Consider the following 72,089-nt stretch of genomic DNA (forward strand, 5'->3'; position numbering starts at 1 on the left):
GATCATGAAAAGGAGAAACAGGTTGGTGCTATTTCAGATGGAGGGAAATGTGGTGCTGGGAGAGGTTATTGTTAAGGTGCTAGCTTTTGTTTCGAGTGGTTGGGTTGAGAATGCTCATTACATTATTAAAAACAAGTACATTTAATTAAATAACCAAAAACTAAATAAAGGCAGGCTATATATAAACCAGTGATAAAAATGTGCTCCTGAAGTACAGTAAAAAAAAAAAAATTGGAATTAACAGAAGACCACAGCAACCCAAGCCAGTAGAACCATGAAGGACCCATGCCCCTTAGGAACAGTTTTAGGTCACCTCACCAAGTTAACAGCCCAACCTGCAGAGGTGCTGGCTGAAGGCAGAAGAACACAGTAAAGATACAGGAAGATGCAATTTATAAATACTTAGGAGACCACGCCTTGTAATCAGTTTCAAAAAGAGAATTGCTATAGTCATCTTATTTTCTTCCTTGTTTACACACACACACACACACACACACATATTTTTTCCTTTCCCTTTCTCTTTCCCCAACCATTTTATGCAAAAATGTATTGGTAGTAATTAAGTTTATTATAGCCTTTAAGTTATATCATCTCCAGGTGGGATTATGACAAAAGCATATGATGAATGAACATCATGCAAAGATACATTCAGTTACTAATAAGACTCTGTATCTTCTCCCTTTTGGAAGGGGATGGATGCAGTTTTGTTTTTACCAGAAAGAGTTGCATTATATTAGGTATTACCATATTATCATTGTTATTTTTGTAAGTATGGAAGGACAAATGTGTATCATGTTTAGTAGCAAAAAAAGGTGGTGAACATGGTGAATTGCATCAGCACCCATTCTCACCTCCTTCTAGCATGCCTACCTGTACCACTTATCCTGGAAAAATAAAATCTACCTTTCTGAGACTCTCCTACAGTCATGTTTCTGGATGTAAATTAGGTTCCACAAACTAGATGTACTTTCATGAGCTTTAGAGGAGAGAAGTGCTTTGAGGATCATTTTCCTGCTGCTTTGATGATTGTTGCTGGCAAGCAGTCTTGAAGACCTTGGATTTTTCTGCAGCAGCATTCTAGCTCCCATTAGCTTAGCTGGTGTTGAGAGGCAGTTGTATTGGGGTGAAGGGTGGACTCAGCTTTGGATACCCTGGCATCATCTTCATGAGGTGAAGAGGTAGCTGCAGTAGTAGTGGCTTCCAGATCCCTCAAGCACAGTCATGGTTATGTCCTTGAACTCAACAGTTCCAGTGGGAAGTTCCTGATTCTCTGCCTTCCTGTTGTGAGCAGAGGTAGCCTGTACTCTGAAAGACCAGTTCTTCAGTGTTATCTCAGATTCACTTCTGGAGTCCAGTTCAGAACTCATTCCTCTAGCCCAGCCAATATTTTGGAAGGCCTCTCTTCCATGTATTACATACCTAGAAAGGGAGAGTAGTTTTTGTTTCCTACAACTGAATCCTCACTGATACAGGTGCACTCTTCAGAAATAATTTTTACAACAAATCCTTATTTGCTTATTGAAGAGAATAGTATAAGACCCTAGTTTCATTTTGATTGAATTTCAGGGGAATGTTTAGCTTATAAAATGTTAAATTTAAATTTCTCTAACACCCAGCTTATCTATCAAGCTTTTAATTATATATGCAAACATGTTTTCATAAAATAATTAACCACATGACAAAGAAAAGACCCTGCTCCAAATATTTATGGATTTGTAAATTACTCCTGTCATTTAAACTAAGCTTTTAAAATACATGCATTTTCACTAAAATAAATTGAATTAAACTTCGTCTAATATCAGCTTATATTTATTGAGGGCTTATTCTGAGCTAAGCAGTGTTCCATCATCCTGCTTTCTTTTTTTTTCTTCCTTACCACAGATCTTTGATCCCCAGAAAATAGTCTTATTTTTCAAAGGCTAACATGGGTTTATTTTAATGGTTAAAGCATACACAAGTGTGTTTGCAGCTTGAAGAGGTACAGTCTTCTATGGATTTGGGTTCATTTGTAGGCCTAGCTATCGTACCATTAGAAGTATCACAAACAATACAGAGAGAGTAAATTCAGAAGGCAGTAAACCCTTACTTGCATGTTGATAGTAGGAAATATAGACCTTCTCGATAGGCACTGTGCTATAATGAATTCATATAATGCTGATGCAGTTAAATACTTGAATTTCTAGAAACATATTCCCCACTGACAAATGAGGTACACCTTGTATTTCAAATATTTCTACCTTTCTCCATCTCCATACGACTACCCAGTTATAAGCTGTTATAAGTTATAAGCTTTCATCATCTCTCATCTTGATTTCTATTGCAGCCTCCTAACTGGTCTCTCTGTTCTACTCTTCCTTTCCCATGTGCTCTTTACAGAGAAGTCAGGGTGATATTTTGTTAACGGTTACATCAAAACATATCTCTGCTCTTCTTAAAACTCTTTAATTCCTTCTCTCTGCATTTAGGACAAAAATCTCCAATCCTTAACGTAGCCCTCAGGATCCTTCATGATCCAGTACCTGCTAACTCTCTAGCCTCACCCTCTCACTACTTAGACACCTCAATTTCTCCATCTTGCATTCACCTTCTTGAATATCCAGTTTCTCTCCTGCCATAGTGCCATCTTATTTGCTGTTTCCTTTCCTTGAGACACTTTCCACTTCACACTGCTGGTTCCTTCTCATCCTTCAAAGTCTTAAATGTCAATTCCTCAAAAAAAGCCTCTTCTTTCTCATAGGACTTTGTGTCCTTCCTCCGTTTCAGTTACACTTATATATATTTCTGAATGTACTTCTTTATTGTCTGTCTCTCCCACTAGACTATAAACTTCATGATGTTAAAAATGGGTGTACACACTACTATATTTAAAATAGATAACCAACAAGGACCTACTGTATAGCACAGGGAACTCTGCTCGATAGTCTGTAATAATCTAAATGGGAAAACAATTTGAAAAAGAATAGGTACATGTATATGTATAACTGAATCACTTTGCTATACATGTGAAACTAACACAACATTGTTAATCAACTATGCTCCAATAAAAAATAAAAAATTTTTGAAAAGAAGAAAAAAAGTCTTCTCTACTTAAAAAAAATCATTAAAAATAATGGAGAACTCTGATCCCCTTGCCCAGTGGTGTTGGTGGGGGCAGATTGGGGAGTTAATCTTCCATCTCTTGCCTGATCAGGCAAATCTGATTTCCCCCACCTAGTGGTGTTGGCAGGTCAAGTGAGGAGCTGTTCCTCCATACCCTTCCCAGGGGAAGCAGGTGGTGCTCTGCCTGGGTGGTATCACCGGGGTCTAGTGGAGAGCTGAACCTTCACCCACACCCAACATCAATGGGATTGAAGGAAGTGCTGTGATTTAAGACTAGTAAACACTCTTCTCTACCCTATCCCTGATGCCTGCAACACCCAGTGGGCATCTGAACCTCCACACATACCTGGTAGCAATAAGACTAAATGAGGTGATGTGATGCAGGACTAATTAGCATTCCACCTCCCACTTTCCCTGGTGACAGCAGAACCAGTGAGGACCTGAACCTCAACACCTAGCTGGCATGAACGAGACAGAATTAGGCAGTGCTAGGCAGGGTTAGTTGGTATTCTACTTCCTCCTCTCCCTCCCCTGGTGTCAACAGGACCCAGCAGGGACCTGATTTTACGTCCGCCACCTGGAGGCGATGAGATGGCAAGTCAGTGTCCCACTTTTACCAGAAAGTGTTAGCAGAGTCCAGCAGGGAACAAATCTTTCACCCCAGCCATCTGAAATGAGGCAGTGTGAGTCAGTAAGCCACTTTTCCCAGCTGGTATCAGTGGGGCCAAGAAGGAAACTGAACATACACCCCACACACAACTCTCACGCTATGCCTCAATAGGCGATGACCTACTTAAAAAAAGAAAGTAAATGGGATTGAGTCTCATAATATCCAAAATTTCCAGGATAGAATAGAAAATCACTTGTCATACTAAGCACCAGGAAAATCATAACACGAATAAGAAAATACAATCAACAGATGCCAACATTGAGATAAATCAGATGTTGGAAATATCTGAAAACTATTTTAAAGCAATCATCATAAAAATGATTGAACAAGCAATTACAAATTATCTGAAACAAATGAAAACAAAAAAAAAAGAACATTTCAGCAAAGAAATAGAAGGCATAAAAAAGAACCAAATGAAAGTTATAGAAGTGAAAAATGCAATAACTAAAATTAAAAATTCACTGATGGGCTCAAAAGTAGAGTAGAGATGACAGAGGATAGGATCAGTGAAACTGGGGACAGACCAATGGAGTTTATCAATCTAAGCAATGAAGGTAAAATAGAGTGAAAAAATAAACAGTTTTGGGGTCTGTGGAACAAAAACAAAAGAGCTAACATCCATATCATTGTAGTCCCGAGGCAGAGGACTAAGAGAGTGGAATTGAAAAAATGTCTTAAAAAAAAGATTGATGGGACTTCCCTGGTGACACAGTGAATAAGAATCCACCTGCCAATGCAGGGGACACGGGTTCCATCCCTGGTCTGGGAAGATCCCACATGCTGCAGAGCAACTAAGCCTGTGCACCACAACTACTGAGCCTGCTCTCTAGAGTCCGTGTGCCGCAACTACTGAACCCACATGCCACAACTACTAAAGTCCACATGCCTAGAGCCCATGCTCTGCAACAAGAGAAGCCACTGCAAGGAGAAGCCCACGCAGCACAATGAAGAGTAGCCTGCGCACACCGCAGCTAAGCCCACACGCAGCAACGAAGATCCAACGCAGCCAAAAATAAACAAAAAAAAAAAAGATTGAAAACTTCCCAAATTTAGCAAAAAAGAAAAAGAAAAAAAATCAACCCTACAAATTCCAGAAGCTGAGCAAATCCCAATCATGATTAATGTTTCAAATATCCAAATATCAAATGTCTTATAATATGACACATTATAACTAAACATCCATAAACAAAAGACAGAAAGAATCTTGTAAGCAGCCAGAAAGAAATGACATATTACCTATAGGTGAAGAACAATTCAAATGACAGCAGACGTCACATCAGAAACCAAGGAGGCCAGAAGGAAATGGTGCATCATTTTTCAAATACTGAAAGAAAAGTACTGTCAACTGAAAATTCTAAATACAGCAAAAATAACTTTCAGGAATAAAGGGAAAATACATTCCCATACAAAGGAAACTAAGAAAATGTGTCACTAGCAAATATACTCTTAAAGAATGGCTAAATGAAATTCTTTGAACAGAAAGGAAATGATAATAGAAGGACTGGAACTTCAGAAAGGAAAAAAAAAGCATTGGAATGAGTAAACATAAGGATAAATATAATAAATTACCCACTTCTCATGAATTTATTAAATCATGTTTGATAGTTGAAGCAAAAATTATAACACCCCTGATGTGGTATACAGTGTATAATTGTGAAAAAACAATTATATTTTAAAGAGGGGAAGATAAAGAAACTGAAATAGAAGTTTTCTATACTTTACTCAAAGTGGTAATATGTCAATACCAGTAAACTGTGATATGTTTTGTATATATATTGTAATACCTAGAAGCAACCACTAAGAAAATTATACAAAGCCATGTGCTTTAAAAACTATAAATAAATCAAGATGAGTTCCTCAAAAAAATGTTCAAGTAACCCACAGAAAGGCAAGAAAAGATAAACAGAGGAACAAGAATGAGAAAACAAATAATAAAGTGTCATCATTAAAAGGATAATAAGGGAATTCCATAAACAACTATATGCCTGAAAATTTGATAACATAGGTGAAACAGACTAATTTCTTGAAAGACACAAAGTACCAAAACTCATACAAGAAGAAATAGACCATCCAAATTCAACTGTACCTACTTAAAAGTAAAATTATTTGCTCTGTTATGTAAGCTATATATACAGCAAAGGACTAGTATCTAGAATATATAAAGAACTCTCAAAACTCAACAGTAAGAAAAGCAAACCATCCATTTAGAAAATGGACAAAAGACATGAGCAGGCATTTCACCAAAGAGGATACAGAGATGAAAAATATGCACATAAATGATGTACAACACCATTAGCCATCATAGAAATGCAAATTAACACCACAATATCATTACACACCTATTGAAAAAATTTAAAAATAGTGATGATATCAAATCTTGGTGAGGATACTAAGGAACTGCATCACTCATACCATACATTGCTGGTGGCCATGTAAAATGATAAGCTGCTTTAGAAAACAAGAAAACAGTTTGGCAGTTTCTTATAAAACTAAAACCTGTAATTATCATATGACCAAGCAATAGCACTCTTGGGAAATTTATCCCAGAGAATGAAACTTACGTTCATACAAAAACCTGTACATGAATGTGCATAGCAGCTGTATTAGTTTGCTTGGGCTGCCATAACAAAATACCACAGACTAGGTGGCTTAAACAACAGAAATGTCTTTTCTCACAGTTCTGGAGGCTGGAAGTCCCAGATCAAGATGTCGACTGGGTTAGTTTCTTCTGAGACTGCTCTCCATGGCTTTCTGATAGCAACCCTCTTGCTGCCTCTTCACATGGTTTTTCCTCATCCCTCTATGCACACTGTGCCCCTGGCATCTCTTCCTTTCCTTATAAGGACACCAGGCATATTGGATTCACAGCCTCATTTTACTCTGAAGTACTGGGGGTTGGGACCTCAACACATAAATTCTGGAGGAACACAGTCCAACCCATAACAGTAGTTTTATTTATAACAATAAAAAAATGGACATTGTAAAACAACTATACCCCAATTAAAAAAATTGAAACAACTCAAATGTCCTTCAACAGGTGAATGGTTAAACAAGCTGTGATACATTCATACGATGGAATACTACTCAGGAATAAAAAGGAACAAAGTATTGATACACACAGCAACCAGGATGAATATCCAGGGAATTATGCTGAGTGAAAATGTCAATACCAAAAGGTTACACACTGTATGATTCAATTTATATAACATTCTTAAAATGACAAAATTATAGAAATAGAGAAGAAATTCGCTGTCACCAGGATCAGGGACAGGGAGTTGTGTGGCTATAAAAGGGCCAGGCATCTCCACAGGGAGATGAGTGTGACTATAAAAGGGCAACAGGAGGGATCCTTGTGGTGATGGAACTGCTCTTTATCTTGACGGAATCAATGTCAATATCCTGGCTATGAGATTGTACTATAATTTCTCAGGATATTGCCACTGAGAGACACAGGGGAAAGGACACATTGGATTGCCATGTGTTATTTCTTACAAGTATACCTGAATCTACAATTCACTCAAAATAAAACTGATAAAATTACTTACTTAATTGTTAAACTGTCATAAAAATAAAGTTTAGTTATAGTTCTCTATAAAAAGGTATTTTTTGAATGAAGAAATGAATGAATAGTTTAACTTTACAGCCTGATCTCATAACCACTAATCATATTATTTAACAAGATGTGACCCTCTGCCTGGACATGTATCACTCTGAAGAGGATATTGATGTCACAAAGCCACATGAAAGCTGTCAAGTTCATAACAGATAGACAGGATAAGAAAATGAGTAAACAGCTATTACAAATGGTTACAGGAAACTACCTTTGGGACTAGTGTTAAAGCCTGAGGGCAGGAATAGGAGAACAGCTAACTGAACGATATGTGCACAGGAATAAGGGTCTATTAGGGAAGGTTCCTGGGAGTAAGGAACTAAGGCAATTTGGCTCCACAGACTTTATTCTTAACAACTATACCATGTGAGGAAACCGTTACAATGTGGCCGTCTGCAAGGCAGGAAGAGAACTCTCACTAGAACCTGACCATGCTGGTATTCTAACCTTGGACTTCCAGCCTCCAGAACTGTGAGAAATAAATGTCTGTGTTTTAAGCCACCCAGTCTATGGTATTTGTTATGGCAGCTTGAGCTAAGACAGGTCTATATAAACATCCCTCATTCCCCTGCCCTCTTAAAAAACTGGCTCTAGATAAAATGCTCATAAGGAAAACAGAAAGGATATTTCCATGAACTAACTTAGATACTAGGTGGCTATAGGAGAACTTATTTAGAAATTAGTTTTAATGGGACATAAAAGATTTACAACACAGCAATGTAATTTCACTAGAATATCAAATTTCAGCGCTGTTGTAAAAGGTAACCAGATGCCAAGTTAGCTAAACCCAGAGCAATACAGCGATCTGAAAGGGAAAAAAGAAAGCCACAAAAAAGGGGAAACTAGGCTAGACCCCTAAGGAGGAATACAAAGAAATAATATGAGACATAAAATGTAACAGGAAAACCTTCCCATATCACACAAGGTACCAAAGAAGGACAAAAGAACACAATGGCCCTCAGATAAATCAGGAGAGAAAGCTGAGAGTAGGTGACTGAGCAAAGCTGTTTTCCTGGTCTTTCTGAAAACATCCAGGTGTTATCAGTTTCCCAGAATAAAAGCCACTAGTGAAGGGAGGATGGTATGTCAGATCACAGGAAGGAAGACACCAGCTGAAAAGAACATTAAAATGCTGAATGGACCATTTTAGAAAACTGGCAGATGTGAAGCCATAGAGAGATCTCTTTAAGAAGTGCCCAAGCCTAGAATACACAGTGGAGATTAGCAAGTTTACAAAAGGTTAATTTACTTTACCTGTGGCTCATTTACTCACTACAATCTGAAAAGTGAACTCCTCTTTCTTTCATGTTCCCTCATGTCCTTCCCCTAGGACCTGGAACAAAGTGGGAAACATGGTAGATGCTTAGTGAATACTTTATGATGAGCTTCAGATTCTAGGTAGAAGGAAAAGACCTACAATAATGAACCCAAAACAATTACAAAAATGGAAATAGGAACATACATATCGATAATGACCTTAAATGTAAATGGACTAAATACTCCCACCAAAAGACACAGATTGGCTGAATGGATACAAAAACAAGACCCATATATTTGCTGTCTACAAGAGACCCACTTCAGACCTATGCATACAGACTGAAAGTAAGGGGATGGAAAAAGATATTTCATGCAAATAGAAACCAAAAGAAAGCTGGAGTAGCAATTCTCATATCAGACAAAATAGACTTTAAAATAAAGACTATTAGAAGAGACAGAGGACACTACATAATGATCAAAGGATTGATCCAAGAAGAAGATATAACAATTGTAAATATTTATGCACCCAACATAGGAGCACCTCAATACATAAGGCAAATACTAACAGCCATAAAAGGGGAGATCGACAGTAACACATTCATAGTAGGGGACTTTAACACCCCACTTCCACCAATGGACAGATCATCCAAAATGAAAATAAATAAGGAAACACAAGTTTTAAATGATACGTTAAACAAGATGGACTTAATTGATATTTAAAAGACATTCCATCCGAAAACAACAGAATACACATTTTTCTCAAGTGCTCATGGAACATTATCCAGGATAGATCATATCTTGGGTCACAAATCAAGCCTTGGTAAATTTAAGAAACTTGAAATTGTATCAAGTATCCTTTCTGACCACAATGCTATGAGACTAGATATCAACTACAGGAAAAGATCTGTAAAAAATACAAACACATGGAGGCTAATCAATACACTACTTAATAATGAAGTGATCACTGAAGAAATCAAAGATGAAATTTAAAAATACCTAGAAACAAATGACAATGGAGACACGACAACCCAAAATTTATGGGATGCAGCAAAAGCAGTATTAAGAGGGAAGTTTATAGCAATACAATCCTACCTTAAGAAACAGGAAACATCTCGAATAAACAACCTAACCTTGCACCTCAAGCAATTAGAGAAAGAAGAACAAAAAAACCCCAAAGTTAGCAGAAGGAAAGAAATCATAAAGATCAGATCAGAAATAAATAAAAAAGAAATGACGGAAATGATAGCAAAGATCAATAAAACTAAAAGCTGGTTCTTTGAGAAGATAAACAAAATTGATAAACCACTAGCCAGACTCATCAAGAAAAAAAGGGTGAAGACTCAAATCAATAGAATTAGAAATGAAAAAGGAGAAGTAACGACTGACACTGCACAAATACAAAAGATCATGAGAGATTACTACAAGAAACTCTATGCCAATAAAATGGACAACCTGGAAGAAACGGACAAATTCTTAGAAATGCACAACCTGCCAAGACTGAATCAGGAAGAAATAGAAAATATAAACAGACCAATCATAAGCACTGAAACTGAAACTGTGATTAAAAATCTTCAAACAAACAAAAGCCCAGGACCACATGGCTTCACAGGCGAATTCTATCAAACATTTAGAGAAGAGCTAACACCTATCCTTCTCAAACTCTTCCAAAATATAGCAGAGGGAGGAACACTCCCAAACTCATTTTACGAGGCCCCCATCACTCTGATACCAAAACCAGACAAGGATGTCACAAAAACAGAAAACTACAGGCCAATATCACTGATGAACATAGATACAAAAATCCTCAACAAAATACTAGCAAAGAGAATCCAACAGCACATTAAACGGATCATACACCATGACCAAGTGCGGTTTATTCCAGGAATGCAAGGATGCTTCAATATACGCAAATCAATCAACGTGATACACCATATTAACAAATTGAAGGAGAAAAACCATGTGATCATCTCAATAGATGCAGAGAAAGCTTTCGACAAAATTCAACACCCATTTATGATAAAAACCCTCCAGAAAGTAGGCATAGAGGGAACTTACCTCAACATAATAAAGGCCATATATGACAAACCCAGAACCAACATCATCCCCAATGGTGAAAAACTGAAAGCATTTCCACTAAGATCAGGAGCAAGACAAGGTTGCCCACTCTCACCACTCTTATTCAACATAGTCTTGGAAGTTTTAGCCACAGCAATCAGAGAAGAAAAGGAAATAAAAGGAATCCAAATTGGAAAAGAAGAAGTAAAGTTGTCACTGTATGCAGATGACATGATACTATACATAGAGAATCCTAAAGATGCTACCAGAAAACTACTAGAGCTAATCAATGAATTTGGTACACTAGCAGGATACAAAATGAATGCACAGAAATCTCTGGCATTCCTATACACTAATGATGAAAAATCTGAAAGTGAAATCAAGAAAACACTCCCATTGACCACTGCAACAAAAAGAATAAAATATCTAGGAATAAACCTACCTAAGGAGACAAAAGACCTGTATGCAGAAAATTATAAGACACTGATAAAAGAAATTAAAGATGATACAAATAGATGGAGAGATATACCATGTTTTTGGATTGGAAGAATCAACATTGTGAAAATGACTCTACTACCCAAAGCAATGTACAGATTCAATGGAATCCCTATCAAACTACCACTGCCATTTTTCACAGAACTAGAACAAAAAATTTCACAATTTGTATGGAAACACAAAAGACCCCGAATAGCCAAAGCAATCTTGAGAACTTAAAACGGAGCTGGAGGAATCAGGCTCCCTGACTTCAGACTATACTACAAAGCTACAGAAATCAAGACAGTATGGTACTGGCACAAAAACAGAAAGATAAATCAATGGAACAGGATAGAAAACCCAGAGATAAACCCACACACATATGGTCACCTTATCTTTGATAAAGGAGGCAGTAATGTACAGTGGAGAAAGGACAGCCTCTTCAATAAGTGGTGCTGGGAAAACTGGACAGGTACATGTAAAAGTATGAGATTAGATCACTCCCTAACACCATACACAAAAATAAGCTCAAAATGGATTAAAGACCTAAATGTAAGGCCAGAAACTATCAAACTCTTAGAGGAAAACATAGGCAGAACACTCTGTGACATAAATCACAGCAAGATCCTTTTTGACCCACCTCCTAGAGAAATGGAAATAAAAACAAAAGTAAACAAATGGGACCTAATGAAACTTCAAAGCTTTTACACAGCAAAGGAAACCATAAACAAGAGCAAAAGACAACCCTCAGAATGGGAGAAAATATTTGACAATGAAGCAACTGACAAAGGATTAATCTCCAAAATTTACAAGCAGCTCACGCAGCTCAATAAGAAAGAAACAAACAACCCAATCCAAAAATGGGCAGAAGACCTAAAAAGACATTTCTCCAAAGAAGATATAAAGACTGCCAACAAACACATGAAAGAATGCTCAACATCATTAATCATTAGAGAAATGCAAATGAAAACTACAATGAGATAACATTTCACACCAGTCAGAATGGCCATCATCAAAAAATCTACAAACAATAAGTGCTGGAGAGGGTGTGGAGAAAAGGGAACACTCTTGCACTGTTGGTGGGAATATAAATTGGTACAGCCACTGTGGAGAACAGTATGGAGGTTCCTTAGAAAACTACAAATAGAATTACCATATGACCCAGCCATCCCACTACTGGGCATATACCCTGAGAAAACCATAATTCAGAAAGAGTCATGTACCAAAATGTTCATTGCAGCTCTATTTACAATAGCCCGAAGATGGAAACAACCTAAGTGTCCATCATCGGATGAATGGATAAAGAAGATGTGGCACATATATACAATGGAATATTACTCAGCCATATAAAGAAATGAAATTGAGCTATTTGTAATGAGGTGGATAGACCTAGAGTCTGTCATACAGAGTGAAGTAAGTCAGAAAGAGAAAGACAAATACCGTATGCTAACACATATATATGGAATTTAAGGAAAAGAAATGTCATGAAGAACCTAGTGGTAAGACAGGAATAAAGACACAGACCTACTAGAGAATGGACTTGAGGATATGGGGACAGGGAAGGGTAAGTTGTGACAAAGCGAGAGACAGGCATGGACATATATACACTACCAAACGTAAGGTAGGTAGCTAGTGGGAAGCAGCTGCCTAGCACAGGGAGATCAGCTTCGTGCTTTGTGACCAGCTAGAAGGGTGGGATAGGGAGGGTGGGAGGGAGGGAGACGCAAGAGGGAAGAGATATGGGAACATATGTATACGTATAACTGATTCACTTTGTTATAAAGCAGAAACTAGCACAGCATTGTAAATCAATTATACTCCAATAAAGATGTAAAAAAAAAAGAATGAGAATTCACCAGTAGTATCATTGATGAAGGGCCATGACAAATCTCAATCTAAATCTTATTAAAAAAGAACAATTTATATCTTTCACTATTTTAATGAAAACATTGCTCTAACTGATTGTTTAAAAGATTGTCACGTCTCTATTTTCTATACAATTTTATGTATTGAAAAGTACAGCTACAATTCTAATCACAAAATCATTCAATTCCAGGTGGTATAGGGTTGGCCCAAAAGTTCGTTCGGGTTTTTCTGTGACATCATAAGTAAAACCCGAATGAACTTCTTGACGACCCCAATATTTTTTTCTCTTTACACTTGCTTCCTGGTCATATCCAAAGCTTTGAGGAGCTACACAAAGCCTGGGGGGAGTGGTATGAGGAACCCCCTCCCACCTGGCCAGTATGACTAGAAGCGGCCAACCACTAATCAAATATCAATTAACAAATATCAATTATATTTCTGTGCCATGCACTACTCTAGGCAGTGGAGATGGAGTGGTGAATGAGGTAGACAATGTCCCTGACTTTAATGAGTTTATACTCTGGTGAAGAAACAGGTAATAGCAAGAAAATGTATTAGTAAAAGGATAGTTTCAGATACTGATGAGTATAGTGAAGAGCATGATAAAGTGATAGAAAGACATGGCCATGGTGGTCAAGAAAGGCCTTGTTGTGGAGGTGATATTGGAGGTGGGCTCTGGACGATGAAAATGAAGCAGCCACATTCTGGTGGAAGAGCATTACAAAGCATTTCCAATGAGTTGGAAAGATAGTTATTATTCTCCAGGAACATATTAACAGACTGCTGTCTACTCTTCACTTTGCTCCACTCTAGTCATATTGCACTTTTCATTTCTGTTATGTACCTTTGGACATGCCATTTCCCCTGCCTGCAACACTCTTCTCCCATTCCCTTTGGTCATCCTCTCTTAGCCTTCAGGATTCACGGTAAAGATGCCTTCCTGAGTCAGGCCTTCACCAATATCCATCAAATGAGATTACGATTCCATGCTAGACTTCCCATAGCACCCTGTACTTTCCTTTTGTAACTTTCACCCTACATACAATTCACTTAATGTTTCCATTCCTTGATTTACCGGAAGTCCCATGACCGTAGAGGCCATGTATTAACTATTGTTGTCATTACGCTTATCATATCACATTATCATCTGCCTTTTGATGATTTGATGATTCAATTCCTGGAATCAGGAAACTGAGCTTAATAATGTCTTCATGGTCCTGTGATTGACTTAATATGCACATAAAACATTTTTCACAGATGCTTTAAGGTTTAAATATTGTATATATTTTTTCAATTTAGTAAGCTGCATTCATTCCCATCTCTGTTTACTATCTTCACCATTCCACAAATTAAATTCACTGAAGTGACACTTCCAAGATTTTGAAAGTGTCTGCCATAATCAAGGCTTCTCAAATTTAGAGTGCATCAGAATTACCTAGGTTGTTGTTTAAAAACACATCACACTCACGTGTCATAGTTTTTGAACATCTTGCACTGCCCATTGCTTTCCAATTTCAGGATAACAAATGAATAAAATGTAATCTGAGATTCCTAGATTAGGGATAGGTAGTTTTGAGCTCTGATAACATTTTAGTTCTCAATACAGCATGTAAATCTTGTCACGTAAGATGTGAATGTTTCTTACGTCAACCTAGCAAAGAACACACAATAGAAGGGGTTGAAAATTCCTTCAAAGCCACTTTGGATTTTCCAAGCTTTATGGCGCAAAGTAAAATTTTAATATAGCAAAGTTGGCTTGAAGTTCTGCAGAAAGTACTGGGTGTAGTTCAACTTTAAGCATGTTCTTTAATTTAAAAAGTCAATAATTGGAAGATGAAAAATAATGAGCTCTATTACAGTGCTAACAGCTTAATGAGGAATTTGGGGTTTGTTTATGCACTTGGTATTGGTCTTCTAGACTGGCCTTCTGTCGTAAATCACTTTAAAACAATAGTACAGAGTGGATTGGAAAGTGAGAGGCAAATTCAGATCTACGTGAATATCCTATATTTAGCATGGATTATTTTCACATCACATTTAATGTCTGACCCTAGAGCCTGAGTATCCACGGAATTTGTGCTCATAGCTCATAGGGGCTGCTTTACTGTGCTGGAACAGAGATGCGGATTTCCTCAATACCTGATGATTCCAATCCTGAAAGCCAAGGTTACACTAAACAGAGTCTAAAGGAAGACACACAGATGTGCAAGAATGATATGAAAACCCCTCCTTCTTATTAAGAAAAGGAATAATTTGCATCTCACAATATTCTTTGCTCCCAGTGATGCTTTTTGGGGGGTACATACAACTGCTCTTATACAAGGTAAGATGGCTGGGCATTTTGAGAAATGTCCACAGTCACTTACCACCAACTAAAGGGAGGAATAGCTTTGAAGAGCACAAGCAGGAAGTGCCCAGCAGTCAGCTGCATGAAATGTCCATGCTCTGAGGTTGAAGGGAAAAAGCTTTTCCAGTATTACTGTCCAAATGAGGCACTTTTCAATGCATTCTGAAGCAAGGAAGACTAAAGGGCTCTCTTATTCAATAAACACACAATATACACATGCATACACACACGTACACACACATGCTCACCAGGTCTTCAGCAAAAATGTTAAATGGATAAGGTTGTCTTTGGCTCTCAACGAGCCTTTCTGTACTCACAACTTTACTTCTATTTGGTGCCCCCAAGCACCCACTGCTTGCCTCCCCCATTTCCCTCATGCTGCCTCCTAAGGTGAGTCCCCTCTAGGAAGCACCCTAAGTACTGAACTGTTCCCTCCCTGACTCCCAAATCACATCACCTGTTCCCCATCCTCTATTCCACTTTATCAGAACTCTGCTCCCTATTTAAGCTAAGCTGACTCTCTCTCTCTCTCTCTCTCTCTCTCTCTCTCTCTCTCTCAAACCAGCTTTCATGTTGTGAGCAGCACTATGGAAAGGCCCACATGATGAGGAACTGAAGGCTGCTGCTAACAGCCACATAAGTGAGCTTGGAAGTATATCCTTTAGTTGCAGTCAAGTTTTCAGATAACTACAGCCCTATATAACAGCTTCACTAAAACCTCTTGAGGGATCCGGAGACAGAACAACCTAACTAAACCCCTCTTGAATTCCTGACCCTCAGATATTATGAGATAATAAATGTTTATTGTTTTAAACTGCTAAATTTTGGGTAAATTTGTTATTCAGCAGTAGATAACTAACACAGCTTCCAAAATATCACCTACCTTAGAATATCTCCGTATAGTGCCTAAAATTTTCAAAGTAGATATTTAAATCTCAAAGACATTGTCCACTCACAAATGTTTGTTTATTTGGGGGGAGGGTTGAGTGTTACATTGTTATTATTGGCCCTTAATACCTCATATAAAATAAATTTTCCAAATATTTTTTACCTACAAAGCCTTCCAAATAAGACTTGGGGAAATTATTTGCTTTCATCTTCTTTGTTTTGCCTAATTTCAAGCCTTTCCTTTTTCAGTTCCTTATTATAAACATAACGTTTGTTCACCGTAGAAAATTTGGAAAATATAGTACCAATCCAGAAGTGACCACTCTTAATAAGAGTCAAGCAACAGATGAGATCAAATGTGGGAGTGAGAACTAAAAACCAATTTTCCCAAACTAATAGTTTTGTCTAAGATAATAATTTTCAACCTATCAGATTCAACATCCTTTTTTTTCTAACAAATAATTTCCATGTTCACTTTAATATTCCAAAATGAAATTCATAGGTAATATAACTCTGCTATGCACCTAATTTGAAAAAAATAACATGATTCCCTAACTGGAATATAAAGGAGAAAGAAAAAGACAGTAATAAGCAATAAAATAACATGTATCTTCAAAATTAATACACAGAAATCTCTTGCCTTCCTATACACTAAAAACAGAAGATCAGAAAGACATTAAGGAAATACTCCCATTTACCATTGCAACAAAAAGAATAAAATACCTAGGAATAAACCTACCTAAGGAGGCAAAAGACTTGTACACAAAAAACTATAAGATACTGGGCTTCCCTGGGGGTGCAGTGGTTGAGAGTCCACCTGCTGATGCAGGGGACACGGGTTCGTGCCCCGGTCTGGAAGGATCCCACATGCCATGGAGCGGCTGGGCCTGTGAGCTATGGCTGCTCAGCCTGCGCGTCCAGAGCCCGTGCTCTGCAATGGGAGAGGCCACAACAGTGAGAGGCCCACGTACCGCAAAAACAAACAAACAAACAAACGAACAAAGCTATAAGATACTGATGAAAGAAATCAAAGACAATACAAACAGATGGAGAGATATACCATGTTCTTGGATTGGAAGTATCAATGTTGTGAAAATGACTATACTACCCAAAGCAATCTACAGATTCAATGCAATCTCTATCAAATTACCAAGGGCATTTTTCATAAAATTAGAACAAAAAATTTCACAATTTGGAAACACAAAAGACCCCAAATAGCCAAAGCAATCATGAGAAAGAAAAATGGAGCTGGAGGAATCACACTACCTGACTTCAGACAATATTACAAAGCTACAGTAATCAAGACAGTATGGTAATGGCACAAAAACAGAAATATAGATCAATGGAACAGTATAGAAAGCCCAGAGACAAACCCATGCACCTACGGTCACCTAATCTATGACAAAGGAGGCAAGAATATACAATGGAGAAAAGACAGCCTGTTCAATAAGTGGTGCTGGGAAAACTGGATAGCCACATGTAAAGAATGAAATTAGAACACTCCCTAACACCATACACAAAAATAAACTCAAAATAGATTAAAGACCTAAATGTAAGGCCAGACACTATAAAACTCTTAGAGGAAAATGTAGGCAGAACACTCTGACATAAATCGCAACAAGGTCTTTATTGAACCACCTCCTAGAGTAATGAAAATAAAAACAAAAATAAACAAATGGGACCTAATTAAACTTAAAAGCTTTTGCTAAGCAAAGGAAACCATAAACAAGACAAAAAGACAACCCTCAGAATGGGAGAAAATATTTGCAAACAAAGCAACTGACAAAGGATTAATCTCCAAAATATACAAGCAGCTCATGCAGCTCAATATCAGAAAAAACAAATAACCCAATACAAAAATGGGCAGAAGACCTAAATAGACATTTCTCCAAAGAAGATATACAGATTTCCAACGAACACATGTAAGGATGCTCAACATCACTAATCATTAGAGAATTGCAAATCAAAACTACAGTGAGGTATCACCTCACACCAGTCAGAATGGCTATCATCAGAAAATCTACAAACAATAAATGATGGAGCGGGTGTGGAGGAAAGGGAACCCTCTTACACTGTTGGTGGGAATGTAAATTGATACAGCCACTATGGAGAACAGTTACGGAGGTTCTGTAAAAACTAAAATAGAACTACCACATGACCCAGCAATCCCACTACTGGGCATATACCCAGAGAAAACCATAATTCAAAAAGACACATGCACCCCAATGTTCATTGCAGCACTATTTACAATAGCCAGGACATGGAAGCAACCTAAATGTCCATCAACAGATGAGTGGATAAAGAAGATGTGGTACATATATTCAATGGAATATTACTCAGCCATAAAAAGGAACAAAACAGGGTCATTTGTAGAGACGTGGATGGACCTAGAGACTGTCATACAGAGTGAAGTAAGTCAGAAAGAGAAAAGCAAATATTGTATGTTAATGCATATATGTGGAATCTAGAAAGATGGTATAGACGATCTTATTTGCAAAGCAGAAATAGAGACACAGACGTAGAGAACAAATGTATGGATACCAAGGGGGAAAGGGGGGTGGGAGGAATTGGGAGATTGGGATTCACATATATACACTATTGATACTATGTATAAAATAGATAACTAATAAGAACATACTGTATAGCACAGGGAACTCTACTTAATGCACTGTGGTGACCTAAATAGGAAGGAAATCCAAAAAAGAGAGGATATATGTATATGTATAGCTGCTTCATCTTGCTGTACAGTAGAAACTAACACACCATTGTAAAGCAACTGTACTCCAATAAAAATTAATTTAAAAAATGAAACAAATAGGGCTTCCCTGGTGGCACAGTGGTTGAGAGTCTGCCTGCCGATGCAGGGGACACAAGTTCGTGCCCCAGTCCAGGAAGATCCCACATGCCACGGAGCAGCTAGGCCCGTGAGCCATGGCCGCTGAGCCTGCGCGTCCAGAGCCTGTGCTCCGCAATGGGAAAGGCCACAACAGTGAGAGGCCCGCGTACCACACAAAAAATATATATATATAAAATAAAATAACATGTATCTTAACATATAAATGCTTTGATATGACTACACTAGGAGACATAATGAAGGGGTCAGATGTCTACTGTGAATGTGACAGCTATATATGCAGATTGATTTGGGACTGTTGTATTGGTGTTTCAAACACTACAAGCACTATGCAAACCAGAAAACAGTGGAGTGCCATCTTTAAACTCGTAAAAGAAAGAAGATGTCAACCCATAAGTCTATATCTAGGGAAAATATCTTTCAAAAATGAAGAAGAGGGCTTCCCTGGTGACGCAGTGGTTAAGAATCTGCCTGCCAATGCTGGGGACACGGGTACGAACCCTGGTCCAGGAAGATCCCACATGCCGCAGAGCAACTAAGCCCGTGCACCACGACTACTGAGCCTGCGCTCTAGAGCTCACAAGCCACAACTCCTGAAGCCCATGCACCTAGAGCCTGTGCTCTGCAACAGGAGAAGCCACTGCAATGAGAAGCCCATGCACTGCAACGAACAGCAGCCCCCGCTCACCGCAACTAGAGAAAGCCTGTGCACAGCAACAAAGACCCAGCACAGCCAAAAATAAATAAAGAAAATAAATAAATTTATTTTTAAAATGAAGCAGAAATAAAGACATCTTCAGACAAGAGCTGAGAGAATTCATTGCCATCAGACCTGCAGTACAAGAAATGTTGAAGGGAATTCTTCAGGCAAAAGGAGTACAATACCAGACAGATACTTGTATATATGAAAAAAGTTATAAATACCAGAAATGGTTAAAAAAAAAGGTAAATACCACGAAAAGCATTGCCATCAGGAACACAATCTTCCAGAATGTTGAATGCAACTTGCTAAGGCTGTGTGGCCTTGATCAAGCTATTTAACTTCTCTGTGTCTCAGTTTCTTCATCTTTAACATGAGAATAATGATAGTATGTACTTTTTAGGGTGTTGTGAGGATTAAATAAGTTAATATATAGAACATGCTTACAACAGTGCCTGGCACATAGAAAGCTAAATAAATGATAGCTATTATTGTTACTAAAGTCTTAAACAAAACACAGTAAAAATCTTTGCTCAATAAACAATTTCATTCCTAGAAATTTTCACATATATTAAAATTGTGCAAAATATACTTTGTGGCTATAAGTAAAACAGACTTAGGCTCTAGGCTTGGATAATTTTAAATATATTTTACACCTACCTGAACACCTTGACTGACATTCAGAAGTCTTGTAGGACGTGAACAGAACAATTATTCATTGTGTGAGAATGTAACACATTCTCATTGCAGAGCATCTAATATCCCTAACACTTCCTCTCACCCAGTAGTGCCCTCCAACAAGTGACAGCCAAGAACACCCTGAAAAATTCCAAAACAACCCCTTCTAGCAATATAATCCTATTTAAAATCCTAATCCAGGAGCAGGCCTAGGGACCATTTACCATTACCTAAAGGCAGTGGGACAGATAGCTGGTTTCTCAGAAGGAGAGTTTTGCTACATAACAAATGTAGCTATATCTCAACCTGGGTTCAAATACTTATGCATGTGATCTTGGACTAATCTCTTAATCTCTCTGTGCCTCAGTTTCTCATATGTAAAATGTGATTATAGTAGGTCCTACCTTACAGGGCTATGAGGATTAGTGATAATGTATATACAGCACTTAGCAAAGTATCTGGCTCAAAATAAATAATAGTAAGAGTTGTTGTTGTTTTACATCCCTGTATGCTATTAGAGGAAGAATTAGGAAGAATCATCCATTGTGGCAGGACTATTAGTGCCCAACAAATACTCAGTGTACTCCCTTACATTTCCCAGACCCCTTTGCAGTTAGGGTAGGGCCTTGTGACTGGTTCTGGCCAATGAACTACAAGCAGAAGTGATGTGTCATTCATTTAGAGGCCTAAGTAAGTAAGAGCTGGTGTGCTGTCTCCTTGTCTTTCTTCTCCACATAACCTTGCATAAGAGAGAAATGAGCACCTGATCAGTGCATCCCTATTTAACAGATAAGGAGATTGAGGTACAAAGAATGTAAGATTGAACTGGCTTTCATATGCAATGACTTTCAGTCTCCTGTGTACTGTATAAAAGGCCCTTGACATAAATAAGAATTGTTTCCAAATTCACCATTATGTATAATTTCCCTCATGAAATTACATCTAATAAGTAGAAAAAAATAACCCTGTTGAGACAAATGTGCTAGGTAGTTGGTTAGGCTCACTCACTAACTAGTTGACTCTCTCTCACACTCTACCCTTGACTAGGAAATTCAGTTTCATGCCTTAACAAAAAGACAAAATTATCTATCATGGAACTGAAGTGTTGTTATTAAAGAGTCAGTACAACAAATGATAAAATCATGTATGTTAAGGATCTACTATATACAAGCCACAGATAGTTATACATGAAAGTGGATATTAGAGGTCATGGCATCTAATGCTTACACTTTACACATGAGGAAACTGAAGCCAAACAAAGGAAAAAGGATAACCCCAAGATGATCAAGCTAGATAATGACAGTCCTGGAGTAATAAACAAGGTTCCCTACCTCCTAGATCAGCAATCTTTCCACTAATGTCCACTATTTCTGACATATGACCATCTAAACATACATGGCTTTGTTTCCCCTTTCTGTGGTACAGGTCCATGAAGTTATATAAGAGGTTGAAATAGCACATCATAATGAGCTGAGAAAAAAAGCCTAGATGTCATTGAAATGTGAGAAAAGCTAGTTAATAGTATGTAAATCTATATAGGAAAAGAACATTCACAAACCAAATCCCTATCCAAAAACCCGTAGAATCATTCATCTCCACAAAACATCTGTGCTGTCCATGAAAAAAAAATGCATTTGGAGTCCTTTTTCCTGGGAAGGGATTGCAGAGAAGCATTTATCCTCATTCTCTGTAACTTCCAAAGTGACTAGCTGGCAATAAAGATATAGCATAGGGCTAGGGTCCAGAGTATGGCCTGTTAATGTATTGTAGGGACACTAGCTGGTTTGTAGAAGGAATGGCCCCAACTTGTGCCTTGGCTTTCTAAGTAACTGACCAAGTAACTGACCCAGCTTGACCATTTGGTTCCAGAAGCAGCAGGAACCAGAGGCTTTCTTTCACCTTTGAGGAGCTCACACCTCCAACTAAATATCTCTTCACCACTTCAGCCTTTCCACCTTTAGTCTCAAGACCACGCAAGAGGAGAAAACATTGTCAGAATGGAATTTGCCTCAATCTCAAACTCCCTTTCTGTGGAAAAAATCCTAGCTTGCTCTCTCCAGTCTTACTGCCAGATTGTAAACTAGTAAATCTCAGCACAAACAGCTGAAGGCCACATAGGCCCAACTGTCCTGTGTAGACCTTGGGAGAAACATTTGCCATGTGTTACACACCAGGGGCATAAATTACAGCATGCAGTGCTGAGGAGGATCCATTTATAAAAAGGACTTTTTTTCAAAAAGTATCTTCTGTTTTACATTTGGTAGTGTTTATGGATAGCTAGTGGGAAGCAGCTGCATGGCACAGGGAGATCAGCTCCGTGCTTTGTGACCACCTAGAGGTCTGGGGTAAGGAGGGTGGGAGGGAGACACAAGAGGGAGGGGATATGGAGATATACATATGCACATAGCTGATTCACTTTGTTATACAGCAGAAACTAACACAACACTGTAAAGCAATTATATTCCAATAAAGATGTTAAAAAATTAATAACATACAAAACAGTATCTTCTGTTAACTCTGATATCATCTACACCTAGAAATGGAATATTTTCTTTCTTTGTTGGGAGGAGGGTAGTAGGCAGACAGGGCCTAGTGAACGCACCTGCCAGAATGCCACCATTATACAGAATGCTGACAAAACAAATCGTGGTGCATACCCAAGTGGGTTCTGTCAGGTTTTCCAGTTGTCAGTGGTTTAGCGAAATCATTAGTGAATTCCCTCAAGACCTCAGAATGCATATCATCTGGGCCTGCTGATTGCTATATATTTCAAGCTCGTTCATTTGCCCACATTTTTTATCAATTGCTACTGCTCAGATTTTTCTTACTGCCTAAAAGTCTCCACTGTTTCTTTTTCCTAAAGAATATATATAATATATATATAATATATTATATATACAATAAATATGTATTATGTATTTAGATATGTGTGTGCACACATTTATACATTCACACATATACATATATACATATGTGGTTAAGTGTTGTCATTGTGTGTGTATATAGTATTTATAGCCACTTTCAGGAGAGTTGCTATTTAAAGATCTGATCTTCCTCAAGCACAAATACCCTAAACAAGACCTTTGCAATTAATTCATTCCACATTTCTATGCCCATATTTTTCTGCTCAAATCAACTCCCCGCTTCTTGTTCCAGCAGCCCCAAGGTTTAAACAGAATGCAGTTTAGGAGTAGAAAATGCTTTAGGGCACTGGTTCTCAAGTTTCTGTATCAAAATTCCCTGGAGAGTTTGTTAAAACACAGATTGCTGATCACACAAGAGTTTGATTTAGTAGGTCTAGCGGGGAGGAGGGTGCTAAGAGTTTGCACTTCTAACAACTTTCTAGGTGACACTGATGCTACTGGTCCCGGGACCACACTTTGAAAACCAGTGCTTTGGGAGCTGTGGTGAAGAGACTTGGACGCTTGCTGATGCAAGTCTGCCTGCCTGACTCCATAGATCAAAAATGGCTCCCAGGGCACAGATCAAGAGAGAAAAATAAGACTTTTGTTTATGTGTGTCAATCTGAGGGAAAGGACTGTACAGTTTTATACCACCTCTCTCTTACAACTATGCGAGTTTGCACAGAATGGGTAACCTGCACTTGTGAGAAATGAAGGGGAAAAATAAGGAATAACATGTAGTTAGCCATTCCATGTTTGCTGGACACTGATCTTTAGATTATGACAGATAAAGGAGAAAAATGATGAGTTTACCAGTTCACCTCTACCCTAGACAAACTTGATGCTGTAAGTCTCAAACTTTAGCGTGAACATTTAGATTTAGGAGTCTTCATCAGACCCTCTTGATGTGAATCGTGGGGCACTGGCCTAGGAACTAGCACTTTAACAAGTGATTCTGGGCCAAGTGGCATAAGGACCACACTTGGAGAAGCACTGTTCTAATGGTAAAAAAGCAGAACACATAGGAAAGAGAAAAGAATAATGCTTATAAGAAAATCTAGAGGCAAGTGTCACTTCATGTGGTGCAGACAACATACTCAGGGCTAGCAAACGAATGGAGAGATCAGAGTGAATTATTTTTCCTGCAAATGGCATCTAGAATTTTTGGAAACATAAACAGGGATTTGTTTAGTAAAGATAATATCTTCAGCATAGCTCCTTGAATGAGACACTGAAAAATGGATGAATTACGCAATGCTTTTATATAAAGACTTACGCATTTTCTTCAAAGCACTTGTATTAACAAACTGCATCTGCAATAGTGTCTCTATGAACTCACCTTGCCCCATTTGAAAGATGAATAAATAGAAACCTAGAGACCACTTTGCCCATGGTCACACAACAAGCTAAGTGACTGAGCTAAGATTAGAACTCAGGGCTCAGTGCTGTCCAGAGATGCCTCAGTGGTGCCAGGCTGAAGTTACAGGAAGAGACAATGGAAAAACATACTTTGTGGTCTACTATGTTGGCATCATTTGGGGTGCTACACTATGTTTTTGTGCCGGAAGCTCATAAAACATGGTGCTGCTTAACAAGAACAAGAATAAACAAGCAGATTGCCTTCTCCACTTAGGTGTGTTTTGCCTTCTGGGCTATCCTTCAAAGTTCTCCAAGACTGCAGTCACAAAAGTGGGGTGGGCAGGGGGGAGGGACGAGACACCACCCAGGCCCATTACTCTCGCTACTCTTTGCATTATTATTGTTTTAGGAACACAACAGAAGACTCTGCTATGCTATGAGCTTTTTAAAAAAAACAGCTATTTGGGGGAAATTAGCATAATCTGGTGTTCCTTTGCCATCTGAAAACTGTATTTTACCTGAAGCAGCTGTCCCTAATTATTACACACCCTCATGTATCCAGTATGGACCCACCTGTCTATACAGTGAAGAGCTTTTGCTAAATGAAAAATCATTGAGGAAAGATAGACCAATCAGGACCATATTTAAAGAGCTAGGATGCAGTTGCTCTCTTGTTGGCTGGAACATGCAGCACCCTCTAAATTTAAAGACCGTTGGGTCTTCCCTGGCAGTCCAGTGGTTAAGACTCCATGCTCCCAATACAGGGGACATGAGTTCGATCCCTGGTAGGGGAACTAAGATCTCACATGTCCCACAGCGTGGCCTAAAAAAAAACATTAAAAGAGAATAAAAAAGAAAATTAAAAAAGGGAAAAAATTTAAAAAATAAATTACAGACTGTGATACAGACAGCTCGTCTCAAAGACCACCCAACCACAGGAATTAGAGGTCACAAAGGCACTGACCAGAACAATAGACTGATGTAAATATCAAATGTTGGCTGGAGCCTCTAAATCTAACTGAATCCATCCTATCCTACAGATCAGGTCAAAAGACATTTATTTCATCCCTACCTGCCCTCCTGATCCCTAAACTCATTAGATGTGAAAAAGAACCCCTGTTCTCCAATTTCCTACCTAATTATTGGGGGAGATAGACATGTTGGAATGGGTTTTTGTTGATTGGCTTTCTGTGTAATCTGTTAGCATTCCAACTTGTCAGAATATTTGTTGTTCTGTAGCATTTGGGTGAGGGGGGAGCTATAAATAAACAGAGCTGTGAGAGTACAGCCCACTGTCGGCATGGCTCGCAAGCCGTCCCATTATAACAACACACTCTGGATTTTACCTACTTACCTCCCATGTTCAGTAGCTGGCCTCTGCCCAAGGTTAGACGGAAATACCTTAGGTCACTGACATTTCACCTTCCATTTCTTCCAGCTCTTATTTTTTCTCCTCTATTGCAGGCAATAGGAGAGATGAGCCTCACTTCACAGGATACAGAGACAATTTTAATGAAAATAAGGGTGTTGGATACAAGGAAAAAATGCAGACACTATTTTTTGCCTATTGTAAAATAATGCTCAGTATTAAAGGTAGAAGCAAATCAGTATATAAGTAAGAAACTTTCATCAGAGTCCAATCTTTTAAAGCCAATTATTCCTTCCCTTTCAAGATACACAAGTAATGCAACAGATCAAATCAATGAGTTTCTCCTTTCCTGACATACCTCAAACCTCTCCCTGGGAACAGTATGGAGGTTCCTTAAAAAACTACAAATAGAACTACCATATGACCCAGCAATCCCACTACTGGGCATATACCCTGAGAAACCCAAAATTCAAAAAGAGTCATGTACCAAAATGTTCATTGCAGCTCTATTTACAATAGCCTGGAGATGGAAACAAGCTAAGTGCCCATCATCAGATGAATGGATAAAGAAGATGTGGTACATATATACAATGGAATATTACTCAGCCATAAAAAGAAACGAAATTGAGCTATTTGTAATGAGGTGGATAGACCTAGAGTCTGTCATACAGAGTGAAGTAAGTCAGAAAGAGAAAGACAAATACCGTATGCTAACACATATATATGGAATCTAAGAAAAAAATGTCATGAAGAACCTAGGGGTAAGACAGGAATAAAGACACAGACCTACTGGAGAACGGACTTGAGGATATGGGGAGGGGGGAAGGGTGAGCTGTGACAAAGCGAGAGAGAGGCATGGACATATATACACTAACAAACGTAAGGTAGATAGCTAGTGGGAAGCAGCTGCATAGCACAGGGCTATCAGCTCTGTGCTTTGTGACCGCCTGGAGGGGTGGGATAGGGAGGGTGGGAGGGAGGGAGACGCAAGAGGGAAGAGATATGGGAACATATGTATATGTATAACTGATTCACTTTGTTATAAAGCAGAAACTAACACACCATTGTAAAGCAATTATACCCCAATAAAGATGTTAAAACAATTCAAATTAAAGAATTAGAATAGAAAAAAAAAACCTCTCCCTGGGCAAACAGTTCTTTACAAACCAACATCAAACATTCCCTTCACTTGTGTCCCACCCCCATGTATAGCCATGTGCAGCTGTCCTGCCTGGACTTCATGTGGTCTACAGCCTCCAGTTTGCTTTGATTTTAAGCAAAAATCACAATGGTCTTCTCTAGTTGTTGTGGTACTAGGATGTGGGGAAGGTGTTTGGGGAGAAGCATATACTGTGTTCTCGACTGATTTCCAAGGGAAAGCCACCCTGCATCGCCTCCTCTTCCTTTCTTTTCTGCTTCCAATTTGCCCTTTCTACCCTCATGGCAAGTAAAGTGAGTTTTTAAAAAGAGAAAAGGATGAGAAAACCCCTTTTTCTTTTGTCCGTACTACCTCAAGTCTTACATGCAAATTAGGACTTGCACAACTTATCCTACACTTCCTCTAGAACAAATGAATTTGGTTAACATACCAATATCAGATCTTGAGATAGTGACCCAGGAGCAGAATCTAGCTCATTTGTTCAATAGGTTTGCTATTATTGCAAACGATAAAAATAAATAGCTGTCATTTATTGATTACTTAAGTGTTACAAAGCACTTTACATGTTCCATCTCATTTCATCTTCATTAATTACTATCATCATCTGCATTTTACAGTTTTGGAAACTAAGGCATGGAGAAGTTGTTTAATTTCTAGTAGAGTAATTGAAATAAAAGCTGATACGTATGACTCCAAAGCCTGTGCTTTTGACCACTAAATTTTACTGTCACATATATTCAGATCAACTCTGCCAAGAGGTATTTTCCATTTAAAAGAGGAAACAGTTTGAAAATTATCTTTGTGCTTTCCTCTTTTGCCTTTTTGAGTACTCAACTTACACCCTAGTCTGCCTGAGGTAATCATTTGGGGAGAGGGTGGGTGTGGAAGACAGAGGCATTAGCATTTATGACAGAAGGAGAAGAAATGAAGAGAAAGACAGGGCAATATTCACTTCTGACATACAAAATAGGATCGTGCAGTAGGGCAACAGCCTTCAAGCCAGGCTTTTGTCTTATGACAATAATAATAGTATAATTAATAAGATTTTTACTACTGCCTAAATGTCTCTACTCTTTTCAACATCTTGCTAGGAATTATATACACATACACACACAAAAATTATATGTAATTTTATGTAAAAAATACATATATTCAAGTTCCTTTATTTTTTCCTTTAGAAAGTCAAGGGTTAAATTGTAAGGATCCAGATCTTAGAGTGCCGCAGAAAAATAATCCATTTTCCTGTGACAGATAGGCCAACTCTATGACAGAAGCAGGATACAATCTAGTGTGGGTGAAAGAACATCTTCAGTCCTGGAAAATTGTGAGGGGAAGGAGGGCAGAAAAGACGGATGAGTCTACAGGGAGAATAACAGTAACATAAGTGACAGTAATACTACTCCCCAACTGAAACTATGGGAGGAGGCTACCTCACAGATAGAATGTGATCCCAGGTATTCTAGTTACGTTTTTACTGTGCTTCCCACCCTACCACAGCCAAATCACTAGGAGTATCAATCCCAACTCAACCAAAGCAGAATCAATATGTTCCTATAAACTTAGAAACTGGTTCTTCAGCTTTTTTCTAAGTTGTTACAGCAGAGTATTTAAGCCTGAATATCAAACCAATACCTTCTAAGGATATGCTGTATTATTTATTTGCTATATGACAAATTGAAGAACTTGCCATCTGCTTTACTTGGAGCCCTTTTCCAAAGAAGTAGGTAGGATAGTGTCATTGTTAAGAGAAAATACAGGCTCTGGAATCAGATTGGCCTGTGATCAAGTCCAGCTCTGCCACTTCCCAGCTATGTGATCTTGAAAATATTACTTAACCTCCTTGGGCCTCAATTTCCTCATATGTTAAAATGGAGGGGTTTTTCTGAGGATTAGATGGGATGATGTATGTTAAGTACTTAGCAGAGGCTCTAGAACATGTTGTTAAAAAAGAAATGACAGGTCCCAGATAGAGTCATTTGTGCTAAGCCCACATCAGCCAACCAAGTAATACCTAACCTAATTGCAGCTATAGCCTTCTTCAAGAATGCAGTCTTAACCGATCAGTCTGGAATTTTCTGGTCAGTACCAATGAGGTAATCTGTCACATAGCCCACTTCCGACCCCCATAGGTAGGTTACCTAAGCCTGAAATAATCCACTCTTTTCCCCCTTCTGCCTGTAAAAGGCTTTTATTTTGTACAGCCTCTCCGAGCTCCTTTCTACTTGCTAGATGGAATGCTGTCCAATTCATGAATCACTCAATAAAGCAACTTAGATGTTTAAATTTTACTTGGTTGAATTTTTGTATTTAACAGATTTGGTGGAAGTGATGGGATCTGAAGTAAACTTCTGATGGCACTTGGAGACAACAAAAAACACAGGTGTGGTGCCTTTGAGAACCCCTTTTTTTTCTTAATTATTTTTAACATCTTTATTGGAGTATAATTGCTTTAAAATGGTGTGTTAGTTTCTGCTGTATAACAAAGTGAATCAGGTATATGTGTGTGTGTATATATATATATATATATATATATATATATATATATATATATCCCCATACCTCTTCCCTCTTGCGTCTCCCTCCCACTCCCACCCTCCCTATCCCACCCCTCTAGGTGGTCACAAAGCACCGAGCTGATCTCCCTGTGTTATGCTTCCCACTAGCTATCTATTTTACATTTGATAGTGTATATATGTCCATGCCACTCTCTCACTTCATCCCAGCTTACCCTTCCCCCTCCCCATGTCCTCAAGTCCATTCTCTATGTCTGCGTCTTTATTCCTGTCCTGCCCCTAGGAGAACCCCTTTTTAAATTCACTGTCTTTCTCACCATTTCTGAGAGCCGTGGGTAACTTCCTCTCAGTTCTGAGCTCCACTCTCTTTGTATTGAGCTCCCAACCTAACTGTTTTTCCAATACAGGGTACATAAGCTTGAGCTGGCAGATGGCTTTGTCCAGAGCCCAACTGAGCTGGCAAATGGTTCTGCCCAGAGACCAATTGAGCTGGCAGACAGTTCTGCCCAGAGCCAAGCCCCTAGCCTTTCAGACTGCAATTCCCAGGATTTTGAGTGGAAAACCCCAGCCCTTGATTCCATCTGAAGATCCACATGGGAACTGTTGGTGGCAGTGCACAGTTCCCCATCCATGTGGAATCCCCAGTCCTCAGTTCCCATTTATTGAGGTCTGCTGATTCAATCCTTTCCTCAGCCCAAGGTTTCACAGGAAGTGTTGGTGTTGTACACAGGGCCTTCTCTTGACCAAGACCCAGTAGCATCTCTTGGTTACTGCCAGTATATTGAGGTGCACATGTTTATCTTGTTCTGTGTCAATTTATCAGAGATGGGATTTTTAATTTCTTAAGAGTCAAGTATGCCATCTTCCAGCACAGCTGCTTATTATATGTCTAAGAACTATATTCTCAGAAGCTGTAAATATCTACAAAAATGGCAAAACCTTACTAAAAACAACTAAAATTACAAGGACCATTATGGGGAATGTTCCAATTAGACAAGATCATTAATTAAGAAGTACACTCAAAAGTAAGGATTCTAAATTACACAAACAGAATGGGATACCTATGCAGAAGCTTCCAAAAGGCTTTGGGATTCTAAAATAGATTCATTGAAAGACTAGCTACAAAAGGCTAGTGAAAAATTAAAAACACAAGGAGTGCCTAAAACAAAAGATGATAGGGCTGACATCGCTCCTACAGCTCCCCTCTAGCCTTCTTTACCTGAGTACTCACATTTCACTAATTTTTTGCCTGAACTGCTTTTCCTCTCTGAAGAGACTGTTAAAATTACCTTTTAAAATAAAACTACCCAAGGTTGCAGATGAACCTCTTCGAGTATCTTTCACTCCTTGGTCCAAAACTGAACTAAGAGCCATAGTTAAAGAACTTCCTAAACCTAGGGAGGATCCCCAAAAGTTTTTCGAAGAATTTAGAGTCATACTGGGGTCTATGACCCCGGGCTGCCAGATCTTTATCAGCTTGTGTGCATGTTGGTAGGACCTGGTGAAGCCCCGAAGTGGATGCAGGAAGCAAAATGGCAAAGCTCAGAGGATGATATTTGAGACCTTTAACCAGAGAAAGCTCACAAAATAGCAAGTGACCTTCTACAAGCCATTCCTAGAGTCTTCCTTACTTACACTGATTGGCCAATCATTCAAACATACAAACAAAGAAAGATGAATATGTGGCAGATGTTAAAGCCCATTCAGAAACCCACTTCCTATGACATTCTGGGTTCCACACATTAAATAGGGTCACCCAACATGCTCTAGCCACCAAATTTATAAACAGATTATCTCCCAAGATTAGTGGATTGATCTAAAGGCAGAAAATACGGTGGGAGGTCAACAGTCTGACTGAACTTGCGACTAGAGCCAAGCACTTTGAAAGGAAGATCCACTAAAACTATGACCTTCCTTTGCTGATCAAGCTTGCCTTAATCATTACTACAAAAAAATTCCATGTTCTCCAAGCATCACACAGCCTAAAAATAAGATGTTTGCCCAAATTGCTTTTCAGGAACTTGGAGTCAGATATCAAGCTGGGTAAGACTGGCTAAGACCACCATCCCTACAATTGCGCATGCAAGAGTATCCACTCAGTGACCTCTTGATGTCAGAGGGTCAAAATTTCCACCCTCAGAACATGCTAACGCCACCATTTTCTAAACATGCATCCCATGAAGAAGTTTAGTTGAGACTGCACTGAACAACAATTATCTCATCTTTTTCTTATTTCCAATCACTTTCCCCACCATCCCCAGGCCACAGCTTTATCACATAAACATCCCAAGCCCCTCAACTTCAGGGAGACGGATTTGAGATTCATTATCCCATCTCTTCACTTGGCTGCCTCATGCATCCCTTTCACTGCTGCAAACCTCAGTGTCTCAGCATTTGGCTTGCTTCACGTCCAGCAAACAGAGCTGTTTCAGGAACACTTGGAGCAAGATGGTAAACAAAAATCTGCCAAGCCATTGCCCTTACAACTACACCAGCTCCTAGGCCACAGACATAAAATAATACCTGGCCCCCCACAAGGCACCCTTCTCGGGGTCCACTGTTAAAACAATGGTGCAAAGATCAATGTTTCAATTGTAATCAACTGGGACACTGGAAAAATGATTGTCCTTAAAGATCCTATGGAAATTCTTCAGCTCAAGTGCCACCATAGCTACCCCCAAGGGAGGGGTCCTATATGGGCCCCTTCCTGAGTTGACAGGACTCGAAGGGATTCTCTGGGAAACTGAACAGTAATTTCCTTAAACAGCTAACGGGAAACCAAAATTAAAACTTATTTTAGGAGACCTTCAAGATGGCGGAAGAGTAAGACGTGGAGATCACCTTCCTCCACACAAATACATCAAAAATACATCTAGGGCTTCCCTGGTGACACAGTGGTTGAGAGTCCGCCTGCCGATGCAGGGGATACGGGTTCGTGCCCCGGTCCGAGAAGATCCCACATACCGCAGAGCGGCTGGGCCCGTGAGCCATGGCCGCTGAGCCTGCGTGTCCGGAGCCTGTGCTCCGCAATGGGAGAGGCCACAGCAGTGAGAGGCCCGCTTACCGCAAAAAAAAATAATAATAATAAAAATACATCTACATGTGCAACAACTCCTACAGAACACCTACTGAATGCTGGCAGAAGACTTCAGACTTCCCAAAAGGCAAGAAAATCCCCACGTACTTGGGTAGGGCAAAAGAAAAAACAGAGACAAAAGCATAGGGACAGGACCTGCACCTATGGGAGGGAGCTGTGAAGGAGGAAATGTTTCCACACACTAGGAAGCCCCTTCACTGGTGGGGATGGGGGTTGGACGTGGGGGAAGCTTCAGAGCCATGAAGGAGAGCACAGCAACAGGGGTGCAGAGGGCAAAGTGGAGAGATTCCTGCACAGAGGATTGGTGCCGACCAGCACTCACCAGCACTCACCAGCCTGAGACGCTTGTCTGCTTCCCTGCCAGGGTGGATAGGGGCTGGGGCTGAGGCACGGGCTTCGGAGGGTGGATCCCAGGGAGAGGACTGGGGTTGGCTGTGTGAACACAGCCTGAAGGGGCTTAATGTGCCACAGCTACCTGGGAGGGAGCCTGGGAAAAAGTCTGGACCTGCAGGAGAGGCAAGAGACCATTGTTTCGGGGTGCGCAAGGAGAGTGGATTCCTTCCCAGTGTGCCCACAGAAGGTACAGCATCGCCTAAATGAGCTCCAGAGATGGGTGTGAGCAGCGGTTATCAGCTTGGACCACAGACATGGGCATGAAACACTAATGCTGCTGCCGCTACTATCAAGAATCCTGTGTGCAAGTCGAGGTCACTATCCACACCCCCCAGAAGCCTGTACAGCCTGCCACTGCCAGGGTCCCGTGATCCAGAGACAACTTCCCTGGGAGAACACATGGCGCACCTTAGGCTGTTGCAACGTCATGCTGGCCTCTGCTGCCGCAGGCTCACCCCGCATTCCAATTATGACTACCGTACCCCTCACTCCCCCAAGCCTGAGTGAGCAAGAGAGCCCCAATCAGCTGCTGCTTTAACCCCCTCCTGTCTGGGCTGGGAAAAGACTCCTAAGGGCAGCCTACACAGAGAGGCGGGGCCAAATCCAAAGCTGAACCCCAGGAGCTGTGCAAACAAAGAAGAGAAGGGGAAATTACTCTATGCAGCCTCAAGAGCAGCAGATTAAATCCACACAATCAACTTGATAAACCCTGCATCTAAAGAATACCTGAATAGACAACGAAAGTTCCCAAAATTGAGGTGGTGGATTTTGGGAGCAACTGTAGACTTGGGGTTTGCTTTCTGCATCTAATTTGTTTCTGGTTTTATGTTTATCTTAGTTTAGTATTTAGTGCTTATTATCATTGGTGGATTTGTTTATTCGTTTGGTTGCTCTCTACCTGTTATTTGTAACATATATATATTATTTTTTCTCCTTTTTCTCTTTCTGTGAGTGTCTATGTGTATGCTTCTTTATAGGTTTGCTTTTACTATTTGTCCCAGGGTTCTGTCTCTTCATTTTCTTTGCTTTTGTTTTTTTCTCGTTCTTCTTTCCTTCTGAGCCATGTGGCTGGCAGGGGCCTTGTGCTCCAGCCGGGCATTGGGCATAAGCCACTGAGGTGGGAGGCCCAAGTCCAGGACATTGGACCACCAGAAATCTCCAGGACCCACATAATATCAATCAGCAAGAGGTCTCCCAGAGATCTTCATCTCAACACTAAGACCCAGCTCCACCCAAGGGTCTCCAAGCTCCAGTGCTGGATGCCCCATACCAAACAACTAGCAAAACAGGAACACAACCCCACCTATTAGCAGAGAGCCTCCCTAATGTCATACTTAGTTCACAGACGCTCCAAAACACACCACCAGATGTGGCCCTGCCCACCAGTAGGACAAGATCCAGCCCCACACACCAGAACACAAGCACCAGTCCCCTCCACCAGGAAACCTACACAAGCCATTGAACCAACCTCACATACTGTGGGCAGACACCAAAAACAATGGGAACTATGAAGCTACAGCCTGCAAAGAGGAGACACCAAACACAGTAAGTTAAGCAAAATGAGAAGACAGAGAAATATGCAACAGATGAAGAAGCAAGATAAAAACCCAACAGACAAAATAAATGAAGAGGAAATAGTCAGTCTACCTGAAAAAGAATTCAGAGTAATGATAGTAAAGATGATCCAAAATCTTGGAAACAGAATGGAGAAAATATAAGAAACGTTTAACAAGGACCTAGAAGAATTAAAGAGCAAACGAACAATGATGAACAAAACAATAAATGAAATTTAAAAATACTCTAGAAGGAATCAATAGCAGAATAACTGAGGCAGAAGGACAGATAACAGACCTGGAAGATAAAATAGTGGAAATAACTGCTGCAGAGCAGAATAAAGAAAAGAGAATGAAAAGAATTGAGGACACTCTCGGAGACAACTGGGACAACATTAAACGCAACAACATTTGAATTATAGGGGTCCCAGAAGAAGAAGAGAAAAAGAAAGGCTCTGAGAAAATATTTGAAGAGACTATAGTTGCAAACTTCCCTAATAAGGGAAAGGAAATAGTCACTAAAGTCCAGGAAGTGCAGAGAGTCCCTTACAGGATAAATCCAAGGAGAAACATGCCAAAACACATATTAATCAAAATATCAAAAATTAAATTCAAAGAAAAAATATTAAAAGCAGCAAGGGAAGAGCAATATGATACAAGGGAAACCCCTTAAGGTTAACAGGTGATCTTTCAGCAGAAACTCTGCAAGCCAGAAGGGAATGGCAAGACATATTTAAAGTGATGAAAGGGAAAAAACAACAACCAAGATTACTGTACCCAGCAAGGATTTCATTCAGATTTGATGGAGAAATTAAAACCTTTACAGATAAGTAAAAGTTAAGAGAATTCAGCACCACCAAACCAGCTTTACAACAAATGCTAAAGGAACTTCTCTAGGCAGGAAACACAAAAGAAGGAAAAGACCTACAAAAACAAACCCAAAACAATTAAGAAAATGGTAATAGAAACATACATATCAATAACTACATTAAAGGTAAGTGGATTAAATGCTCCAACCAAAAGAAACAAACTGGCTGAATGGATACAAAAACAAGACCCGTATATATGCTGTCTACAAGAGACCCACTTCAGACCTAGGGACACATACAGGCTGAAAGTGAGTGGGAAAAGATATTCCATGAAAATGGAAATCAAAAGAAAGCTGGAGTAGCAGTTCTCGTATTAGACAAAGTAGACTTTAAAATAAAGACTATTACAATAGACAATGAAGGACACTACATAATGATCAAGGGATTAATCCAAGAAGAAGATACAACAATTGTAAATATTTATGCACCCAACAAAGGAGCACCTCAATACATAAGGCAAATGCTAACAGCCATGAAAGGGGAAATAGACAGTAACACAATCATAGTAAGGGACTTTAACATCCCACTTTCACCAACGGACAGATCATCCAACATGAAAATAAGTAAGGAAACACAAGCTTTAAAAGACACATTAGACCAGAGACGTAATTGATATTTATAGGACATTCCATCCAAAAACAACAGAATACACTTTCTTCTCAAGTGCTTATGGAACATTGTCCAGGATTGATCAAATCTTGGGTCACAAATCAAGCCTTGGTAAATAAGAAAATTGAACTCATATCAAGTATCTTTTCCAACCACAACGCTATGAGGCTAGATATCAATTACAGTAAAAATACTGTAAATGGGGCTTCCCTGCTGGAGCAGTAGTTGGGATTCTGCCTGCCAATGCAGGGGACATGGGTTTGTGCCCTGGTCCGGGAAGATCCCACATGCCGTGGAGCGGCTGGGCCCATGAGCCATGACCACAGAGGCTGCACGTCTGGAGTCTGTGCTCTGCAACAGGAGAGACCACAAGAGTAAGAGGTCTGTGAACCACCAAAAAAAAAAACTATAAAAAGACATGGAGGCTAAACAATACACTACTGAATAACCAAGAGGTCACTGAAGAAATAAAAGAGGAAATCAAAAAATACCTAGAAACAAATGACAATGAAAATACGACGACCCAAAACCTATGGGATGCAGTAAAAGCAGTTCTAAGAGGGAAGTTTATAGCAATACAATCCTACCTCAAGAAACAAGAAAAATCTCAAATAAACAATGTAACATTAAACCTAAAGCAATAAGAGAAAGCAGAGCCAAAAAACCCCAAATTTAGCAGAAGGAAAGAAATCATACAGATGAGATCAGAAATAAATGAAAAAGAAATGAAGGAAATAATAGCAAATATCAATAAAACTAAAAGCTGGTTCTTTGAGAAGATAAACACAATTAATAAACAATTAGCCAGACTCATCAAGAAAAAAAGGGAGAAGACTCAAATCAATAAAATTAGAAATGAAAAACGAGAAGTAAAACCGACCCTGCAGAAATACAAACGATCATGAGAGATTACTACAAGCAACTATATGCCAATAAAATGGACAACGTGGAAGAAATGGACAAATTCTTAGAAAAGTAAAACTTGCCAAGACTGAACCAGGAAGAAATAGAAAATATAAACAGACCAATCACAAGCATTGAAATTGAAACTGTGATTTAAAACATTCCAATAAACAAAAGTCCAGGACCAGATGGCTTCACAGGCAAATTCTGTCAAACATTTAGTGAAGAGCAAACACCTATCCTTCTCAAACTCTTCCAAAATATAGCAGAGGGAGGAACACTCCCAAATTCATTCTATGAGGCCACCATCACCCTGATACCAAAACGAGACAAAGATGTCACAAAAAAGAAAACTACAGACCAATATCACTGATGAACATAGATGCAAAAATCCTCAACAAAATACTAGCAAACAGAATCCAACAGCACATTAAAAGGAGCATACACCATGATCAACAGGGGTTTATCCGAGGAATGCAAGGATTCTTCAACATACGCAAATCAATAAAGGTGATACACCATATTAACAAATATAAGGAGAAAAACTATATGATCACCTCAACAGATGTAGAGAAAGCTTACGACAAAATTCAACACCCATTTATGATAAAAACCCTCCAGAAAGTAGGCATAGAGGGAACTTACCTCAACATAATAAGGGCCATATATGACAAACCCACAGCCAACATCGTCCTCAATGGTGAAAAATTGAAACCATTTCCACTAAGATCAAGAAAAAGAAAAGGTTGCCCACTCTCACCACTCTTATTCAACATAGTTTTGGAAGTTTTAGCCACAGCAATCAGAGAACAAAAAGAAATAAAAGGAATCCAAATTGGAAAAGAAGAAGTAAAGCTGTCACTGTTTGCAGATGACATGATACTATACATAGAGAATCCTAAAGATGCTACCAGAAAACTACTAGAGCTAATCAATGCATTTGGTAAAGTATCAGGATACAAAATTAATGCACAGAAATCTCTTGCATTCCTACACACTAATGATGAAAAATCTGAAAGTGAAATTAAAAAAACACTCCCATTTACCATTGTAACAAAAAGAATAAAATACCTAGGAATAAACCTACCTAAGGAGACAAAAGACCTGTATGCAGAAAATTATAAGACACTGATGAAAGAAATTAAAGATGATACAAATAGATGGAGAGATGTACCATGTTTTTGGATTGGAAGAATCAACATTGTGAAAATGACTCTACTACCCTAAGCAATCTACAGGTTCAGTGCAATCCCTATCAAACCACCACTGGAATTTTCACAGAAGAGAACAAAACATTTCACAATTTGTAGGGAACCACAAAACACCCCGTATAGCCAAAGCAATCTTGAGAAAGAAAAACAGACCTGGAGGAATCAGGCTCCCTGACTTCAGATTATACTACAAAGGTACAGTAATCAAGACAGTATGGTAATGGCACAAAAACAGAAATATAGATCAATGGAACAGGATAGAAAGCCCAGAGACAAACCCACACACATATGGTCACCTTATCTTTGGTAAAGGTGGCAAGAATATAATATAGAGAAAAGACATCCTCTTCAATAAGTGGAGCTGGGAAAACTGGACAGCTATATGTAAAAGAATGAAATTCGAACACTCCTTAACACCATACACAAAAATAAACTCAAAATGGATTAATGACCTAAATGTAAGGCCAGACACTGTCAAACTCTTAGAGAAAAACATAGGCAGAATACTCTATGACATAAATCACAGCAGGATCCTTTTTGACCCACCTCCTAGGGAAATGGAAATAAAACCAAAAATAAACAAATGGGACCTAATGAAACTTCAAAGCTTTTGCACAGCAAAGGAAGCCATAAACAAGACGAAAAGACAACCCTCAGAATGGGAGTCAATATTTGCAAATGAAGCAACTGACAAAGGATTAATCTCCAAAATTTACAAGCAGCTCATGCAGCTCAATATCAAAAAAACAGACAACCCAATCCAAAAATGGGCAGAAGAACTAAATAGTCATTTCTGTAAAGAAGATATGCAGATTGCCAACAAACACATGAGAGAATGCTCAACATCATTAATCATTAGAGAAATGCAAATCAAAACTACAATGAGACATCATCTCACACCAGTCAGAATGGCCATCATCAAAAAATCTAGAAACAATAAATGCTGGAGAGGGTGTGGAGAAAAGGGAACCCTCTTGCACTGCTGGTGGGAATGTGAATTGGTTCAGCCACTATGGAGAACAGTATGGAGGTTCCTTAAAAAACTACAAATAGAACTACCATATGACCCAGCAATCCCACTACTGGGCATATACCCTGAGAAACCCAAAATTCAAAAAGAGTCATGTACCAAAATGTTCATTGCAGCTCTATTTACAATAGCCCGGAGATGGAAACAACCTAAGTGCCCATCATCGGATGAATGGATAAAGAAGATGTGGCACATATATACAATGGAATATTACTCAGCCATAAAAAGAAACGAAATTGAGCTATTTGTAATGAGGTGGATAGACCTAGAGTCTGTCATACAGAGTGAAGTAAGTCAGAAAGAAAAAGACAAATACCGTATGCTAACACATATATATGGAATTTAAGAAGAAATAAAAATGTCATGAAGAATCTAGGGGTAAGACAGGAATAAAGACAGAGACCTACTGGAGAACGGACTTGAGGATATGGGGAGGGGGAAGGGTGAGCTGTGACAGGGCGAGAGAGAGTCATGGACATGTGCACACTAACAAACGTAAGGTAGATAACTAGTGAGAAGCAGCCGCATGGCACAGGGATATCGGCTCGGTGCTTTGTGACCACCTGGAGGGGTGGGATAGGGAGGGTGGGAGGGAGGGAGACGCAAGAGGGAAGAGATATGGGAACATATGTATATGTATAACTGATTCACTTTGTTATAAAGCAGAAACTAACACACCATTGTAAAGCAATTATACCGCAATAAAGATGTTAAAAAAAAAAGACTATACACCCAGAGATAGAAGATTATACTTCTAGAGATAGAAGACTATACATCTAGACATACAAGAGTATATCCTAGAGATAGAAGACTTTACAACTAGAAATAGAAAAGTATACTGTTAAAGATAGAAGACTTGAACCCATGATTCCTGCATTGGCAGGCAGATTCTCAACCACTGCACCACCAGGGAAGTCTGGAAGCTACATTTTTTTGCATTGCCTATCTAAACATATCTTTGTTCAACTTTCACACCCAATTTGTAGTTTTGCTGGGCATAGAAATTAGGTTGACAGTTATAAAAACAAAACTACAAATAGAACTACCATACGACCCAGCAATCCCACTACTGGGCATGTACCCTGAGAAAACCATAATTCACGAAGAGTCATGTACCACAATGTTCATTGCAGCTTTATTTACAATAGCCAGGACATGAAAGCAACCTAAGTGTCCATCGACAGATGAATGGATAAAGAAGATGTGGCACATATATATAATGGAATATTACTCAGCCATAAAAAGAAACGAAATTGAGTTATTTGTAGTGAGGTGGATGGACCTAGAGTCTGTCATACAAAGTAAGTCAGAAAGAGGAAAACAAATGCCGTATGCTAACACATATATATGGAATCTAAAAAACAACAAAAAAAAATGGTCATGAAGAACCTAAGGACAAGATGGGAATAAAGATGCAGACCTACTTGAGAATGGACTTGAGGATACGGGGAAGGAGAAGGGTAATCTGGGACAAAGTGAGAGAGAGGAAGTGTATATATGGACATATAAACACTACCAAATGTAAAATAGATAGCTAGTGGGAAGCAGTCACATAGTACAGGGAGATCAGCTTGGTGCTTTGTGACCAGCTAGAAGGGTGGGATAGGGAGGGTGGGAGGGAGGGAGATTCAAGAGGGAAGAGATATGGGGATATATGTATATGTATAACTGATTCCCTTTGTTATAAAGCAGAAACTAACACATCATTGTAAAGCAATTATACTCCAATAAAAATGTTAAAAAATAAAAAAGTATAATCACCTATGTTCCATGTTGTCTTTATCAGGTCTTTGATTATTTAAACCTCATACTCTTGATATTAAAAGACCTACGTTTTGCTCAGAACTATGTAATTCCAGTTATTATCTTAAAATATTGTATGTTACAGAAATAACCAAATTTCTTTGTCAATTCCTTTATAGTGATTTCTCATCAGATCTTTAATAATGGGCATTTTTAAATCCCGAGTCACAGATTCCAACAGGAGTTACTAGGAAGTGTTCATCACTCAAAAATAGTTCCCTTTGACAGATTTCTTCTCTCTGGTTGAGTGTAAATGCAAATGAGTCTATGATCAGGAACCTCTCCTTAACTCTTCAAAATATTGCAGAATGCATTGCTAAACAATAATAGCTTCCCAAGAAAAATCCTTAATACTCTCTGGCCAAAAGATAGCCTTCTTGATAATAGGATAGTCTTTGATTACCTTTTAGCTGAGCAAGGTGGTGTCTGTGCTGTGGCCAACACCACCTACTACATCTGGATTAACCCTTCTGGGGAAGTTAAAACTCAGTTACATAAAATCACTGAGCAAGCCACTTCCCTTAAATAGGTGACTCCTTCAATGGGGTCTATCTTTGACTTATTTGATTTTGACTGGCTTGAACCTTGGGAATCATGGCTCCAAAGGGCACTCTAGATATTGTGAATTATCCTGTTTATAATAGTCACACAGTAATCTCCCTGTGTATTGTATTCCCTCAAAAGCTTTAAATGCATGTTCACAGCCACTAACCACCAAGTAAATGATCTCCCTAAGACTGAAATGTCAGAAAAGAAATGAAGAGAATGACCAACTTAAACATTGTGAAGCCATGACCTCTGAATATTACAGGGATTAAGCAGACCTCATGACTTATGGATACCACATAAAGGATCAAAAAACACTGCGAGGACTACAGAGTGGTAGCTGAGAGTGTTGCCAATGTCTTGAATTTTGATCACGTCTCTCATTTAAGGTGAGAGTCTGATCAAAAAGGGGGGGATTGCTTAAAAAAAAGAAACAATAGGTCCAAAATTGAGTCACTTGTGCTAAGCCCCACGTCAGCAAACCAAGATTTAATACCTAACCTAATTCTTCTGCCTATAAATGCCTTCTATTTTGTACAGCTCCTCAGAGTTCCTTTCTCTTTCCTAGATGGGATGCTGTCTGATTTGTGAATCATTCAATAAAGCCAATTAGATCTTTAAATTACTTGTTTGAATATTTGCTATTTAACAATGGTTATAATAAAATAAATGATCACTCAATATAAGACTATTAATGCAAATGGTACAGCCACTATATAAAAGAGTAAGATAGAATCTTGCAAAATTAAACATGCAACTCCCATATGACCAAGAATTTGCACTTCTGGGCATTTATCTGAGAGAAATGAAGACTTACATTCACATACGAAGCTGTACATGAATGTTTATAGCAGCTTTAATTTTAATAGACAAAAATTGGAAACAACCCAGATTTCCTTAAGTAGATGAATGGTTACACAAACTGTGGTACTCGTACCATTTTTTTTTTTAACTAAGGAAAAAAAAAAGACACAAAACAACTTGGATGAACCTCCAGGGAACTGTGCTGAGTGCAAAAGCCAATTTCAAAGGTTACATACTGCATGATTCATTCTCAAAATGACAAGATTATGGAGATGGAGAACAGAGTAGTGGTTCCCTGTAGTTAGGGAGGGGGAACAGTAGAGATAATTGTGACTATAAAAGGGCAGCATAAGGTATCCACGTGGTGATAGAACTGTGCTGTAACTTGATTTTGGTGGTGGTCCCAAGAATATACATATGTAATAAAATTACATAGAACTAAATACATGCAAACACATACAAATGAGTACATGTAAAACTAATGAAATCTGAATAAGATTGATGGATTACATCAATATCAATTTCCTGGTTGTACTATATAGTGTATCATCATGCTATAGTTTTAGAAGATATCTTTGGGGGAAATGGGATAAAGAGTACACTGGATCTCGCTATATTAGTTCTTACAACTGCATAGGGCTCTATAGTTATCTCAAACTAAAAGTTTAAAGAAACTATTAATGTCTTTATTCTAAAATAGGCATAACCCAATATAAGCTGCCACTCTATACAGTAAGGCCCCTTCTGCACCTGGGCGACCTTCTATTTTACAATAAACCAAAGACAATTTTTAAAATGCTTTCTTGGGATCTTGAGTTTTAACTTTTACCACTATTTATAATCAATTTAGTGTGGGGGGTGGGTTCCCACTTCCAATTTAACACCAGAAATCTGTCTACAAAAAAACCTGTTAACCATCAGGCCACTCACAAATCAGCAGATACAGAAGTGCCTCCATAAAATCTGGGATTCACAGTCAGCCAGACCTGGGTTTGAACTCTGTCTCTGCAGCCTCACTTACTTTGTGATAATGACCAAGTCATTGAATCTCATTATACCTGGTTTTTTATGAGGCTGAAATAAAAAGACATTGGTGGAAATATATAGAGCATTTTAGGTGGCAAGTATGTTTCTTCTACCATCCCTTGCACACACACTGAGCCCTAAAACAGCTCCCATTCATGCAAATAGGATTTAATCATATGTACATGAAACAATAAAGAAAATATTCTCTAGGGGCCTCAGACTCTTCAAGGGAAGTAAATTATTTTAATAAAAGTTATATGTCAATTTCCTGGTTGTGATACTACAATTATGGAACCATTGGGGGAAAGTAGGTGAAGGGTACATGGAACTTCTCTGTACTATTTTTGCAATATTATATGAATGTGTAATTATTTCAAAATTTTAAAAAAGTTTTTAAAAAGAGGAAGATGTGTCATGGTTCTGAGGTTATTGAGAAATTCATATTCACCGCCATTTAAAACTTTGTAAAAATTTTATGCCTCCCCTCCAAACAGGTACTTTAAAATAGTTTTTTAAAATCTCAACATTGAGTGGGACCTTAGAAGTTATCCAGATTAGCTGATACAGAAGTCCCTTGCACAATTTCACTAACATACTATTATTCAATTCAAATGTCTCCATTGACAAGAAACTCACTCGCTACCAAAGGAACCCTATCTATTTAGAAGCAGATCTAATACTTTGAAAACTTTTCTTTACATTGACCTCAAGTCTGCCTCCATCTAATTTTCACCTTTGGTTCATATTTTCCCCCACTCCTCATTTCCAAGGAAGTAATAAAGCATTTTTGGTGGATTTTTAGTATATTAAATAAATCATTCTTTTTTTTTTTAAATGTATGCTCCAGAGGACACTGGATTCTTTATTGAGATGATGAGGCCCCAAACAAATGCAAGGTTAGTTTAAGGAAGTTGAACATGAACCTGTGAAGAGTGAAAATGAACCCGACTGATTTGATTTCCCCCATCCTGGCTGCTGAATTTGATAAATAAGTAGGTGGATTGCAGAGGTTTGTGTTTTCTTCTTAGTTCTAATGATCTCTAGAGTCTAGATTCTAGAGGTTGCCATTCAAACATTTAAAATACAGTAGGTACAATTTTCAAGTTTTATCTTTAGATCATAATATCTGATTCAGGTTCTCAAGGCAACACTCTTCAAAGGCCAATATTTGGGTTTGAGGTAGCTAGAAAAGTGGAACTCCCTGAGTTTGGTGTAGGAACAATCCCTTTAACAGACTGTTATCTAACAGAGTCGCTTTGAAGAAGTGATTTGCATTTTCCTGGGAGCCAATACAGGAATTTTCTGGCTGGGGGGATCATAGGATTGACCTGTCACCACAAAGCCCTGCTGCCTTCTTATCTGCTTGGCTCCACACTGTGCATTTCCCCCAAATCACTATATGCTCAATTGTCTTGATCTCTTTTCTTCCATGTTGATCAGTTACTTGTTTCACGTCCTACCCCACTCTGTCTTTCTCCACATCCTTGTGAGGGATGTTAGAGTCACACAGGCAATGACTTTTACAGGATGGAATATGTCATTCTCCAGTTCTGGTTGTCCATCCTGCAGGCTGAACACCTCAAAGTCTTTTTGTTTTTGTTTTTGTTTTTAGTATAAAAGAAAACAAAACAAAACACATGATCTCTCCGGAACCCCACAAATTCAAGCTTAATTTTGTTCCTCTCCAGTCCCCCTCCCTGAGCTCCATCTTCATATATGTTCTTGGCTGAAATGTCACTGTCCACCTCTCATTCAGGGTGTAAGTTCCCCCAGCTCCATTTGCTGGGGTTCAGAAAACATTAGGAACAAGAGGTTTCAGTCCATTCATAACTCACACAGGTAAATGCCTGTGTTTAAACAATATCTTTTTTAATTAATTTATTTATTTTTGGCTGCGTTCGTTCTTCATTGCTGCACGCAGGCTTTCTCTACTTGTGGCGAGTGGGGGGCTACTCTTCGTTGTGGTGCGCGGGCTTCTCATTGCGGTGGCTTCTTTTGCTGGGGAGCATGGGCTCTAGGTGTGCGGGCTTCAGTAGTTGTGGCACGCGGGCTCAGTAGTCATGGCTCATGGGCTCTAGAGCGCAGGCTCAGTAGTTGTGGTGCATGGGCTTAGTTGCTCTGTGGCATGTGAGATCTTCCCAGACCAGGGCTTGAACCCGTGTCCCCTGCATTGGCAGGCAGATTCTTAACCACTGCCACCAGGGAAGTCCTCAACAGGTATTTATTAAGTGTCCACTGTATGCCCTGCATGCTTCTAGGAAAGTGGGGAGGGCAGAGGTAGTTTTCTATATTCACGGACATTTCCAACTAGCTGCCAGGAAGAGCAAATCTACTTCGTATATTGAGAAGAAGGCCAGTACTAAGCTGCGTATCCCAGCTGTGCGCTTTTGCTGCCCAGAGATAAAAGAGGGCCAGGGTAGCCTGAAAAACTTTGAGAAGGTGGAGTTATCCATGTGGACAAGGAAATAAGACAGGTAGGCAATACCTATCTCTTTCATCACTAAAGGCAGATAACTGCTATCATTTCCTGAAGAAACATCAGACCAATAATCAGCAGAATTTAACCAATTCAACAACATATAGTGATAATAATAGAAAAATGACAAGACTTTGCCTTGGGTTTACATAAAACCTTTTCTCTGAACAGCAACTAATAACGAGGCTGGTGCCAGTGCCTCTTCTGTCTTAGAAGTAAGAGCTTCTTGCAAACACCTTGTCTTTGCTTTAACTTATGTCATTTGGATGGGAAATTTCCAAATTTGTGCTTTTTATTATATATATATATATATATATATATATATATATATATTGCATTATGAAAAGCTAAGGGGGAAGAGACGATTTCTCAGAGCACCATCCAGGTGTAAAGAATTAATACTCCTTTGGATTTGCTGGAAATTTACATGTGAAATCCTCATTAATGCTAATGTGAGTTTTGGAGCTGTGTAAATCTCCCATATCAAGGAAAAAAACATACTATCTGGAGGACTTCAATTGACATATTCTATTAACTCTCTGAGATTCCAGCTAATTGATTTTCATTTTAATCACTGCTCTGTCCCCACTGCTGACCCCACAATGGAAAAAAAATGTATCTTGCATTATGAAAACCAATGCAGCTCTCTTTCTCCTTGACCAAGCTCAGAATTGGACTATAAGTGTGACATGACCCTTTAAAACCTTATTTTGCAGCCAAATCCTTTGCTCTCTCTCGTTCTCATGTGACAGCAAGGGTTTCTGGCCCCTGGGGCACTAAGCACTCATAAAAAAATCCCTTCTTAATAATTATTGTTATTATTTTCCATTTGGTAAGTGGCAATATTGTCCCGCTAGACTAAAAGGCCACATCCTGTGTCCTCCTCCCAATACCTCATGAAATCGTGCTGATATTGCTTCAAAATATAAACTTCTGTCCTTGGTTGTTTTGGGTAGTGGCTGGGCATTGGGGGTGGAGAAAGGTCTTCTAGATTGTCAGCTTTGGGAAACGTATATGGCAGTTGGTCATGTGGGCAAAAGTGGGAGCCAGGATCAGGAGTGCTGAGGCAAGTCCAGGGCCAGAGGAAAGGGAATTAGAAAAAGAGAGAGGCAGTCCTGGGGAAGGACTTGGCACCCAATGTCCAAGGCAGAGGCTTCTGTGAGCAGTCCAGAATTGGAGTAAGGATGAAGAACTAGAAACAAAAGGTCAAAGCAAAGCATCAAGTCAGAATCAACCAAGCAAGATGGAGTCAGGAGCTCAAAGGCAGTATAAGGCACAGAGTGTTCAGGAAGTCAGAAGTCCAGTAGGTAGATTAACACCAGGAAGTCATAAACAACAGTGGTGAGAGCAAGGTGGAAAAATGAAAATGCATGTAAGTAGGTTGACCCCAGGAGGACTTCAGGAGCAGAATAAGGGTGGGGGTAAGGCAACAGCAATGAAAAGAACCTGGGCAACTGAGACATTTTACTTTGCCCTATGCAAAGGGTTTACATGATTCTTGTGAAGGTAAAAAACAATACTTGTATAGCCAACTCTAGCTGAGCACATAATTAAGAATCTGTGACTGAGACAAATACCAACTTGTAGCAGAAAGATCTTGGCTTGAACATAAACAGATGCGCTGGGGGAAAATCTGAGGAGACAGAAAATCCTGCAGTGTGAAGGGCAAAGGCCATATTCTATTATTTTGGATTCTGCTGGGCAAGAAGACTTTAAGTTGAACCATCATTAGTCCGACAAATTTACAGATTTCTGAAGTGGATACTGGTGGTAGAGTAGAGAAACCACATTGTTCTAAAGCAGTGTTCGGCAACCAAGAGTAGAGCTGGGGTGGGAGGGTGGCATTAGAATTTCCAGGGATGCTATACATACCTCAGACCCAGACCCGGGCATCTTCTAGTGGTTGTATGTGTGTGTGTTGTGTGTGTTTTATTCTCAGGTAAAGATACTAGAGTTAGTCATATTCCTTGGTTCATGGTATATTACCATAGTTGGTCACTAAGTTTGTTTATTTACTTATTTCCTTTTATCCCCATTCCCACCCCTTGTCTCCAAAGCCAAGAATTTTAATGTTACTGTAAATCTTTTAAAAATGTGTTTTTGCAATGTGTACCGTTGTGTACATAGATTTTCCCTCACTTTTATTGAGGTTTTCTCTGACTACCTTACGTAAAATTGCAAACTTATACTGAATATGCTCTATTTACCTCCAGACTCTCCACTCTTCTTCATCCTGTTATCTGTTTCTCTCTCCAGGACTGACCAGGTGGACAAATCAATGGACTCCCTCACCCTTCTGGCTTCCTATTATGTCTGGCCAGTGGGAAGACCAGAAGGAGAACTGAGAGAGGATGGAGAGTCAGGGTATTTATTCACTCCACTCTCTCCCTGGAGGGTCATCTAGGGCTGGCTGAGTCCCTTGGTCTAAGGTCACAGTGTTTGTCAGAAAGCTTCTCCATACAATCCTCAATCTCTCCTCCTCCTAGTGACTTCTCCCTCCTTTTGACCCTTCAAGACCTAGGGGTGATAACTGAATCCTGCTGTACACTATCCTTCATGGTTTACCTATATCCTGCCTATACCTTTTTAACTAGTTCCCTTAGGAAACACTTCTCAAAGTATCCAATCTGAGTGCTCCATCTGCCAAGACCCTAATTGTCTGAAATTGCCTCTCACCACAATTCTCCCTATTCTTCTTCCCTGCCTTATTTTTCTCCATAGCACTTACACTATCTAAGCTACTAATTATTTCACCCTTTTCTCTTGCTTATTGTTTGCCTCTCTTAACCAAAATGTAAGGGCAGGGATTTTTATCTGTTTTATTCACCTTGAACATGGTAAGCACTTATAAATAGTTGTTGAATGATTAAATAAATACATGAATATACAGGTAGGCATGGGCCAGATCATGCAAGGCCTTGCAGGCAGTAGTTAGGAGTCTGAATCTTATTCTGTGTGTAGTGCGAAACCATTTAAGAAGGATTTCATACAAGAGAGGAACTGGATCTGATTTAAGTCTTAAGATCACTCTGAGTACTATGGAGAATGTAAGTTGAGAGATAAGTTAAATGTCCCTTGCAACAGTTCAATTGAAAGCCTAGAATAAGGTGGTGGTGGCGGTAGTGGTACAGAAGGAGAAAAGTGATAATATGAGGGAAACATCTCCTGGAGCCTTCTCAACCTATAGGCCATAAATGGAACTCGCTCATTAGTCAGAACTGGATTGGTTTGGCTGAGGATGTTCTCAGCACCCCAAGCAGTGATCTCAGCAGGATTTGCCCAGCTTCAAAATGTTCTGGACATATTTTCTGGATCTTAGCAATTCAGAACATGTGGATTAAGTTTGAGGGAAAACCCCATTTGAATGCTACTAGATATGGGATTTTCACAAGGGCATAAAAACCTTACATTCCTTATACTCAAAACTAAGATGTCAAAAGCATCATAAGAGCTTCTGAATAATATGATTTTAAAATAAGAACGTGAGCCCTTGAGAACAAAACAATACACTATAGAAACCATTAATCCAAATGGTAATCTGCCTATGCCATGCAGCCAAGAGTAGTGGTTTTTTTTTTCCTCTCCAGAAAATGCTCTATGATTCCATTAGCAGATAATATGCTTCAAAAAAGTGATTTCACATGTAGACATATTCCAACTCAGTAGCAAGTAATTGTATATCAATGTTTCTGAAATGGAATTAAAGTTTAAAAAATGATATGAGTCCTTCTCTTGTCAGAGTAGATATTTAGAATATTTTTCCCCAGGAGATTCCTCAATACATTATCCATTACAGAAAAGTGGAATTTTACCTCATCTATTGTGCCCGACAGGTTCAAAGGGCTTTTAGAAGATATCAAAGCCCTAAAGTCCCTATTCTTGGTAGATTAAGTTATTTTCCTAATAGCACCTATAATTCCTAGTCTTTTGGCATTTGAAATACGAATAATACACCATATTATTCTCTAGGTCTTTAGAGTAGGTGGAAGACACCCCAGCACAGACTTACTGACTAAATGGTAAGTGTTCCTGGGATCCCTACAATGATGTCAAACCCTAGCAAAGCCTAAGTTGATTGAGACCTGTCTACCCTTGGAGATATTGCTTACATTTTGAGTTCTGTGGGATCTATGGAATAAAATGTTACCCTTAGGAATTAGTGCTTAAAATATCAATCCCATAAGAGGGTTAGAAAAAGTCTGGAAAGGAGAGGTGTAGGACTCTGACTTGGAACAATCAAAGAATACCACTAAAGCTGAAACAGTGGTTCCCAAGTGCTTGTTTTTAAATTCATGCCAGTCCATGATGATTTTACTTGACCATTGTGAAATGAGAAACATATGGACAGTGTATGTGTTTCAAAATAATAAAAATCATTCAATATTTTTATTGTAAGTTTATGTCCTGTGTCCTTCTTTTTAAATATTTACTTTTTCATAAAATAATAATGTAAACAGGTGGTAGGTGAATTTTGTTTTTATAATGTACTTACTTGGCAAGATAAAATGTTAGTGATCCTATATCAATCCATCCATTTGGTGGGGTGGGGGGAATTTTGTTAATTCGTAAAATCTAAATTTGGTTATCACTGACTTAGATAATTTTTCAGATTCACAAAATATTGAATGGTCTAGGCCCAGGACATAAACTACACTGTTCTTCCTTTGAGCTTTCATAGCACTTTACCTGGACAAGTATTATGGCACTGACAATCTTTGCCTTCCCTCTATCTTCTGTGAATGTGAGGTTAAAAGAGAAAAGAGCACTCTCCTTGTCTTTTCCAATGTGGCTCTGCAGCTGATCTTGCCTATGTACTGGCCATGAATACAACTCAAAGTTCCCCACCATAGAAGGGACATCTTTGCATCTAACCAGTGTAAAGGGAAGCTGGCTGCCTGTGAATCCAGCCAAACTACTTTGCAAGGCCATTCATTCTACTGTTGGGCAGCCCAAGGGGTTAGAATGTGTTTAATTATATTGAGCTCAAATATTCTATCCTGTAATTTTCATTTATTGGTCTTAGCTCTGTATACTGGGGCAACATAGAGTAAGGTGAATTCTTTCCTTGCATCAGAGGAAAACTAGCAAATCTACCTCCCTCATAGTATTTTTTCCTCCACCTGCCTCTCATGACACAATTTTTAAGCTTCTCTGAATTCTGAAATTAGCCTTCAAGGAAAACTTCTCAACATCCTCTTCATGGCCAGATATGAAGCCAGGTGGGGTCTGGCCAATTCCTCCTTTTATATAGACACTTGCTTGAATATTTTCTTGAGTATAAATATTTTTCTGAACATATCAGTTACATTAGGGTCATAAGATACATACATCTGGAATCACTACAATGATCTATTCATTTGTTCATTATTTTAGGGAACACTACAGACTTCTTGTATGCATGGCACAGAGGGAGTGTATTAGTCAGAGTTCAGAGAAACAGAACCAATGAGATATAAAAGGAGTTTTACTATGAAGAATTGGCTCATGCAATTATGGAGGCTGGGAAGTCTCACAATCTGCTGTCTGCAAGCTGGAGACCCAGGAAAGCTAGTGGTTTAATTCAGTCTAAGCCTGAGGTCTGAGAATGAGGGGAGCCAAAAATTTAAGTCCTAGTTCAAGAGCAGGAGAAGGTGAGATGAGAGGTCCCAGCTCAAACAATTAGGCAGAAAGAAAAGGTGAATTCCCCTTTCCTCTGCCTTTTTGTTCAATGAAGGCCCTTAATGGATTGGATCATGCACACCCTCACTGGGGAAGGAAATCTACTTTAAGGAGTCCACCAATTCAAATGATAATCTCATCTGGAAACACTCTCACAGACATAGGCAGAAATAACATTTAACTAGATAACTAGATATCCCCTGATCTAGTCAAATTGACACATAAAATTAACTATCACAGGGGGTATGTGAATATTGAAAACATACTTCGTCCCCTTAAACAGCCTTAAAAAATAATTCAGAAATGAGAAACATCCAAAAACATAATAACAAAATAGCTAGCATTTATATAACACTATTGGCCAAGTATATGCTAAATGCTTGTGTAAATTTTAAGCCTTACAATCCTATGAGGGAAGTGCTATTATTATCATCTCCATTTTGGAGATAAGAAAGCTGAGACATGAATAGGTTAAGTAAATTGCTCCAAATCACACTATTATTACATGGCAGAGCTAGTACCAAACCCTGATAGTCTGACTCCACAGCTTAAGCTATTAACCACTGTGCTATAATGCAGAATGTAAGTATATAAAATATATCATTAAAGTTAGAACTCTAATGCCAAGAAATACAAATCAAAGTAGAATAACATTAAGGGACATAGGGGGCTATGGATGTGGGAAGGACTGTGGGTATGGTTGGAGAGGTAAATTAAACAGAGAAGTCTTCTTAGAATAAATGAGTCTTGTGCCAGACCTTGAATGAAAAGAAGCACAGTTGATTGTCAGACTTGCTATTCCTAACCTCAGCCATTTTAATACAGAAAAGACCTTAATAGGATTTAAAACAATTATCCCATGATAAGGTTGCCTGGTTCTTGGCCTCACATATAAATTTGAAGCAATGCTGGCACATGCATTCTACAGCAGACATAATTAAAAGGAAGTAAAGGCTGATTTACAAGACTTTATGAAATGGACCATAAACTTCAGAAATTGGCCATAGCAGTTGGAGATGTAGTTAATCTTGTAGGACTGAAGAGTGAGTTAGCTATTCAGAAGAAAGCACTGATAGAGAAATCAATGCATCTTGGATAAGATTCTGGGATAAGAATAGTGGGAAATTAGGGGAGGAGGGACAGGGGCATAAAGCAAATTCCTTATAATAGCAAATGCACTGGGCATTAATCACCCCCAAATGTTATTTGAAATAGCATTGAAAATCACTGAGTATTTTTTCCCTTCAACGAAAATGAATCACTTAAAGTTGATGAAGCTTATCTAGTTTTATCATCATTTTGATATCCTTTATCCCTGTTTATATTTTTAATCACTAAATGGCATTACTCTTACTTTCTATCCTCTATTTGCAAATTTCTATACTACATAGATTTTTTTAGAGAAAAAAATAGGAACGACTGTTATCTTTAAAATACAGTTCCATTTGCTTTCAGAGCGATGATTCTTCTGTAAATCATTTGTACAAATAATCAAACAATTGCTTTTCATCAAACCATGGTTTTGATCTTGGAGCTTTTTACTTCTTTTCAGCCAGCTTAGGCTAAAATTAACTATAAAAACTAAAATCACAATCACTTTATGAAGCTATTCATGGTAGTTCTTTCACCTATTATTAGCATGTGAAAAAATAACTGATTCAGCAAAGCATTCCTTTAAAAAATAAACCATTAGGTTTTTAGTCTCTTTGGGGCTAATTTATGCATTGAAGATATTTAAGAGCGGTGAACATTCAGCCCCTAGCACAGCATGGCCACGTTTCTACAACAACAAACATTCCAGTAAAAGTGAAATTTTTCCATTATCCAGGGTGTTTCAAATAGCCAGACTGCTTATAGCCTTTAGCAGAACATCTTGCCTATAATTTTTACTACCTGAGTTTTTCCTTTCCATCTTTGTTCATTGAACACTTGGAATCTGTGATAAGTTGTACTGTTTCTCATGACTGCATGGCCACATCTTACGTCCCAGCTCCCAAAAGGCAGGAACCATATCCCTATATTGCATCACCAGAGTCTAGGATAAATTTTATCTCAGTCGACGTTGATGATGAGAATGTGAGTATATTAATGTGTCCTTCAAGGCTCTCAGAGATCAACAAATGAGAACAAAATTAACCCAATAAAACTTTACATTTGCACAGATTTATACACAGGATTGTACGTTCAGGCACTTTCTTTAGCCATGCCCTGCAAATAGCACTGAAAAAGAAACATGTAACCAGAATATATAAAGTCCAACAAAGTTCCCATTACTGTGCAAGCTTCAGAACAATACAACCAAACATCCAAGGAATAAACTTTTATTGAGCATCTGTTATATCTCAAGTCCTGTGCTGGGTACTGAAGTTAGGTAAAGGAATCAAAACATGATCCATTTTTTCAAAGTGTTTTCATACCAGTAAAGAGACAGACAAGTAAATGAGCAACCACTGACCATCTCTCATGGAGCCAGTCATATGAAGGCTGTATAGCAGAAGAATGCCAAAGTGTACAGACCTAATAGGATTCAATTCCAATCCCAGTCTGCTTTGACCTAAACATATCTGCTGCTGCACTGTCTGAACAGTCTTCACAAAAAGAGAAAACCCCATGGGGGAAGACTGTTCCACCTTAGTCATACCCACGAGGTAAACCAGCTAAGCAATTTTGTAAAAGTTGGGGTAGAGAATGGAGATGACAGAAGCAGACTGAGAATGCCCAGTTTATCACTTTTCTGCTGCATATGATGAAGATGGAATTGTGTAAGTCATATCTGACTCTTCAAAACAGTTACCAGAGTTGATAGATGCAATTGTTAGAAATTCTCCTGCACTTACATTGTGTTCAACACATGGTGTTTTCCATTCTATTTCAATTAAAAGTTAACCATACTGCAGGAAAAGTGAATTTAAGAACTTTGGTTTTTAAAAATCTCTTTATCTATCAGCATCTGGACCAGGCACGCTAGATTTCCTGTTTAGCTCACCTCCAGCCTAAGAGAAGTGCTGCCACCTGCTGATAAGAATGGAAAAATAAATCCTTTCCCTACCCCAACAAAAATAACAATAATAGTAACAGATAAAATCCCCCAAAGAGTTCAAATTTCCCACGCTGCAGATTATAGTCAGTCCTTTTCCTTTTAATTTATTATATCCCCATTTCTTTCTCTGTGGAATTTTTCTTATGGGAAATAGGGTTTTGTTTTGATTTGGTTTTAGGGGTTAAATTGAGTCAAAAAAAAAGTCTCAGCAGATTATTTGCTCTTCCTGTCATTGCTGAGGAGAGAGTGAACAGGGGTAAAAACAGAGAGGTATAACTTTTAATTTTTAGTCTTGTTAAAAAAATAAGTATAGAAAGAAAGCAGCAATATGGAGTCGTCAAAAGATCCGAGGCTTTGGAGGTGCTTAGACATGGGATTGAGTTCCACCCCTGCCACTTTGTCATTCACTCAACAACTACGAACAACAAGCACCTACTATGTGCCCGGGTCTGTTCTAAATGCGAGGCACACATTGACGAAATTAACAAAATCTCTACCCTCATGGCATCTCCATTCTAGTGTGAGAGAAAGACAATAAACAAGGAAGCAAACACAAAACAAAAATAATTTCAGATACTTAACTGGTAATGGCTGTGAGGAGAGAAAGCTGGAAAGCCTCTAAGAAGGCCTATGAGTAGCTATGCGACAAGTGGAAAATCACTAATCGCTGAAGGTCAGTTCTCTCACCTATAAAATGTAGATAAAAATAGTTCTTACCTCATAAGGTTGTCATGAGAGTGAGAAACAATACATATAAAGCATCTAGCACAAGCCCTGTCATAATACAGGCACAAAATGAATGATAAACATTATTATCATTGTTGTTTTGTTATTGTAACAAAGCTATGAAGAACAGTAGTGGATACTAAATGCCCCTGTGAGTCACAGAGCATTTTTCCCCAAAATGAATACCGAGCCTTTTATTTTTTATTTATTTATCATTTATTCAAGTATTTATTGAGCAGATATTTTGTACCAGGAACTGTTAGAGGCCGAAGTCTCTAACAGGAAACAAAACAATCCCCAAGATTTTTTTTTCTCACTTTGTAATTAAGTTGTAATTAAGTTTACACTATTTTTAATCAATTCTTTTATTATTTACAACAATGTTTTGATAATTTCTGCCAAATTTGTTCTGATATATATATATATATTAACATCTTTATTGGAGTATAATTGCTTTACAATGGTGTGCTAGTTTCTGCTTTATAACAAAGTGAATCAGTTATACATATGTCCCCATATCTTTTCCCTCTGGCGTCTCTCTCCTTCCCACCCACCCTATCCCACCCCACTAGGTAGTCACAAAGCACCGAGCTGATCTCCGTGTGCTATGCGGCTGTCTCCCACTAGCTATCTATTTTACCTTTGGTAGTATATATATGCCCATGCCACTCTCTCACTTTGTCCCAGCTTACCCTCCCCCACTCCCTGTATCCTCAAGTCCATTACCTGGTAGGTCTGTGTCTTTATTCCTGCCTTGCCCCTAGGTTCTTCAGAACTTGTTTTTTTTTTTAATATTCCATATATGTGTGTTAGCATAAGGTATTTGTTTTTCTCTTTCTGACTTACTTCACACTCTATGACAGACTCTAGGTCCATCCACCTCACTACAAATAACTCAATTTCGTTTCTTTTTATGGCTGAGTAATAGTCCATTGTATATATGTGCCACATCTTCTTTATCCATTCTTCTGTTGATGGATACGTAGGTTGCTTCCATGTCCTGGCTATTGTAAATAGAGCTGCAATGAACATTTTGGTACATGACTCTTCGTGAATTTTGGTTTTCTCAGGGTATATGCCCAGTAGTCGGATTGCTGGGTCATATCGTAGTTCTATTTTTAGTTTTTTAAGGAAGCTCCATACTGTTCTCCATAGTGGCTGAACCAATTCACATTCCCACCAGCAGTGCAAGAGTGTTCCCTTTTCTCCACACCCTCTCCAGAATTTATTGTTTGTAGATTTTTTGATGATGGCCATTCTGACTGGTATGAGATGATATCTCATTGTAGTTTTGATTTGCATTTCTCTAATGATTAATGATGTTGAGCATTCTTTCATGTGTTTGTTGGAAATCTATATATCTTCTTTGGAGAAATGTCTATTTAGGTCTTCTGCCATTTTGGGATAGGGATGTTTTTTTTTTGATATTGAGCTGCATGAGCTGCTTGTAAATTTTGGAGATTAATCCTTTGTCAGTTGCTGAATTTGTAAATATTTTCACCCCTTCTGAGGGTTGTCTTTTCGTCTTGTTTATGGTTTCCTAAAGGATATTGCTGTGATTTATGTCATAGAGTGCTCTGCCTATGTTTTCCTCTAAGCGTTTGGATACAAAATTAATGCACAGAAATCTCTTGCATTCCTATACACTAATGATGAAAAACCTGAAAGTGAAATTAAGAAAACACTTCCATTCACCATTGCAACAAAAATAAAATACCTAGGAATAAACCTACCTAAGGAGACAAAAGATCTGGATGCAGAAAATTATAAGACACTGATGAAAGAAATTAAAGATTATACAAATAGGTGGAGAGATATACCAAGTTCTTGGATTGCAAGAATCAACATTGTGAAACTGACTATAATACCCAAAGCAATCTACAATTTCAATGCAACTCCTAACAAACTATCACTGGCATTTTTCACAGAACTTGAACAAAAAAATTCATAATTTGTATGGAAACACAAAAGACCCCGAATAGCCAAAGCAATCTTGAGAAAGAAAAACAGAGTTGGAGGGATCAGGCTCCCTGACTTCAGACTATACTACAAAGCTACAGTAATCAAGACAGTATGGTACTGGCCCAAAAACAGAAAGATAGATCAATGGAACAGGATAGAAAGCCTAGAGATAAACCCATGCACATATGGTCACCTTATCTTTGAAAAAGGAGGCAGGAATGTACAGTGGAGAAAGGACAGCCTCTTCAATAAGTGGTGCTGGGAAAACTGGACAGGTACATGTAAAAGTATGAGATTAGATCACTCCCTAACACCATACACAAAAATAAGCTCAAAATGGATTAATGACCTAAATGTAAGGCCAGAAACCATCAAACACTTAGAGGAAAACATAGGCAGAACACTCTATGACATAAATCACAGCAAGATCCTTTTTGACCCACCTCCTAGAGAAATGGAAATAAAAACAAAAATAAACAAATGGGACCTAATGAAACTTCAAAGCTTTTGCACAGCACAGGAAACCATAAACAAGACCAAAAGACAACCCTCAGAATGGGAGAAAATATTTCCAAATGAAGCAACTGACAAAGGATTAACCTCCAAAATTTACAAGCAGCTCATGCAGCTCAATATCAAAAAAACAAACAACCCAATCCAAAAATGGGCAGAAGACCTAAACAGACATTTCTCCAAAGAAGATATACAGACTGCCAACGAACACATGAAAGAATGCTCAACATCATTAATCATTAGAAAAATGCAAATCAAAAGTACAATGAGATATCATCCCTCACCAGTCAGAATGGCCATCATCAAAAATCTGAAACAATAAATGCTGGAGAGGGTGTGGAGAAAGGGAACACTCTTGCACTGCTGGTGGGAATGAATATTGGTACTGCCACTATGGAGAACAGTATGGCGGTTCCTTATAAAACTACAAATAGAACTACCATATGACCTAGCAATCCCACTCCTGGGCATATACCCTGAGAAAACCATAATTCAAAAAGAGTCATGTACCGAAGTGTTCATTGCAGCTCTGTTTACAATAGCCAGGAGATGGAAACAACCTAAGTGTCCATCATCAGATGAATGGATAAAGAAGATGTGGCAGATATATACAATGGAAGATTACTCAGCCATAAACAGAAACAAAATTGAGCTACTTGTAATGAGGTGGATAGACCTAGAGTCTGTCATACAGAGTGAAGTAAGTCAGAAAGAGAAAGACAAATACCGTATGCTAACACATATATATGGAATTTAAGGGAAAAAATGTCATGAAGAACCTAGGGGTAAGACAGGAATAGAGACACAGACCTCCTAGAGAACGGACTTGAGGATATGGGGAGGGGGAAGGGTAAGCTGTGACAAAGCGAGAGATGGCATGGACATATATACACTACAAAACGTAAAATAAATAGCTAGTGGGAAGCAGCCACATAGCACAGGGAGATCAGCTCGGTGCTTTGTGACCACCTAGAGGGTTGGGATAGGGAGGGTGGGAGGGAGGGAGACACAAGAGGGAAGAGAGATGGGAACATATGTATATGTATAACTGATTCACTTTGTTATAAAGCAGAAACTAGCACACCATTGTAAAGCTATTATACTCCAATAAAGATGTAAAAAAAAAAAAAGAAAGCCCAGAGATAAACCCACGCACATATGGTCACCTTATCTTTGATAAAGGAGGCAAGAATATACAGTGGAGAAAAGACAGTCTCTTCAATAAGTGGTGCTGTGAAAACTGGGCAGCTACATGTAAAAGAATGAAATTAGAACACTCCTTAACACCATACACAAAAATAAACTCAAAATGGATTAAAGACCTCAATGTAAGGCCAGGTACTATCAAACTCTTAGAGGAAAACATAGGCCTTTTATCTTTTAAAAACACTGTTTGGATATAGTAATGTGATTTTCTCCAGGACAAAATACTTTTAATGTAGTTCATGCCTCTAATTCCATGATGTTCCTCTGACGTCCTGGGTGACCTTATTCCTTTTCCACAGGGCCAAATGCCATGAATGACTATTTTCCCTGTAGGAAAATTCCGGCGAATTTTCCTGAAGCACTGATTTCATCTGAGTGTTCTGTCTGAAAATGGGAGCTCTTATGTCTGTAGCTCTCAGGGTGGTGTTGTACTCTTTCACACACAGCCTCATGCATGATGCACTCTGATTTCGACCTCTGTTCTTTCTCCCTTCAGATGATGTTATTCTATCAAGAAAAGGCAAGCCACTAGGATCAACAAGAGCCAGCTCACTCTCAAACCTGCTTTTCTTCTATGTTCCTCTGACCCTGACCTTCCAGTCCACTTTCTAGCTTGTTAGGTCCCCTTGGTGTGTGTGGAGGTCAACTCTCTTCCTCCTTTCCTGATCTTGAACTTGTATTAATCTTCACTTTCTTTTAATTTGGAGCCTGATCTGCTTTTTACCTCTACTGCTGCCTAGCATTTGAGACTCAGCAACCTACAGACAGAGAAATTCAATGGAAACAGGTTTTAAATGATGAACTACATTTTTTAACATCTTTATTGGAGTATAATTTCTTTACAATGGTGTGTTAGTTTCTGCTGTATAACAAAGTGAATCAACTATACATATACATATATCCCAATATTTCCTCCTTTTTGCATCTCCCTCCCTCCCACCCTCCCTATCCCACCCCTCTAGGTGGTCACAACGCACCGAGCTGATCTCCCTTTGCCATGCAGCTGCTTCCCACTAGCTCTCTATATGAACTACTTTTTTTTTTAATTAATTAATTAATTAATTAATTAATTTTGGGCTGTGTTGGGTCTTCGTTTCTGTGCAAGGGCTTTCTCTAGTGTGGCAAGCGGGGGCCACTCTTCATCGCTGTGCGCGGGCCTCTCTTGTTGCTCCAGACACGCAGGCTCAGTAGTTGTGGCACACGGGCCTAGTTGCTCCGCGGCATGTGGGACCTTCCCAGACCAGGGCTCGAACCCGTGTCCCCTGCATTAGCAGGCAGATTCTCAACCACTGCGCCACCAGGGAAGCCCCTATGAACTACTTTTGAAGTACATTTACTTCACATCTTCTCAACAACTTAGGTAGGTGGGTGTGGCAAATATTATTAGTCACAGTTTTCAATGTGGAAATGAGGGCTTGGGAGGTCAAGTGAACAAAGGTCACACAGCAAGTCAGTGGTGGAACCTATTACGGCTTCCAAACTGGTTGAAGAACTTCTAATCCAAGGCACGTTTCCACATGGGTAACATGAAATATGAATCTAAAATCCTAGTGTAAAAAACTATTTTTATTTTCCTCTCTGACAGCAACAAGGAGGCAGTATATTGTAGTGGTGAAGAGTTTTGATGCCAGAGCCAAATTCCCAAGATGCTGAAATCATAAATCATAGCACTACCACTTACTAGCTTTGTGACCTTGAGCAAGTGATTCCACCTCTCTGTGCATCAGTTTTCTCTTTTAAACTGGAGGAAATAATTGTATCACCTCACCACATTGTGGTGAGGGTTACATGAGTAATACCTACTTGCTTATACAAATGCCTGGCACATGGTAAGAACTCAATAATGCTAGCTATTATTATTATTGCAGGGATCTAAGGCCCTAATATTTCCACTATTGATTCAGTTCTGTCAAGGCAGATTCTATATTAAAGAGATCATTTCAGGTCATTGGTTCAGGTCAGCTTAGCTCACCAGGGTTAACTATAGTTGTGGGTCTTTGTTCGCTGGTGAACACTCCACTGGTTCTGTCCATATCAACAAATCTATACAAAAGGCTGGCAGCTTACAATGACGTCAGTTGTGCGTAGCATAGCGAAACATAGTAAAGGAGCAATGCTGGTGAACTAGCAATAACTCTCTAGTGAATGCTGAATTGGGGAAGGCCTCTGAAGTGATAGTCACTAGGGCAGCAGTTCATGGCACAGTTCTTATAAGCAATGATGGGCAGATGCCAACCTGGCTACCAGCTGCAAAATCTTCCCCTGCCCATGCCCTGGGCACCAATACATTTACTTGGATGCTGTGTCTGCCTGAGATCTGAGACTCTGGGTACTCACAGGCAAGGTAATATCACTCCATTTTAGACACATAACAGGTCAAATCCTATTGCCCAAAACATAACAACTCCAGGCAAAACTTCCTATTACAGACGTATAGTCCAACAGGAATGTTGATCCTATCCCCCAATCCCAGTGTTATGAAGGTAGCCCACAGCGAACTGAAAGATGAGGACTCTCCAAATCAAATTCCAAAGCTTCACTCTGCTTCAAGTACTCTTACACAGTAGGAAAACATTCGATATTTATCTCAGGAGGAAAATATTTACAACATTTTACCACGATGGGAATTTGCCTCCATGGTGCATTTATGCCAGGTGAACTTCCGAAGGGAACTGCAGCTGCAATACCCAGAGAGGTACATATACAAGAAATTTACTAGGCAGGAAGGAAAAATTCTTCATGACATTCTCTCCAAAGGGAAATTTCTGTAACCTTTTTCTGACAGGGAAGTAATAAGTATTCACACAGGAGCATATTGCTTATATTCCCCTGACAGGCAAGAATGTTTTTACCCTGGAAAAAATTATGGAGGATAAACTTCAGGTATATTTCTTGTATTAATCCAGGTGCAAGATTTCATTGCTTGAGTGAAGCCAAAGGGAAAGAGTCAATAAAGTACTCAAAGACTATAATACAAGAGAAAAGTAGATCTTGAGGTAAAGACAAAAGACAGGTCTTCAGGGCTCCTGGGTACTTAAGCTGGCTTCAGTCTCTAGAAAATGGACGAACCTTTTGGGTACCTCTCTGCTTATCTCTAACCTGGGAAAATGTGCCTATTAAGAATAACATTGTGACACAAAAATAAACTCAAAATGGATTAAAGACCTAAATGTAAGGCCAGAAACCATCAAACAGAGGAAAACATAGGCAGAACACTCTATGACGTAAATCACAGCAAGATCCTTTTTGACCCACCTCCTAGAGAAATGGAAATAAAAACAAAAATAAACAAATGGGACCTAATGAAACTTCAAAGCTTTTGCACAGCAAGGGAAACCATAAACAAGACCAAAAGACAACCCTCAGAATGGGAGAAAATATTTGCAAATGAAGCAACTGACAAAGGATTAATCGCCAAAATTTACAAGCAGCTCAATAACAAAAAAACAAACAACCCAATCCAAAAATTGGCAGAAGACCTAAATTGACATTTCTCCAAAGAAGATATACAGACTGCCAACAAACACATGAAAGAATGCTCAACATCATTAATCATTAGAGAAATGCAAATCAAAACTACAATGAGATATCATCTCACACCAGTCAGAATGGCCATCATCAAAAAATCTACAAACAATAAATGCTGGAGAGGGTGTGGAGAAAAGGAACACTGTTGCACTGCTGGTGGGAATGTGAATTGGTACAGCCACTATGGAGAACAGTATGGAGTTTCCTTAAAAAACTACAAATAGAACTACCATATGACCCAGCAATCCCACTACTGGGCATATACCCTGAGAAAACCATAATTCAAAAAGAGTCATGTACCAAAATGTTCATTGCAGCTCTATTTACAATAACCCGGAGATGGAAACAACCTAAGTGCCCATCAACAGATGAATGGATAAAGAAGATGTGGCACATATATACAATAGAATATTACTCAGCCATAAAAAGAAATGAAATTGAGCTATTTGTAATGAGGTGGATAGACCTAGAGTCTGTCATACAGAGTGAAGTAAGTCAGAAAGAGAAAGACAAATACCGTATGCTAACACATATATATGGAATTTAAGAAAAAAAATGTCATGAAGAACCTAGGGGTAAGACAGGAATAAAGACACAGACCTACTAGAGAACGGACTTGAGGATATGGGGAGGGGGAATGGTGAGCTGTGACAAAGCAAGAGAGAGGCATGGACATATATACATTACCAAACGTAGGGGAGATAGCTAGTGGGAAGCAGCCGCATAGCACAGGAAGATCAGCTCGGTGCTTTGTGACCACCTAGAGGGGTGGGATAGGGAGGGTGGGAGGGAGGGAGATGCAAGAGGGAAGAGATATGGGAACATATGTATATGTATAACTGATTCACTTTGTTATAAAGCAGAAACTAACACACCATTGTAAAGCAATTTAACCCCAATAAAGATGTTAAAAAAAGAATAACATTGTGCAATATATCATGGTTACTATCCATCAATGAGCAGTATTTTATTGGCATCCTCTTCTTGTAATGATATTCTATTCTTTTCTTTTTAAAAATAGATGGATGGATGGATGGATAGATAGATAGATAGACAGATACATAGATGATAGATAGATAGAAACAGCAGCAATAATACTAAAAATTAGCCTTGAGAACTAAAACGGAAATACTATCCAAGTTTATTGGCCAGGCTCAGAGAACCTTATTGAGTTGCCAGTACTCCCTAACAATGGTAACCATCAGTTAAAAGAAATTCTAGCAAGAAAAGAAATGTCAGCAGAAATTTCTTGGTGACTGACAGACATTAGTGAGGAATGTACTTTTATCTCTGACTACATGTGATAGTGCCTGTAGTCTTAGATATTCACTGAAAGGATGCACTGGCTCTATCTGAACTGCTTATCTAGGCACCACCATGTCCTGCCCTGTGAGCTTTAGTGGTAGTCCAGCTGGTTGCAGGATGGCTTCAGCAAGCTTAAGACAGATATCAAGAAGATAAGCAATGGGTAACATTAAATATTTAAACTATATATGAGTCTAATTAGAACTGGGTTAGTGAGGCAGTGAGGGTAGGAGCTGTTTGATGGAGAGGAGCAGCAAATATGCCTTTATTCTCTCAGGGATGTGGCTTGGTCTATTATTCTGTTATTCTCTCCAGTGATACTTTCCAGGGATGTGTCTTGATCTGTTGACATCTCATTTTTCAAATCCTTGTTCTTGCTTTCCATTAAAAGCTTAAAACCTTCTCCTTCCTTCTCCATTCTCTATTCCCATCTGTCCCACTCCAAATTCCATTTCTTACTTTAGCTGTCCACCATTTCTGGTTCTCTGGAGAATACACCCCCTCTGAGGTTCCTCGAGGTGCAAGGTACACCTTCCTCAAGTTGCCAGGGGTCTCATTTGGCCCCAGAGATTCTGAGGAATCCTTTCCCCTGGACCAGGACACTGCACTGAAGCAGAGAGTGCTCCATTTGTTCAGCTTTTTCCATCCTGAATACCATTCTATTGATGTCCTATTTTTATAAGCTCACTTTTGTTGGTGGATAATGGGTTACTCTAGCTCTTGTAATTGTATTTTACCTGGAAATTCTTTGGAGATAATGTTGTAGTCCCCAGAGTTACTTCAATAATGAAAATATCAGACACTTTGTCAGACCAGGGAGAGATCGTTCTGGTCAGGGGAAAATCTTGGGATAGAACAGTGGCCTCCAGATCATACCTTCATCAGCATCCAATAACAAGATTGGTCCAGATCACAAGCCCACTTCACATTAGCAGTCATTAGGGTTCTGCTGTATCCATCCCTGAAAAAAATAGGGCAGTGTGAGACGGTGCCAAGCAAGACAAACTCTGAAATACACAAGGCTAAATGACACCTGCCCCACTGAAAGAAGGTCAGTGTTTTCTATGAAAAAATGATTAATAAATATGTGACAAATTCTGTGAAAAAATATACATAAGTCACCCATTACCAGGAACAATTAAGCAACGAACTAATTATAGGGATTCAAATTGCAAGACCCTCACAAGTTTCTGGGGATTCAAATTGCAAGACCCTCAAAAATTTCGAAGTCAATTGCTAATATCTTTTCAGCTCACTCCTATGAAGTAGGAACAGAAGCATCATTATGCCAAGCTGTTCTTTTACTAAGTGCTTGAGGAGGCGCTTGAGTTTAATTGCAGTCAGGCAACCTACTTCCCAGGAGCCGTTAGGCAGGTGTGGGGCAGGGGAAAGGCAGGATGTGGGCGCAAGATAAATTAACCCCTTCCCAACGCGTGCTAATGTGCTTTCAGCTACCTTTGCCTCATCAGGAAGGCTTTAGGGGCTTCCCTGGTGGTTCAGTGGTTGAGAGTCCGCCTGCCGATGCAGGGAACACGGGTTCGTGCCCCGATCTGGGAAGATCCCACATGCCGCGGAGCAGCTAAGCCCGTGAGCCATGGCCGCTGAGCCTGCACGTTCGGAGCCTGTGCTCCGCAACGGGAGAGGCCACAACAGTGAGAGGCCCGCGTACAGCAAAAAAAAAAAAAAAAGGCTTTAAAGGGGCCAAAGAAATTGAACTCCCCAATTGCAGTGAAATGTTTGTTTTCAGATCCTTTCTTGCTTGGCAAAAGGATTTAGGGAGTAAAGGAATGTCCAGGTAAGAGCCCTGATAATTAAACATCACACAGAAATATATACAAAGCATGTTGAAAATGTTGATATGATTCATGAGACAATTTACCTAGATGACCGCATATACATCTAGTGTACATGCATTAACTCTGGGTGATGTTGACCCTGATCAAAAACTCCTAAGAAGAACAAGGATAATTACTGTCAGAAATTATCTGTCTTGGTTAGCCTGGTCCCCTCAATGTTAACATTACATTAGAAGCTCAAACAGATAAACCCTGAAATCTCAGTAGCTTAACACAATAGAAATCTTACTAAAGCAAAATCCGAAACGGATGTTCCTTATGGGTAAGGGATAATCAGAGTTATTCAGACACGCACACTGGTGGCGTCTCTGCCAGCTTCACCACATTGATTCCAAGGTCGTCCAAGGCATCAACATCTAGCCCATGGATGGAAGAAGAGAAACCGTGGAAGAACACAAGATCACATGGGAGGATTTTATGGGCCAGGACTAAAAGTGACACAACTTCAGTCCACATTCCATTGGCCACAACTCAGTTAAATGGCCATGCACCACTGCGTGAAGGCTGGGAAATGTAGTCAATGTGTCTAGGAAGAAAAGAAACCAGAACTGGTGAATAACTAGACAGTCTCTGCAACATATCCCATTCTCATCCCCACCTCCAGTACCCCTTTTCTGAATCTCCTCCAACTACCTCTTCTCCAAATTCAGCCCACCCTTCCAGGCTCCAGTCAAACCTTTCCTGGTCACCCCCGCCTTTATATGTCTCCCCATTTTCACAGATATTTTTAGCCTACTGCTTCCCAAACTATGGTTTAGAGACCCCCAGCAGCAGAATAACCTAGGAATCTTGATAAAATGCAGATTCCTGGGCATCACCCACACGAAGAATCAGGCTCTCTGAAGTTCAGGAATTTCTGTGCTTAACAGAGATTTCAGCTGATTCTGAAGCACACTAATGTATGAGATCGCTGATCTAGAAGTGTTGCCATCTCTGCTCTTGATTATATGAGATTTATAATGCTTCTCTAGAGTTTTTTCCATCTCCAAGTAATCTCCAACAAAATCTTAGACTTTCTGTAGGCTGAGGTGATGTCTTTTTCTTCTATTATTTCCCCTACAGTGTCTAATGTTGCGTTGGGCACATAAGAGAAGCTCAAAATGCATTATCAGGTTGATTGTGGATTCATCAATGGAATGGGTAGCTGCCAAGTAAAATACACTAGACAAAGAGAATTTTTCAAACTGGAAAGATGAAGGCTGAGAACGGACATGATGAGAGCCCAGAAAACCATGAAAGGCCCAGTTAGAGGGAATAAGAACTCAGTCATTTCTTCCTGGTAATACTAGAATTTGTCTCCCCTCATCCAATAGCAACAAAAAACAGCCAATCACATTCAAAAAAGGGTGAAAAGAAGCAAAAGGAAGGACTACTTTGCACCATTTTTAATGAGCTCAAAGAATTTGTTCCCCTCAAAAGAGAATATATATATAAAATTTAAAACATATTATATATAAATAATTTGCAAATTGTACATGCAATACAGGACACTAATAGAAACTAAAAAGTTGGAGTACATCCCTAACCCATGAGAGTTTTGATGTCATTGACAGAAGATACGCCTGCCCTTCAATTATGCCCTTGTACCCTTTTGAAAATGGAATCTTTGTCTGGACTATGGAAAGACCAGGTGTCTTTGCAGGAGCAGAGTTGTGGCAAAATTGAGTAAATGTTGTGCAACCAACCATGTACTGAGTTACTAACTCATGCACTATGTAGCCATGAGTTCATAAAATAAGCCACAGGGACTCTGTCCCTATTTCAGTGTTCCCTCATCTTCCCTCTATTTTTGCTCCTGCTCCCCTGCTCCAAATTCTGCCCTGCTCCTGAGCCTCTGCTTTCATCCCTTGTTTCTGGTTCTACTCTCACTCTTTGTACCTAAAAAAAAATGAGCCTTGGCTTTTATTTTCTTTTGTGGCACTCAATAAGTTTGAGAATTTGGAAATAAAACCTTGTAAGACCCAAATCAAGCCCCGAGGCCCAGGTCCTGGCACCCAGACTGGGCTCACCTTATCTCCTGGGAAGGAGGAATCAATCAATTCCAGAACACTGGGCAGCTTCCAGAGATGATCCCTTCTACTCCTTCCCTATTCTAAAATCCTAGAATAAAGATGCTATGAGGTAATATGCCATCGTCCCCTGAACTCATCTGAACCGAAGAAAGGGGTGGAGAGGGAAAGAATGTTTAGCTCTTTAACATGGGAAAATCTCTTCTATCTCTCAGTTCCCTGGTCAGGGGCCTATATGATCGGGGATTTCATAAGCACCATCTGCACTAATAGTATCTTACATTTATGGAGTGTTTAGCATTGTGCTACTTTACATTTATTATCTAATTTTGTCCACACAATGACCCATGAGGTAGGCAGCAACATCATTCTTTACCAAAGAGGAAACTGAGGCTCAGAGAAATTAGATAACTTGCCCAAAATCACACAGTTGGGAACTGGCTGATCTGAACTTGAACACAGACTTGTCTGATTCCAGAGCCCACACAATGACCACACTTAACTGCTAAATGACACATCACTTGTATCACTGGAGGGAGTTCACATTGAAAAATTCCAAGGAGGCCTTATCAATAGTTCTGTTTAGCCATGATATTGTCTGTCAGTGAATATAAGCTTCCTGAAGGCAGGGACCACATGCAATCTGTATATGAGAATTAAGAAATCAGTATTACAAAGTTTCTGCTGCTGCAGATACTGGGAAAGATGTTACTGCCTAAAGTAACTCGTTTCATATTCTGATTTAAGGGTGAAGTGGAGAGCAAAGTTTGTGTGGAGGGGAAGGTGAAAGGGAAAAAGGTTTGAAAACTATATCCAGAACAGGCTTAATCTGAAGAGTCAGAGAAGGTATCTTCTCTGAAAGATCTTTCACATACACTGAAACCAGATATAGCACTATAGGATGAAATTTTTCATAGCCTTGTCTTTTTTTTTTTTTTTTTTTTTGCGGTACGCGGGCCTCTCACTGTTGTGGCCTCTCCCGTTGCAGAGCACAGGCTCCGGACGCGCAGGCTCAGCTGCCATGGCCCACGGGCCCAGCCGCGGCATGTGGGATCTTCCCGGACCGGGGCACGAACCCGTGTCCCCTGCATCGCCCGGCGGACTCTCAACCACTGCGCTACCAGGGACGCCCAGCCTTGTCTTTTAATATGTGGAGAGTAGTGGGGGGTAGCCAGAGGAGAGAATAGAACGGACATATCATGAAGGCTTTTAATTGGGAAGATTAAAAACCTACATTATCAAAGATGGGGCAACAGCTTTAAAAATCCTCCTTAACAACTCCAGTGAGTCAAGCTCTTAAAACTTCACCAGCTCAACAATAGGAGTATTACAGTATTTGCTCCTAAAAATGTGTCTCCAATTGCTTTAAGAAATTCTTTTAGTCCTAAAGTGACTGGATAATAGCCATCACTGTATCTGTATATTTTGAAATTGGTTAAGGATGAGAAATATTCTTAGCCCCCAGCAAGAATAGTTTAAAGGTCAGAGCCAGTTTCTGACGAGTGAAATAAAATGCCATTTAAGTGAAATCAACTGACTGGTTAGAAATAAAGACATGAGTAAAGCTTATACATTTATTTTATTTCTATTAAGGTTCTCGGTATCCTAATAAATTGATAAAGGAGCAAAGGAACAGAGATATTTGTTAATTTCCCATCATTGCTCAAGCAAAATAGAACGGATTCTTATATAAAACCTTCTGGATAAATTACCAGTTTACATTTTTCAAATGTCCTTGATCCTAACTTATCATGTAAAAATGAAGTTTCACTAGATATATTTATTCTATTATTTTCGTATCTCTTAGAGAATGTAAAATGTTAGAAGATGCTTGGCTTTAAAACAACTTAAACCAGTGATCCCTTATTTGAAATGATTAATAACATAATGAGTGAACATTTAAGCAACTGCTTTAGTGGCAAAAAATACTGGAATCATGATCTCAGCAGTCCTCAGCAGAAATCCTAATTGAATTCAAGGGGGAAATGCCCAAGAAAAGCTTCTCATTACTTTTTCAATCATAATCATCATCATCATTACCATCCTGTGTGTGTGCATGTGTGTGTCACACAGAGAAAGAGACAGACAGTGCACAAGACAGCAAGATAGACATCAACCAGTTTTCCAACTATATATCTTTTTTTCAGAAGGCCCCATTTGAAAAGAAAATACCAAAGGAGGGGTAAGCCACTAACCCCTTATTGCAAACTTATCAGATATGCTTTAGTCAATGAGACTGACTAGTTATCCTTCAAAGCCATTTTCTCTCCATCCTAAACACACAGCTAGAGTCTACTTCCCAGCCTCCAATGAAGTTAACTGTAGCCATGGACTGTGAGCACAAGGTACACATCCAGTCCTGACTCATAAAAACCTCACACACATGATTCTCCATGTCCTTCCTTCTTCTGCCAACTTGACACAGAAGAGAATGGCAACCTTGGGACGGACATATTGAAGATGATAGAGCCACAAGATGAAAGTAGCATGAGTCCCTAGAGGGAGAACCTCCAGCCAATCAGGAGCACCCATTTTGGATTCTTTTGCAAGAAAAATCAACTATTGTGTCAGATCACAGAGAGTTGGCAGTTTAACTGTTATTGCAGCTCCATTACGCTAACTAATACTCGAGCAAAGCCTTTAGGAAATGAAATAGAGGACAGATAAAGCTTTGATGACAGAGGAAAGAACTGGCATTGTCTGGGTCCTACAGTGCTGGGCAGCCATAGGGCAGTTCGGGGAGTCTGGAATGGTGGGAGGTGAAGTTGCAGCAAAGACAAACCTCTCCCCTTTCCCATTTTGCCTGGGGACAGCCCTTGTTAAAGTAATAAACCTGATGCCACAAGATGAATCACCTCAGCGTGGTACTATTTATACCTCTGATCCCTACTCATGTTCCTGTTCAAAGAGCACAGATTTATCATTTTAATTATCTAAAACTTGTAGAGATTTAAACATCTGTTTTAGGTGTTCAATAAGTATTAGAAAAGCAATCCATTTTTCTTTAAGCCCAGTCATAATTTACAGTTTTCTGAGGCTTGCACAACTCATTGCAGCCAATGCCCAAGGGGAACTTGAGAGAGAAGCAGGGAGCATTTTAATTAGCCCACAATTAATTCCATTTAGGCTGCCTCCATGAAATGTAACCACCTTAAAGAACAGTAAATCATTCAATTACTGATTTTGATGTGTTATTCAGCCCCAAAGACAAAAGCAATAGTATTGATATTGAGTGTTCTCAGCATTGAATTTAGTGTCAATCCAATGGCTGTCTGAGGAACACTTAGGAGGCATTTTAGTGATTCAGAAGCTGTTGCCCAGCCCATAAGATGAAGGCTTGATCTAACAGTCTTCATAATTTGATTCAGGAGACTTGGTGTGTCATCTCCTCCAAGAATAATAGTTTAAAAAGGATGGGGGCATGATCCCAACAGGAAAACACAAAAGATTTAAAGAGACCCATTTCTAGAACCAAATAGCAGTCTCTTGGATTGCCCTTAATCAGTATACCACTTTTCTCTTTATAAAGAAGAACCATATTCAAATGGAAAGAAGACATAACCAGGATTAGGTAAACTGGCATCAGCTTTGGCTGAACCGAAGAAAGATATACTCCTCCATTCAAAACACAAATCAGATCATTTGTGTTTTGAATGCTCAAAACTTTCCAATTACTTCACACTACTTTTAGAATGAAATTCAAAATCCTTACCGTGGCCTATAGGAACAAATCATCTGGCTCCCACCTGCTCCCACAGCCTCATCTATATATTCCATTCACACTGGCCTTCTCTGAATCCCTTTTTTTTTTCATTTCTTATTAATTTATTTCTGGAATACTTTTTTTAAAATTTTTTAATTTACTTTTTTATACAGCAGATACTTATTAGTCATCAATTTTATACACATCAGTGTATACATGTCAATCCCAATCGCCCAATTCATCACACCACCATCCCCACCCCCACGCCACATTCCCCCTTGGTGTCCATAAGTTTGTTCTCTACATCTGTGTCTCAATTTCTGCCCTGCAAACCAGTTCATCTGTACCATTTTTCTAGGCTCCACATATATGCGTTAATATATGATAATTGTTTTTCTCTTTCTGACTCACTTCACTCTGTATGACAGTCTCTAGATCCATCCATGTCTCAACAAATGACCC

Source organism: Lagenorhynchus albirostris, chromosome X (assembly GCF_949774975.1).
Source record: "Lagenorhynchus albirostris chromosome X, mLagAlb1.1, whole genome shotgun sequence".
Taxonomy (NCBI): domain Eukaryota; kingdom Metazoa; phylum Chordata; class Mammalia; order Artiodactyla; family Delphinidae; genus Lagenorhynchus; species Lagenorhynchus albirostris.